The sequence below is a fragment of the Glycine max genome, chromosome 7, assembly GCF_000004515.6.
Source record: "Glycine max cultivar Williams 82 chromosome 7, Glycine_max_v4.0, whole genome shotgun sequence".
NCBI classification, from domain to species: Eukaryota; Viridiplantae; Streptophyta; class Magnoliopsida; order Fabales; family Fabaceae; genus Glycine; species Glycine max.
This window is the reverse complement of record NC_038243.2, coordinates 40,114,490-40,186,578: the sequence shown is the minus strand read 5'-3', so window position 1 is coordinate 40,186,578 and position 72,089 is coordinate 40,114,490. Positions and strand designations below refer to the sequence as shown.

The following is a 72,089-nucleotide window of genomic DNA, read 5'->3' as shown; positions in this document are numbered from 1 at the left end:
CCTCCACTTGAACTGATCCACAAGAGATGTACCCTCTCTTGTTCTCAGTTACAACAACCCAAGTAGATGTACCTTCTACTTGTACCACAAAGGATGTACCCTCCAATGTGTTAAGACAAAGAATTCTTAGGCGGTTAGTCCTTTGAAATCTTTTGTTTAAGGGAACGGGAAGAATCAAGAGAAAAACTCTTGAAAAGGGAGAAGGGAGACACAAAAGAATTCAGGCGGTTAGTCCTTCGTTCTTTTGGAAAAGGAAGAAGAGAGACACAAAAAGAATTCAAGTGATTAGTCCTTGTTGAATTCTTTTTGGCAAATGGAGAAGAGAATGAAAAGATATAGCTCACTTTTGTTTTCTGCAGAATTTTCACTTGCAGAAGAACAAAGGTTTGGAAAACAGAAAAACTTAGAAAGCTTTTTGGCAAAGGAAGAACAAGAAGAAGAAAGATGAGTAGGAAAGAATTGTAAAGGTTGTAAATGTTTCTCAAAAGTTGTTCAAGAAATTATTAAAAAAAAGATTATTGAATGCAAGTCAAGGTCTTGCTTTTATAGACTCTTCATGTCTGATCAAGAAAATCATTGGAAGAGTTATAACCTTGAGAAAAACATGTCAAGAGTTACATCTCTTGACCTTTTATTCAAAACTTGTCACTAGTAATCGATTATCATAATCATGTAATCGATTACACAATGCATTTTATGAAAAGATGTGACTCTTCACAATTGAATTTGAATTTCAACGTTCAGATACACTGGTAATCGATTACCAATATATTGTAATCGATTACACCATTTAAAAATCATTTGGAACGTTGCAAATTCAATTAAAAACTTTTTGAAATCAAATCTTATCACTCGTAATCGATTACAGGAAACTAGTAATTGATTACCAGAGAGTAAATACTCTGGTAACTTAGAAAAATTTGAGAAAACTCTTTTGTAAAACAAAACTGTGCTATGTTTGATTTTTGAAAAAACCTTTTCAATACTTCCCTTGTGAAGTCTTCTTGATTTTTTCTCTTGAATCTTGAATTCATCTTCTCTTGAATCTTGAAATCAACTTCTCTTGAATCTTGAATCTTCTTGATTTCTTATGATGAATCTTGAAATTAATCTTGATCTTGAACTTGTTGACTCAATCTTGAAATCATTCTTTTGGGCTTTTTGTCATCATCAAAACTACTTCATTCATACTTGATTCATCATCATGAAGCTTGCTTCTACAAGCTTGTATTCGAGGTGTTCAACAAGGTAAAAGGAATCCTTTTCTTTATAAGTTGGAAAAGAGCTTTATGTTCAACTTGATGAGGTGCTATACCAAGAAGAGTTAGCTTGGTTTCAAAGGTCCAAAGCGAAGTGGCTTCATGATAGGGATAAGATCACTAGATACTGTCACTTGAAGACTAGTCGAAGGAGAAGGAAAAAAGCTATCCATATGCTTAGAAATGATGATGGCGTTTGGATTGAGGATGAGCATAAAGTTCACAAATTGGTAAATTCTTACCATCAAAATCTATTTGTATCTCACCATATTGATAAGGAGATGGTAGATCAACACTATTCTTTTCCTCCCTTGACTCAAGAGGAGTATACTAGACTGAAGTCCCCTCTTTAAGATGTTGAAGTTAAGTAAGCCCTTTTTGGCATGAGCCCTTGGAAGGCTCTTGGCCCAGATGGGTACCTTGTTGGATTTTATCAAAATTCATGGAATATCATCCAAAAAAACTTTCTCAAGACTATGAATAGGTTATGGATCTCCCCTTCAGAAGTTCTAAAGATCAATAAGACTGATATTTGTCTTATTCTTAAGGTTAATAGGCCCCCAAGTTTATTAATTAGTTTAGGCATATATCTTTGGGTAATGTTTCTTATAAAGTCTTGACTAAGATAGTAGTAAGTAGATTGAAACATTATGCCGAGAATTATATCTCCTCATAAAACTGGTTTTATTCCCACAAGAATGATTCATGAGAATGTCATAGTTTCTTAGGAGATGCTTTGCTCTATGAATAATATGAAAGGGAAAAAGAGTTTATTTGGTATCAAAGTGGATCTTGCCAAAGCTTATGATAGGATGAGTTGGGAATTTGTTAATGAAGTTTTGATTGAAGCTGGTTTTCCTCTAGAGTTAATCAATGTCATTATGATTGGCATTAGCTCTGTTAACACTAATGTGCTTTGGAATGGAAGTTGATATGCTTTCTTCACTCCAGGGATAGGACTAAGATAAGATGACCCTAAGTCACCCTATCTTTTTGTGATTTGTATGGACAAGCTGTCCCATCTTATATCTAAGTGTGTTGATGAGGGTGTTTGGAATCCTATGAGAGTTGGTAGGACATGGCCTTTTGTGTCCCACTTGATGTTTGCCGATAATTTATTATTGTTTGGGGAAGCTACTATTTACCAAATGAACATCGTTATGGATGTGCTTAACAAGTTTTGTAGAATGTCAAGGCAGGAAGTTAGTGTTGAGAAATCCTAGATTTTCTATTCCAAGAATTTCAACCCTTAGCTTCGAAATGAGTTGGTTTCTCTTTCAAGGTTTAAAGAAGCTTCTTCCTTGGGCAATTATCTAGGAGTCCCTTTGCTTGGGAAGTCTCCAAGAAGAGTGGATTTCAATCATTTGGTGGATAAGGTAGCAGCAAAGCTTGCTCGATGGAAAACTAATCAATAATCCTTGGCGGGTCGTATTACATTAGCCATGTCTGTGTATCCTATGATGACTACGTCCCTTCCTAAGAGTGTTATTGCAGAAATTCAAAAGATGTAGAGAGGTTTGATTTGGGGTGATAATACAGTTAAGAAAAGAGTTCATGCCATTAATTAGAGGACTATGATGCTTCCTAAAGGAAATGATGGAGCTGCCATGTGTAATTTGGATTTGATTAATTATGCTTGCCTTATGAAGTTGTGCTGGGCCATTAGGAATGGTAATAATTCTCTTTGGATTGAAGTTCTCAAAGGGAAGTATACCAAGAGATGGAGTGTGAATATGAATTTAGAGGCTAAAACTTATGATTCTCCTTTATGGAAAGTTATAGTGAAATTTTGGCTTGCTATTGAGAATAAGCAATGGTGGATGGTGGGTAATGGTAATTTCATGTTTGGGGTGATAAGTGGATTGATGAAAATACTAGACTGAAAGATGTTGTTAGTGTTGCTCCTTCTCAGTTGCAAGGTTTAAAGGTTAATGATTTAGTGATTGCCTTTGGGCAATGAAACTTAGTGTTTGTACATATCTCAAGAGGTCTTGATGAGAATTATCCCTATTCTTCCTCCTTCTCCTTTTGCTGAAGCAGATTGAAGATTGTGGCCTGGGGATAGTATGGGATCGTTTTCCATTGCTAGTGCTTATTGTCAGCTTAATAAGTTTCATGAGATACAACAAAATGGTGTTTGGAGTAGAATTTGGAGATTAAGGATTCCTCAGAGAATAAGAATGCGTTTGGATAGAGAATTTTAACTGAGGAAAGTAATTTATAAGAGAATTTAAATTTCTGTAATCTAAAATTCATTGTTTGGATGTTTTATAATGAAGAATTTAAATTTTTGAAATTTTAAAATAGAATTTTAAACAACTAAAAATGTGAAATTTCAATCCTTCTAAAATGTGAGAAATTGAAATTCTCTTATTGATAGAAGAATATTCCAAAACGTTCGCGTATTTCCTTCATAACTTTCATCCTCTCTTCCACCTAAAAGTTCCTGAAACCCCATTTTCGAACTCGTGACTCTTCCCTTATGCTGATGATCCTCTTCTTCAAGAAACACCGTCTGAGCTCGTGGAACATCGATCGAGTGTAAGCGTAGGAGCACACGTAGAATTGCACCCGCTAGTCAAGGGAGCAGTCATCGTTGCCTATCAGGCGACGGAGGTGCTCGCCGGCGCGGAGGACCTGAGCCATGTCTTATGCTGTTGACTGAATGTTATGGTCGGGTATGGTGGTATATGCCGCCGTGTCCCGGTTCTCCTGAGACTTCCCATGTCACATCAGTATTCTTCTCTTTGGAAGCACACTAACCATATTTTCTCTTCTCTTTGCATTCATTTTCTTTCACCCTCAAAATTTTAATTATTTTTATCCAAACACAAAATTTTAAAAATAAAAGAATTTCAATTGAAGTATTTCTTAAAATTTAAAATTTCTCAGAATTTTAAATTCCCTCATCCAAGCACACTCTAAGAGTTTTTTCTTGGCAAGTCAATCATCAAAGGTTAACAACTCACAAGAGAGTAGCAGCCTAGGGAATTGGTTCTCCCTTTTGTAATCACTGTGACCCGGTAGATGAATCTATTCTGCATGTTTTTAAAGATTGCCCTCTTGCGAGTTCTATTTGGATGCACTTACTGAAAATGGATCTTAGAGCAGATTTCTTTGGTTTTCAGTTAGCCGATTGGATTAGATGGAATTTGGAGTTAACCTCTTACGAAGTGCAGGGTATCTCTTGGCCTGAATTATGGGAAAACAGCCTTACGCCTGGCAGGGTGTGGAGGTCTAATTCGGGACCAGAATGGTAAGTGGATTCTGGGATTTGCCAAATATCTGGGGAACACTTCTCCTTATATAGCTGAGTTATGGGGAGTGCTTCAGGGTCTCACATTGGCTAAAGCTAGGAATTGTGGTAAGGTTCAACTACAGGTGGATTCTTATGTTGTGGTTCAAAGTGTTTTATCTCGTGGCAGAGGGAATGCTAGAGGTTGGAGTCTCATCCAAGAGATTAGAAATTAGAAGGTTATTGGATCAGACTTGGCAAGTTGAGATTATTCATGTGTATCGTGAAGCTAATTGTTGTGCGGATAGGCTAGCCAATTTAGCTTGTGGTTTGCAAAGCCCTCTTGTGTTGTATGAGCAAGCTCCTCCTTGTTTGAGCTCTTTGCTTCTTTTTGATGTTAGGGGAGTTTCTCTCCCCCGTTTTATTCCCTTGTAGTTAGTTTCTTTTGAGCTTAGGCCCCGCCCAATTACAAAAAAAAGAGAGTAAAATGGTTACTTCATCTTGAAGGGGTATATTCCATAAGCTCGAAGCCTATTCCATTACTGTTTCCTATTATGATGGATCTTTCAGATTTGTAACAGCAACTATTTTATCATTGCTTATTAGTCTCCATTCAATTGTAATGTGTTATATATATAATTATGCTTATACCTCTATTAATAATAACGTCAATCATTTATTCAAAACTTGTATACATACAAAAGGATAATGTGTTATATATATAATTATGCTTATACCTCTATTAATATTAACGTAAATCATTTATTCAAAACTTATATACATACAAAAGGATATGATTGATGCAATAAGATCTCCTTATCTTTATAAGTGAGAATAATTTATTTAATAAAATAATAATTTAATTTATTTTGTATATCAAATTTTTTTTATGACAATGATAATTATGTATCATAAACGAAATTAATTTTTAATCTCGTGGATCGGAGATACACATTCTTTTTATGCTCTCACTTAGAAAAAAGAAATTCTATACATGTGTTTTAAAGCAGCAATATTTGTCACCTAGATCTACCAAAAAAAAATTAAACAATATACTGGCCACAATATACAACTACTGGATATAGACCATATAATTACAGTACAGTAATCGTATACTCTTTTTTTGGTAAGGTAGGAATGAAAAGACAAAAAGAAAGAAACTAAGGAATAGCAACTGAGTCCAACAGAAGACTCTCTAGCTAAACTATATTCGATGGAGAGGTCCACTGCTGGTCATGAGCCTGAGCGCGCCTACCTCAACCTGCCAAGACATCCGCCGCCCCATTGGCATCACGAGAAATGCAGGAGATAGAAATGGTCTAAACTCTAATATTAAATGAGATGGCAAATTAATATTATATTAATAAAGACAAAGGCAGCCATTAAACCACAGGAGGGAAACTGGTTGTATGCCATAAAATTTTCTCAAATAACTTAGTAATTTAATCTCGAAATTACATTCAGATTTATTATTTAATAAAACAATATTTATACTTCATACAACCAAAGATCAGTTGAAAATATTAAATGCAAACTTAATATATTCCGAGTTTAATTTATATGTATTGAAAATATAAAATATTTTTATATTATCATTCAATCACAAATTACACAAATTATCATTTGAATTATTTTAAAATAATTATTTTAAAAGTTAACAAACCTATCATACATGATATCACATATGATGGGTTGTGATTGAATGACTCAAACTTATCATCCATAATATCATATATGATGGATTGTGGTTGAATGATTGCATAAAATTTTTTATAATTTCCGTGCATAATACATTTTCTCATTCTCATAGAATTTAAGAAAGATTAAAATAATCACTAGACCATTAAGATTATAATAATTATAAAATAAAATAAAAATATTTATAATTATCAAATAAAATATAATAATGTGAAAAATATAACAATATAACAAACAAATTAAAAGGTAAATATAATTTAATGGTTAGTAATACATGTATTTTTCCTATATTTTTGACAACTTTTTGTTGTTACTATAATTAATGTATATAGTGATGGTTAAAAAATTGCATTATGATGCAGTTACAGTACACATGATTTAAACTTGTCAAAATTATATTTAAATTTCGTAATAAAATGTTTTTACAATTAAGACCTTTTATTGGTATGGAATTATAAGGTTAATTTGGTGTTCGAAGGAAGAAGGGAAAAAGAGAAAGGAAATGAGATTGAATTTCTCCCACTAAAAAAAATTAATAAATTAACAATTAACGTTTTTTATAACTTTTTTAATTGATAGTTTTATCTGTGGATGATTGTGATCCATTACCCGGACTTGCGAGACCACACGCATCTTATCACAATTCACACAGTCTATATGCAATTAAAAGTATCAATTCAGTATAAAAATAATAATTAAAAGTATCAATTATTACTGGAACGAAAATCTATCTGTTCTTTTATTTTCAAATTCAAATTTCATTATTTTTGTCATCTGCAAATTAAGTTAGTTTTAATTCAGAAGTATCCAAGACTACCCTTTGATAAGGTTTTGTTGATGTTTCTGCTTGCATGATGGAATGTGAATTGACATGCCAAAAAATTTGAAGTGAACAAGTGTAATTTATTTAAAGGTGTTTGGGTGGCACAGATGCAAAGAGCACCATGAAAGATAGAGAAGACAAGGAATCAGAATAACATGGATAGTAACACTATTTGCAATTCTGGCGTAGTGTATCTCACACACCTGAACCATATGCCTTACCATGGAATAACATTTAACTTTTCTGAAAAAAATAAAAAATAGTTTTCAAAATATCAATATATAGTTTTATTCTTCTTTTCTTAGGTGGATTTTTTAATGAAAAAAATGCAATCGAATCAAACTAATCATTCATATATGTATATATATATATATATATATATATATATATATATATATATATATATATATATATATAAGAATGAGAATGTTAGGATAGGGGACCTAACAACTCCGCACACCCACCAAGCAGAGAGGTTTTTCCATGACCCCATCACATAGTTTGAGGCCTGTTATGAACAATTATCAACTTGATGATTGTTTATAATATTAAGGGGATAGAATCCCTCATAGTAATCGGAATCCAACACACCCAACATTTCAGAACCTTACCGACTTGAGGATTGCAATTCCTTTTGCTGGTATCCTCACCTTGCCTGAGTTAGAAGATTAACACAATGAAGAAAATCATAATAGACACTAGGAGCAATAAAAGACAACTTAGGCATACAAAAGCTTGGTAAGAACATTTCAATCCCATAAGCCTTGAGTTCAATGAGAACAAAAGAGCTTGAAAGTTAGAGATAATTTAAGATGATCAAGTTTGTTAGACTAGATATAAAAGACCGAGGTGATAATGGATGCAAAGTGTTTATGTTGATAAAAGTGATTGGATTTTGTTTTCAACTCAATTAAAACAAGTGTTAGACAAGACATAACTTTTCATACAAAACATGTTATTAACATTAGATTAAGACACATTGTTTGAGAAACATTGTGATTTTTCCATGTGGTGATGTACATGTCGTTTCACATGGGTGATAAACCTTTGATGGTGGCGTTATAGAGGGTAAAAACCCTTGAATGCAAGTGACCTTTGAGGTTTTGCAGCCTTCGAGGTTGCCTCTTTTCATAAAACATAAGAAGGCTTTTGAAGAGTCTCCTTAAAGTCTATAAATGTCTTCTATTCCTCTCTTTTCTTCAATTTCCTGTTCATTTTGTTTACAAATTCCTTGAGGTTGTTGTGACTTTACTTGTTATGTACTTCTTCGTTTGTACCTACTTTTGAGTTGTTCATTTCGTCTTTCTTCATATTAGGCACATTTCTAAGCATGTCCTCTAAACTTCATTTCATTCTGTCAACATGTCTTCTTCTCATTCTGATAGAGAGTTTAATGGTGGTGAGTCTTCAATTGTTCATCGAAAATCCATGTTATCCAAAGAAATTTTCAGAATAAAGGAAGAGTATCAAAGTGAAGTTGGTCCTTCTCCTTCCCTTTTTGATAATGAAGAGTTTAAACAATTGATGAAGGGTCCAAAAGATGGGGAAGTAAACTTTGATGAGGGGTCGCTTATGAGAAAATGGGTAATAGTGGTGATGATATCACCATTTTTGTTGAGGACGATGTAGAGGATGTTAGAGTAAAAAAATGTCTAAAAGGACATACAAGATGCTAACCCTGATGGGAAAAACAGGCCAACACAATAACAAACTCAGTAACAGAGCAATAGACAACGAAAATAAATTCTCCCAAACTTGCAAGAACCTGTGAGGAGTACCAATAAAATATAAAGCGCAAATAGAAATCAAGAGCTCACAAGAGACATAATTTGTTTAACGTGAAAACCCCTCAATGCAAGGATAAAAACCATGGATCATCCAAATCAAAGAAATAACTCCACTATAATCAATAAAGGTACAAACAGCCAAACCAAAAACAAACACCAATGCTTACAATAAAGAAACAAGAAGATGGAAAACACCAAATGTAGAGCAGGAAATGCAAAACACTTATCTCTCTCTATAGATATAATTTTGACAATCAAACCAAATAATTTGAAGTATCACATGTGTAGAACCTACTGTCCAAAAATTAGCATGATCCAATGGTGAACAAATTCGCAACTGCAATCTGAAAAACACTCTTTGGTGAGTGTGCGAAAATCACAATAACTTTTTCTCTCATTTCTCTCTCAATGTTTTGTAACTGTTTTTCCTCACAAATGAGTCTCTCTCTTACACCCTAATTTGACCCTTCTCCACTTAAACAAGTGAGACAAAATGAACCTTCTCATTTGGATCTTTACTTCACATAGGAAGGGAGCCCAAAAAATCCAACAAACCCTGGGTCAAATATTGAGATGGATGAGGAGGATATTGTTGATATTTCCATTCCACTCAAGGAATCTAAAAAATGTAAGACAAGAAAGGGAAAAGCTGAGGAGTTTAAGAAGTAAAAAAGGAAAAGAAAATAGAAGAGAAAAGACAAGTTTCCCCTATTACGTTAGAGGGTTATTCTTGGGTGAGTGGAGAGGTTAGCACTTATGCCTCTTATTTCTAGAGTGCTAATTCTATAAACGACCTTAAGGATAGGGTAGACTTGACCGATCCAAACCTTCCAAACTGGGTAATAGTTGAATATTGTATTTCCAATGGCAAGTTTTCCTCAATGCTAGTTCTAAGCAGACCGATTTCACCTTTACCTGTGAGGATCTTTTTAAGGATTTGAACATAACTCCATCCTTTATCAACTTTGAGTGTGATCGAGATGTTTACTTAGATGAATGTAGGCCCAATTACACCCGAATAATTGAGATTTTATGAAATCTTTTGAGATTCTTTGTCAGTATCTAAACCTTGTTACCACTACCAATAGATTTATGTATTGTTACCCCCTTAAAATAGGTGAGGAAGTTGGTTGAATATTGCTAAGTGGTGTTCAATATTGGAGTTTATTCACTTTTTTTAACCAGTCTTGGAAGCAATTTAAGCCTCATTTTTTCAAAGTCAAACCTAACCCTGCCTTTTTTTAGCATAAGAATTTGTTTATGATGGTAAGACTAAAAAAATTCCCCCTTTACATAAGTCACAGGCCAAGTACTTGTTGACTTTTCATGATAAGAGAGATATCTACATCATCAATGTGTTTCCAAGAAAAACTTCTTGCAAAGAAACCATTGCTCTTCCTTACTTTGGAAATGATGAAGCTTTAAGTAGTGAGTATATTTTGTGTTGTATATGCTTGATTTTGTTGTTTTGATTGTTGCCTAATTTGAAAATAAGTGTTTTTCTAAAGAAAAAAAAAATATTTTTTAAAATAAACAAGTAAGAAATGTTTTTTTTAAATAAACAGAAAATCATTTTTTGATTAAAAATAAAATAGACAAATTCACTAAAAATAAAAAATTACTTATTTCATTAAAATAAACACTTATTTTATCAAATAAGTTCAAATAAACTGACTAATTGTCATCTCAAATTAAAATCATATTCATAACAATTTGTTATGCATATATGTCTAGTTAAACTAAGTCCAATATGCCTAGCTAAATTTGTTTTCATATAAAAAAATGTGAAAAAAAAGAAGAGCAGAAAATAAAAAAAAAAGAAAAAAGAAAACGTAAAAGAGAAAGAAGGAAAAAAAACAAAAAAAAAGAAAGAAAGAAAACATATAATAAATGAAATGAAAAAGAAAAAAATGAAAAAGGAAAAAACACAATAGTAAAAAAAAGAAAGAAAGAAAGAAAAAAGAAAAATAAAAGAGAAAAAAAATATTGTGTGAGCTATTGGACTCTCAAAGAGAGTCTATTAGGTCAAAAGGCAAAACAATGCATAAAAACTGAAAAAGAAAAGGTCTCTGAAAAAGTTAATGCACAGAGGAGGCACAAATCCTGATGACAGAAAACAAATCAACCCAACGACGCCATTTGGCAATTATGTCAGAGAAAGGAGAAGAATCTCAAGGTAATTCCCTCATTTCCTCATTCTCTCTCACACTCTTCTTCTCCTTCCTCTCTTATTCTTCTATGTCCTTTTCCTTTTTTTCCTCTCATTTTTGCTTGTAGCTTTGTCATTCGTCTCACTGGTGAGCTATATGGTCACCGCCGAGATCTGTACATGATGGTGTGTTGTCATTTTTCTTGGCTTTTTTTGCATTCCATTTCTTCCCTCTTTAGTTTTTCGGTGAAACTCGCACTACCACTACAGTGCCTCTTTCGCACCACCGCCGCTGCCGTCCCCGTGGCGACCTTGCATCGCGATGCCATGCACCAATGGCATCGGGGAGGCGCGCCACCCTTCGTGGTGGCTTCTCCTATTGCAGCGCCATTTGGGGATCTAGGTCATCTAGGGTTGTTTCAACCCTGATGCCTAAATGCGATTCCAACCCAACCCTAAAAAAAACAAAAACAAAAACGTAAAACAACAGCAATAACAACACCGCCAACAACAACAATTGTTTTTTACACCCCATTTGTTAATACATGCACCCTTTTCCGTTTTGGGCCTACTCATTTTTGCAAGTCTGGAATAAGATAGAAATGCTATTCACACCACATTTTTTCATATATGCACCTTTTTTTTTGTTTTGGGCCTAGCCCATTTTTGCAAAATCTAAAATAAAATGAAGACCACTATTTAGTCTCCTTTTTTCAACACATGCAACTCCTTTCATTTTGGGCATAGCCCATTTTCTTGTGAAGTGAACTCGTTCCTTTATATATGCACCATGCCACTTAGGATGGTTACTAGGCCTGCCATGTTAGCATTTTGTTAGTGTTAACTAAGTTAAAGTCAACTTGTTGACTTTGACAAAAAAACAAAAAATAAAAATAAAAAAATAAAATGATTATACATATTCGTGAATAACTCTTTATTTTATTGTATTTCCTTATTGTCTCTATCGTTTATTCTTCAATGTGATTTTCTTTTTTATCATAGCTTGTTAGTTAGTTTAATTAATATTGTGTTGTAAATATCACGTTATTCATCTTATTTTCCCACGTTTCAATCCTGCATCCTTAATTACTAAGTTTATTCCCCACTTCTATTATATCCTTTTCCATTTCCATTCTATTTATCTGATTTCGTAACACTATGTCAACTATTTATTTATTTTTGCAAATTTGCCTTAGCATTCTTTAGTACACGTTTATGCTCTGTGCACTCCATGCTAGGTCTCCGACTTGCTTGGTGGTGTTTCAATAACGCGTGAGTAAATTTTTTGAATGACATGCTGGGTCTCTGACTTGCTTGAGTTCATAAAGTTTACCACAAAATTAAAGTCTTTTCTAAAAATGGTAACATTATCAAATAAACAATCCCTCAATGTTACACGCACTTCATGCTGAGTCCCCGACTTGCTTGGCGATGTTTCAATAAAGTGAGAGTAAATTTTGTGAGTGTCATGCTTGGTCTCCGACTTGCTTAACTTTACAAAGTTTACCATAAAACCAAAATGTTTCAAAATAAAATAAAATCAATAAACACACAAATGTTTTTTTTACAAAGAATTATGTAAGTCTGATTTCCTCATTGCACCCGGGGATATGTAGGAGCATGGACAAATTTCTTGTCAACCCAAAACAAACAAACAAAAAAATAAAATTCCTTTTGTTTCTAAAAATAAAATTTGATTTTCTTTTTTAAATAAAAAATATAATAAAATATAATTCATATTTTCAAGGGAAGATAAATAATTAAAAATCATTTTACTTTTAGCACACTCGATTAAAGATTGTTAACTTCATGACGGACGCGTGGGATGCTAACACCTTCCTGCGTGTAAACAACTCTCATATCCTTTTTTTCAAACCGTAGACCATTTCTTATCCTTTTTTGTTTTTTCCGATATTTTCCTTAAATAAACGTTGGTGACGAATCTTAAAGTTTTTCATTTGTTTGTGAAAACAATTTATTTATCTGATAATTTTATTTTACCGTCCGATCATGATTCACGTTAGGACAATGAACATGAAGGTGGCATGTTGAAAACGGGGCTTGTCATTCAAGGTGTTGCCATCAAACCAAAGAATCAGGAAATAGAATATTAGTTATGCAACACTATTTCTCTACCATGTACGCTGAAGTACCTTATTCTCATTATCATTTTTGTATGTCTAAATAATATAGCAATATAATATACATTGAATAGATTTTAAAAATTAGAGGATCAAATTAAATAAAAAAATTAAAAGATTAAATCAAACCTAAAACATAAATTAGAGGAATAATAAACTAATTTAATGTATAATTTATTCTGCCAATAATAATAAAATATGATATATCATTTAAATAAGATCGGTTAAAGGTAATGGGAGGAATGTTAAAAATTACAAGCATTATTTTAACGACATGTCTATTTTTTTTTATTGGTGAGACAAAAATTAAGACATAATTATGTGACTAGGTGAATTTTCTTTGTATACGATAATTGTACTGAAGTTTGATTTATAACATAGGATGCTTGTTTATATTAAAATTGAATAACGTATAACACATATTCATCTATAAGAAAGGGATGTAATTTATAAAGCTATATGATATGATATGATATGAGAATGTAATTTGAGAATGAAAGGAATATGATTTTCTGTACAATGAAATCCAACTAAAACCAATCAATGTTATTCCACTTTTTTTCAATTTGTTCCGGTACTGCAATTGAAGTTTACTAGAATTTCAATTTTCAATTGCAAAATTTATTTTTTCCAGACTCTTTTTTTTTATCAGAATGTAGAGTCATTATGGTGTAAGTTCACGATTCTTCAAAAAAGAAACCATAAAATAAACTGTCCAAGTCATATATATCGAATCAGCACTCTTATCATGGAGCATCTTATGCCCTTTGGAATAAAAAAAAGAAAAGAAAATGCAATAGCAAAGGTTCAGAACTTACAGAATCAACTCTAAATGTTATATATTTGGAACCTCAGTTACCTAGGAACGTATAGTAGAGTAAGGAAAATGGGAGGTTCTCGACTATCCAAGCCAAAGTCTGGCTCCGCTTCCGGCAGCACAAACTGTTTCATGCTGTATGCGAGAGCACTCTCAATTACCTGGGGAGACACTCCAGAATATTGGATATGGGTACAACAGAAAGAAACAAGGTACTCAACACACTTCTATCTCTCAAAAAATATTTAGGGGTCTTACTTATAAAACAAAAAAGTCTATATAGAAAGTAGTGTTCTAAAAAGTAGATCGGACCGACTGATTGGATCAAAAACTGATGAACCAATCAAGTGTTCAATTCAAATATACCACAAAACTATTATGAAGAGAAACTTGTCAACAAAACAGAAAAAAATGGTCAAAAAATGCAAAAACCAATAAAAAAGGATTAAAAATCGACAAAAAAAAAACAGTTCACAGGAAGTCAATAAAAGAAAATTCTTAATACAACATTATTTTGATTTTTTCAAAAAATAAAATAAAAAATAACTTAAAGAATTTGTCATTTAATTTCTTTTAAAATATAAATATAAACTTGTTATATTGTTAATAAATATTATTGTGTATTGTTGAAATTTAGACCTAAGTATTATGCTATATTTGATTTAAACTTTAGTTTGTACTTTAAATATTATGAACCTATCAAATTACGTATTATTAAAGTTTTTAGTGATATGAAATAATAAAATGTGTATTATTTAACTTTTATTATTGTTTTATTAATATTAGTTCGATTACATTTTAACTTTGGTTAAACTATTAAACTTTGACTTATTTAATCACCAATAAGGTTTTAAAAACATCGATAAAATGTATAAAACTGGTAGTAATGAATTAATTGTTAGGTTTAGTTTAATTATTAAAGTAGATGTCTAGTGAAAATTTTGTTAATATAAACAATTTGGTTTGAAAGTGATTCCTATCTGGTTGTTTCTACTTTTACTTCTCCCTTTTTGGTCCCTTAGAAAATTAGGAATAGGTGGTTAAATTATATAGCTTTAACTAAAAACTATGTATTTTTAACCGAGTCATATTTTTGTAAAAGAAATACAGATAAGTTAGCTAGCGCTGCAGGTACATGGGGAAACTGGTCAACAACTCATTGATACTGAGAGATTAATGTATGAGGAAACCTCAATACTTTATTTCAATCCACTCTGTTTTGAATACATAAAATTTCCTATAGATAGGCAAAGTAAACCCAAATAAGAAAACAAATAACGATCATATCATCCTAATTTCCCTAAGTAAATAAGGATCCTATCTTCCAAATTAAATAGGATCATATCTTCCTAAATTCCCAAAATAGAAAACAACAAAATATAAAAAATTTCAAAGAGAGTGCTTGCAAAGGTATCATTCCACTTGTTAGCACTAATGCGCAATCTTGTCCCGTTGGGCCACGTCTTACAAGTTGGCACGGTTTGGCGACATCATGCTAGGTCGTGCTGACTACTAATACCAATCTGATGCAGCATGGTGAAACTGATCAACAACTTATAGATTCCTAAGAATATCGAGAGATTGATGCATAAGAAAACCTGACTACTTTATTTCATTCCAACCTGTTTTTAATACATAAAATTACCTCGTATAGGCAGAGTATACCTAAATAAGGAAACAAGTAAGAATTATATCTTCCTAAATTTCCTGATTAAATAAGGATCGAATTATCCTAATTTCCCTAATTAAATAGGATCATATCTTCCTAATTTTCCAAAATAAAAAACAATAAAATATAGGAAATTCCTAAATAAAACAACAGATATTCCAAGAATTATAGTAAAAGATAAGATGCCGTTTTGACAAAAATATCGCAATATGCTCTGCATCAATTAGTCTCTAACGAATCTAACACACATGGATTTTTGTGGTAGGATTCAATTCCCTTTATTATTTCTCCAGCAATAGTATTAGTATGCCTTCTTATATATAGGTTTAAATAGCTCTTCAGTTTCTCATGGATTTGATATGGTTTCTCCATATTTTTTGTTCATTCTTGTTTTTATTAATATATTCTTGGCATCTTATAAACTATGGGTATTGTCCGGAGTGCTAACCTAGTTAGGATTCCTCTTAATATATATTGTGATGCCTTACATGCCTTTTTTTTTTCTTTTAAGAAGAAAAAGAAAAAAATATTAATTTTTTATATTTAAATAGTTTATTAATTAGCAACTATATATTTATTTGTTAGTATAAGAAGTTAATGTATATTATTGATTCATATTAGCATACATTTGAAATTTCCATTAGAAAAAAATATATACTATAAAATATCTTCATAATATAGGAAAGGAAAATTTCATGCGTACAGAATTCAAATCCATAATTGAACACAATATCGTAAAAGTTGTGTTCAAGAACATGTGAGCAGTCTATTGACAATATCATTTTTATTTTATTTTCCTCCATTCTATACTCATTGTATATTAAGAATTGTAATTCACTAAATGAAGCCTGAAAACTTTGTCTTCTCTGTTTCTTCATGAAACCTGTTTGTCGAAATCCCCCAGATGACCCCCCCTCCCCCCTAATCGTACTTGCTTTCGTGACAAGGTGGTTAGTCGCCCCTTAGCCACTAAGAAAAAAAAATGATCTTTTGCTTAGACAAGGGTTTGATCTTTGTGATGTTGGGCACGACTATTTTATGGTGAAATTTGATTCTCTTAAAGATAGGTAGAAGTCCATGAGTGGCGGCCCATGGGTGTTTTTTGACCACTACTGGATTGCCAAAATTTGGACTATAGATTTCATTGCAGAAGGTGACACCATAGACAATAACTTGGCCCGAGTTCATTTTCCCAGCCTTAACACGGTCTACTATGATGAAATTTTTTTCCTTGGTCTGGATTCTGTAGTTGGAAAACCGATCAACGTAGATACTAACACTCTTTAGGCAAATTGAGGGATATTTGCTAGGGTTTGTGAGGAAATAGACCTTAGCAAACTTGTGGTGGGAAGAGTGAACATTAGAGTCTACTGGTATCACTATTGTCAAAGGTCAAGGGACTGGCCTAACAAGGAGAAAGAGGAAGCCAAAAACATGGACCCTAATGACACTTCCTTGGGTGCTAATAAGGTTTCCCCCGAGAAGGCTTCTAAACCAAACTCAATGGAGGAATTAATTTCATCTTTCTCTACTTAACTTAAGTGTCCTATCGAGAATGGTAGCTTTGACTCCAAGCCCATGGTGAGTGGCTAGTGGTTTAAAGAAAAAAGAAAGCCAACAGGAAGTTAAATACTACTCCTCGATTCCATGAGGGAGCTTTGATCAACCGAGCTAACCCGTTTGGTACTTTGAAATACCGAAACACGAATACCAACCCCACCCTATCCCTAACCAAAGACCTATTATTCATAATAAATAGGATCCCAAGAGGAAAAGACCCTGTAGGGACCCCTTGAAACCTTCCTCATTGACACTTATTCCCAAAAACCTAGGGAAAAAAGTGGTAAACTTACCCTAGCAAAAATTCACTTTATCCATTGGCTCCCTTAAGAATCCTCCCAAAGGCCCTGACCTGTCTTTTTCCTCTCACCCAACCTAAACATGCCATCTACCTCAGCCTTTTCACCTTGCCAGGCCATCCACAAGGTCTTCCTCTATTGACCAATTTTGGCCTCATCATGCTTCCAGAGTGCATTTATAGGAGTATCTCAAGCTTCTTAGGGACACCATTAACATGTTGTGGTTGATGATTAGGGATTTTAATAAAGTGGCTTAAGTCTTAGATGTTAAGGGGAGCCTTTTCAATGCCTCTTGAGCAGCCAAGTTCCTTGGTGTGATTAACTTTTTCCACATGTTGGATATTGAATCTGAGGGGCTTGGTTTCATAGAGAGCATAATGGCATTGTTAAAATTGCTACAAATTTCTAGAATATTCTTAAATATAATATGTATGAAAATAGTAGAATATCCTAGAACTATAGAATATGGTAGAACAATCTAGAACTATAAGTGTATGTATAAGATAGAAGAATCTAGAACTATCATGATACTAATCTATCATGAAAACTCTAGAAAGATCTAAAGTAATGTAGAAACATTCACCACCATTGAGAGGTTGATGACTTGAGCCTATAAATAGGCAATTGGTATGTTGTAATTGACAATCCAAGAAATCAATGACATAGCCTTCTTTCTAAAACAATTCTCTAAAACTATCAACTATCAACTATCAACTATCATCTAATCAACTACCAACAGTGGTATCAGAGCCACGTTCGGTCATACATTGGGCGTAGTTATATTACCTACCTACCATTCCAAAATCCTCCCAACTACTTCAAAAATTTCCTTTGTACTATTAACCCACTCTAATAATATTTTTTCTAAGCTATGGATAACACTACTCAATCGTCAACTATTTCTATCCCTATCTTCAATGGTGAAAATTATGATTTCTGGCGTGTTAAAATGGAAACATATTTTTCATCTCAAGATTTATGGGACATAGTAGAAGAAGGCTTCACCATTCCCGCGGATACTTCAGCTCTTAATGCATCTCAAGAAAAAGAGTTGAAGAAAAATAAACAGAAAAATTCAAAGGCATTGTTCACCTTGCAACAAGCGGTGACTGATCCAATCTTCCCAATAATTATGGGAGCTAAGACTGCCAAAGAAGTGTGGAACACATTGCAGGAGGAGTTTCAAGGAAGTGTTAAGGTACGTGCCGTTAAACTTCAATCTCTAAGAAGGGATTTTGAACTATTGAAGATGAAGGAGTCTGAGACAGTTAAAGATTACTATTCTAAAGTTAAAGAAATAGTTAATCAAATGAGAGCTTTTGGGGAAGATATTCTTGACAAGAAAATTGTTGAGAAAATTCTAATTACTATGCCCCAAAAGTTTGACCCAATCGTGACAACGATTGAGGAAACCAAAGATCTGTCCACTCTATCAGAGACAGAACTTGTGGGCTCTCTTGAAGCATATGAGCAAAGACTGTATAGGCATAAAGAAGATACAATTAAAAATGCCTTCCAGTCAAAGTTTAAATTTCAGCCCCAAAACAAAGAAAATAGAGGAAAGAAAAATTATGGAGAAACTTCTAGAAGAAGAGAAGGTTCTAGGAATTTCCTTAAGAACAAAACAGATAAAAATCCTCCATGCAATATATGCAAAAGGCAAGGTCACACAGAGAAAAATTGTTGGTTTCGTAATATGCCACAATGCAACCATTGCAAGAAGTTCGGGCACGTAGAGAAAAATTGTCGCAACAAAAATAGGCATCAAGCTAATATCGTAGGGGAGCATGATCAAGAACAATGTACGTTCTACACCACTCAAGACTCAATAAAAGAAAAGGGAGGAAACTGGTACTTGGATAGTGGATGTAGCAATCACATGGCCAAGGATGAGACTATTTTCAAAAGTATTGATGAGTCTGTCAAAGTCAAAGTTCGACTGGGAAATGGAAGTGTGGTTGAATCAAAAGGCAAAGGCACTGTCATGGTGGAGACAGAAAAAGGTACGCGACTCATCCATGATGTCTTACTAGTTCCCAGCCTAAAAGAAAATCTTCTAAGCATTGGCCAAATGATGGAGAGAGACTACACACTTCACTTTGAAGGAGGTGTATGCAAAATCTTAGACAACAAAAATAAAAGGTCTGAGATAGCCCAAGTAAAGATGAATAAGAGCAATAGAAGCTTCCCTCTAAATTTAAAATATGCAACAAACATTGCCATGAAGGTACAAGTTGATGATTCATGGCTATGGCATCGAAGATTTGGCCACTTCAACTCACATGCCTTGAAGTTGTTACATGAGAAGAACATGATAAGAGATCTTCCAAGCATAAAGGAGAACAATGAAGTGTGTGAAGGATGTCTTCTTGGTAAGCAACACCGATTTCCTTTCTCAACAAGTGGAGCATGGAGAGCGAAAGATCTATTGGAGCTGATACATACGGACGTTTGTGGACCAATGAGGACGCCATCACATGGGAACAACAGGTACTTCATACTCTTCATTGATGACTTCTCTAGAATGACATGGGTATATTTTCTAAAAGAAAAATCAGAAGTCTTTGGAGTATTCAAAAAGTTCAAGGCCCTTGCTGAAAATCAAAGTGGAAAACGGATAAAAGTACTAAGAAGTGATCGCGGCAAAGAGTACACCTCTCGCGAGTTTGAAAGATTTTGTGAGGATGAAGGCATTGAGAGACAACTTACAGTCGCATATTCTCCTCAACAAAATGGAGTGTCCGAGAGAAAGAATCGCACAGTTATGGAGATGGCTAGATCGATGCTCAAGGAAAAGGGACTACCTAACACATTCTGGGCTGAAGCAGTCTACACTGCTGTTTACATACTCAACAGATGTCCAACTAAGTCTGTAAAAGACATGACTCCAATTGAAGCTTGGAACGGGAAGAAGCCATCAGCAAAGCACCTAAGGGTCTTTGGATCTATATGCTACATTCATATTCCAGACGTGAAGAGGCACAAGCTTGAAGACAAGACTATACGAGGTATCTTCCTTGGGTATAGCAATATCTCTAAGGGCTACCGTGTCTACAACTTGCAAACTAAGAAACTCGTCATCAGTCGAGATGTTGAAGTTAATGAATCTGCTTCATGGAATTGGGATGAAGAAAAAGTGGAGAAGAACGTTCTTATACCCGCTCAACTACCTCAAGAAGAAGATGAGGAAAAAGACCCAGGTGAACCACCTTCACCTCCATCACAACAACAAGATCAAGAACTATCATCACCAGAGTCTACTCCAAGACGAGTAAGATCTTTGGTGGACATATATGAAACTTGTAACTTGGCCATACTTGAACCTGGAAGCTTTGAAGAAGCGTCAAAGCAGGAAGTATGGGTCAAGGCAATGGAAGAAGAGATATAGATGATCGAGAAAAGCAACACATGGGAGTTAGTAAATCGTCCCCATGGAAAAGATATCATTGGGGTTAAGTGGGTCTATAAGACAAAGCTCAACCCTGATGGCACCATACAGAAACACAAGGCGAGGCTAGTAGCTAAGGGTTACTCACAGCAACCTGGAATTGACTACAATGAGACATTTTCACCAGTAGCTCGTCTTGATACCATAAGAGCTCTAATAGCTCTTGCGTCACAAAAAGGATGGAGTATCCATCAACTAGATGTCAAATCCGTCTTCCTTAACGGCGTACTTGAAAAAGAGATCTATGTGGAGCAGCCACAAGGATTCGTGTCTGAAGGCAAAGAAAACAAAGTGTTAAAACTAAGAAAAGCACTCTACGGTTTGAAGCAAGCACCTCGAGCATGGTATAGCAGAATCAATCAGTATTTCATGGATCGAGGATTCAGGAGGAGCAAGAGTGAGCCTACACTTTACATCAAGTCTCAAGCTACACGGCCTGACATAATGTATGCTACAAGTCTTCTATCAAGATTCATGCAAAGCCCAAGTCAAATACACTTTGGAGCAGGAAAAAGAATTTTGAGGTATCTACAAGGAACAAAAGCGTTCGGTATATGGTATACTACCGAAACCAACTCAGAATTACTTGGCTACACCGACAGTGATTGGGCAGGTTCAACAGATGACATGAAGAGTACCTCTGGCTATGCTTTCTCACTAGGATCGGGAATGTTCTCTTGGGCGTCGAAGAAGCAAGCTACAGTAGCACAATCAACAGCAGAAGCAGAGTACGTGGCAGTTGCTGAAGCAACGAGTCAAGCTATATGGCTTCGTAGGATACTTGAAGACATGGGAGAAAAACAAGATAAGCCTACTAAAATCAACTGCGACAACAAATCAGCAATTGCAATGGCGAAGAATCCAGTTTATCACAACAGAACAAAACACATAGCAATCAAGTATCACTTTATCAGAGAAGCTGAAGCAACTAAAGAGATCAAACTCGACTACTGCAGAACAGAAGATCAAATTGCAGACATATTCACGAAGGCTTTGCCAAGACCAAGATTTGAAGAATTACGAGCTATGCTCGGAGTCACAGAAATTTGCATCAAGGAGGAGTGTTGAAATTGCTACAAATTTCTAGAATATTCTTAAATATAATATGTATGAAAATAGTAGAATATCCTAGAACTATAGAATATGGTAGAACAATCTAGAACTATAAGTATATGTATAAGATAGAAGAATCTAGAACTATCATGATACTAATCTATCATGAAAACTCTAGAAAGATCTAAAGTAATGTAGAAACATTCACCACCATTGAGAGGTTGGTGACTTGAGCCTATAAATAGGCAATTGGTATGTTGTAATTGACAATCCAAGAAATCAATGACATAGCCTTCTTTCTAAAACAATTCTCTAAAACTATCAACTATCATCTAATCAACTACCAACAGGCATCAACAAAGCTAAAATGCTCGATAGAGTCATGGTGGAATTTGAGTAGAGGAATGTTTTCCTAGAAGCTAATGCTATCAACCTCACTAGACTCCACTCGAACCACTGTCCCATCTTTATTAGCCTTAAGGACAGTGGAGTGTCCAATAGAAATTTTCCTTGGAGATTTCTTGCATCTTGGACCAGGCACGGGGATTTCCAGCATGTTGTGAAGGAACCTTGGGAGTACCCTAATTCTACTATTAGTGGCAAACTTGATGAGGTAGGAATGGAATCTAAATGGTTTAACACTAATGTTTTTGGTAATATATTTCACAAAAATGAGAGTTAAAGCGAGTTTGAGGGACATCCAAAAAGAAATGGACGAGAACCTAACTATTGACATCCTTTTTCTTGAAGCTAATATCCAAGCCGAATATAGGGAGATCCTTAAGCAATAAGAGATTATTTGGTTTTAGGAATCTCGAGAGGAATGGATTAAGTCAAGGGATAGAAATACTAAGTTCTTCCACACCCAAGTTGTGGTTAGACGTAGCAAAAACACCATTCATACCCTCCGTCTTGATTCAGGGATTTGGTGCAATGACCTTCATATTTTGAAAGATGGAGCTAGAAAATACTTTCACAATCTGTTTTGTCTCCCCTTTAGACAAAGTAATGATTCCCTTCATGTTCGTAGTCAACCCCAACTCAGTGATGACGATAAAGTTGCTCTCTTGGCTTCAATCACTCTTGAGGAGGTCAAGGTCACCCTTATGAATATGCAATCTTACAAATCACATGGACCTGACAGTTTTCAACCTTATTTCTTCAAGAAGTATTGGATATTATCAAGAATGATGTGTGGAAGCTGGTTCGTGATGCCTTTTCTCAAGGTTAGGTTGAATATAAGATTATGGAGACCCTTAGTGTCCTTATCCCTAAAATTAACCATCCAAAGCAATTTAAGGATTTTAGGTCAATAAGTCTTTGTAATGTCATTTATAATGTCATCACCAAAGTTATTGTTGCCTGTATTTGTCCCTTTCTTGAAGGCATCATTAGCCCTCTCCAAGGAAGTTTCATCCTTGGGAGGGGCACTACTGAGAATGCTATCATAGCTTAAGAGATTGTCTATTCTATGCATCGATCTAGTCTAAGCAAGGGAGTTTGGCCCTCAAAATTGACTTTGAGAAAGCTTATGATAGGATTAACTAGGACTACTTGCATCAGGGCCTTAAAGATTTTGGGTTTCCCAACTCAACTATTTCTCTTATCATGTGGTGTACCACTACTTTTAATTTTTGTGTGGTGTGGAATAGAGCAAGAGGCTTCAAACCTTCTAAGGGCCTGAGACAAGGAGATCCCATATCTATTTATATCTTTAAGTGCATGGAGAAAATTTCTCTCTACATCCACCAAATGGTAGATGATGGACTTTTTGAGATCCAGTCACTATTTGAAAATGAGCCCCAAAAATGTCTCATTTGCTTTTTGCAAATGATATTATGCTCTTCTACAATGCTAAAGAGTCTCAAATGAACCTCATTAACTTGACTCTTGAGATTTTTTTGTGTTGAATCTGGGATTTAGGAGAATGCTGAAAAATCCAAATCATGTTTTCTAGAGGAGTTAGCTAATCTCATAAGCAAAAGTTGCACGATATTTCTTCTTTTAAAGTTGTCAATGATCTCGGTCGTTATCTTGGGTTCTCTCTATTGAAAAGAAGAGTCACTAAGGATTCCTTTACTTTTATCTTGGAAAAAAAATCTAAAGAAGGCTTACTTCTTGGAAAGGGAGACTTTGAACAGAGCGGGAAGGGTTTGCTTAGTTAATATTGTGCTTTCCTCATTGCTAGTGTACAATATGCAACTTTTTCTCCTTGCCAAGGGTGTGTGTGAGGAGATTGGCAAAGTTGTTTGCAACTTTATTTGGTATCCCTCTACTAATTATCGTTGTTGGCATCTTGTTAATTGGCAAACACTGATATCCCCTAAATTTGATGGAGGTCTTGGTGTTAGGCTGGCTGATCTTAGTACATCTCACTTCTTGGAAAACTTGTTTGGGATATTGTTGCTGAGAAGGACTCTCTTTGGATGAATTTGGTCTCTGACAAATATGTCCGAAATAATCATTTCCTCAGCTCATCTAAGACTTTAAGAGTTTCCTATATTTGGAAGGGTGTTCTTGCTACTAAAGATGATCTTCTTTAGGGCTTCAAGTTTTGGATTTGTGCTAGAGACTCTTCTATTTGGTATGATAATTGGTCTCACGTACACTGGATTTATTTGCCAAAAAAGTCCCCTATGTGGACTATGTTGATACCATGTGCATGCAAAACATTATCCGGGATGATCATTGGTATCTTAGGGATATCAGAACCTCCTTGCCCAACAATTTCATTGACCTCATCTTGGAAGTGGAACCTACTTTGGCTTAAGGTTTCATTGACAGATGAGTTTGGGGCCACTCTAGCAATGGATGTTACACTGCGGCTTCTGCTTATAAATGGCTCTCCTTTGTAGATCTTCAAATTTCTAATGCCTCCATTGCTCCTTTTAAGTGGTTGTGGAAGCTCCATATCCTTGAGAAGATTCGTATTATGATTTGGCTTACCCTTCACCATCCCTTCCTATTAACTCCGTTAGATTTCATAGCAAGTTTGGCTAGATGCCCGTATTGCTCTAGCCCCAATGAAGACTTCCTTCACTACCTCAGGGATTGCCCCTATGCAAGAGAAATCTGGCTTAGGTTGGGCTTCCTTTCAAGGCCAGAGTTTCTCAGCTCCAATACTTGAGGTGGCTGCAAGTCCATCTTAGTAGCAATAGTGGCTTCCTCTTCTCTTCTACTCTCTGGTGGATTTGGAGATGGAAGAACAACCGTATTTTTGAAGAGGACAAGTAGACTATTAAGAAGGTTATCAATAATATCCAGCTCTTCCATGATGACTTTATTCTTGCCTATCATGAATTTGGACGAGCAGTGGAAGCCCTTCTTATTTTCCCAGATGGCAGTCTCCTCCTTCGGGTTCCTTGAAGCTTAATGTTGATGGGAGTTGCTTACTAGAATCGAGCTCTATAGGTGCAGGTGGAGTCATCTGTGACCACACTTACAATTGGATCGTTGGAGTCTACTCCTTTGATGGTCTTGGAGATAGTGCTAAAGCGGAGATCATGGCCTTGAGACATGGCTTAATCCTTGCCTGGGATAAAGGCTTCAGAAACATCCTCTGTGAGATGGACAACAAGAATATGGTGGACATCTTCAACAACAATTGTTGCCCAGATTTTCACCCCCATATTGCCGTAGTTTTGATAGTCTTAGAGCTTATTAACTGAGATTCTTTTGTTGATATTACTTATATAGATAGGGAAACTAATTAAATAGCTCATGTTCTTGCCAATCGACATGTTTGACAACCTCAAAGGTTGTGCATTTTGGATGCTCCCTACCCTGATTTTACCACCCTTTTATTTAAGGATGGTCATGGGTAGCTTTTTGTTTTAGTTTTTCTAAAGAAGAAAATCCTTTCAGATTAAACTAGAGAAAAATTGTTTGTCGGGATAGATCTATAAAATTGATAATTAATGCTAAAAATATTTGCTATTAAGACTAGTCGTTTTTATCACTGGCTAACGGTTAATTCAGTTGGTACGTTAATTCAGCCAATGGCCACCAATTATTGCAGCTCAATCTAAATGAATTCTAGTTCCACTTAGTGCTAAAATGACTAACGACTACAATTGTCATTTTTTACGGCTAAAAAATAAACTATTTCTGACAGCTAACAACTATTTCTCACATCTAGCACAACAAAAATTGAATGGATAAACAACCCAAAATCAGACCTACTTTGAGGAAGATGAAATTGGAGGGGAGATTTGAACATGGAAGGCAATTGCAGACAACTTTCAAAGTCTAAATGCATATGAAACTATGATTTCCTTAAAAAAGTAGGAAAGATGGGCAATGAATGTTAATAGTTGTTTTCCTGTGCATGGAATGAAGTAGACAAAGGTCAAAAAGTGGCAAAATATTAGGGATAGATTCCAGGACAAAATCCCATGATGGAAGCATGCACCCATAACCGTCATAAGTAGGTAGTTATTAGAAAATGGCTAACATACCCAAAAAACGATTGACGTACCCAGAAAATGATTATGCTTGTGACGGCTTAAAAAATATTATAAATAGAAAAATTAAAAGCAAAATGTAAATTAGGTCTTTGACCAAATCAACGTAATTTTTTTTTTCAACTATTCATCTATTTATTTATTGCTTTATTTACAACTTTTTACTACTGCAATTTTATAGGAGTAGAGTAGCATATAAACTTTAATTCAACCATTGTTAGAAAGCTCTTTGAAGTGGATTAGGAATCTAATCAAGAAACATAGTTCTTTCCTTGAGTTAGTCGCATAAAGAAATCATTTGTTGATAATTAGTTGACACAATGACTGATTAACCACAATTTTCACAGCAACAACTATCATTGTTTATTTTTTCCTATATAACAACTTGTTTATCTATCTACCTCTCTATATATATTAGTCTTGAAATTTATGTACATATTCATCTTATACAATTGCAATCAGCTTTGATTTTACAACAAGCTATCCATATATCTGTCTAATTATCTGCATGTTTGTCTATGTAGTTATCTAACTATCTATGATGTAATGCCACGATGACAAACTTTCCTAAACTGATATCCATCTATGATGCAGTGGCACGATAGTAGAGTTGGCTAAGTTGAAAAGGGTTTGCTGGCTAGAAGTGCATGGAAAATTTGACACAAGAAAGCTTTCACTAGGAATTCTATATCAAGTGTCATTTCTAATTATGTTGGAAGAATCATCTCAAGGGTGGGAAGTTCCAATAAATGTTAGATTTGTCCTTCCTGGAGGTAAGAGACAACAACACAAAGTAAATTTAAACGAGAAGTTAAGGGAGAGTTGGATGGAGATTCTAGTAGGTGAGTTTGTGGCATCTGAAAAAGATGCTGGCGAGATGGAAATTTCTATGTATGAATATGAAGGTGGCATGTGGAAGACCGGACTTGTCATCCAAGGTGTAGTCATCAAACCAAAAAACTAGATATGGAATAGATATTAGGGATATAGAAGCTTTTATAGAAGAAAAAAAATAAGAAGAAAAAATATAAAAGATTTCTCTAAGTTAAAATTAGGTTATGCATAAGTTAAAATTAATATTTGGAGAACCAAATATGAAAGAACTCCACCAAATTAACTTATGTATAATTTTTTTTAACTTATAGAATTTTTTTTTATTTATGAAAAAATTTATCCAAACAAATTTTAAGTTGTATACAAAATGAATTTGTTGTAATTTTCTTTGTTTTCTAAATAAAATTAATAAAAGCCACCTTTACTCTAGTTGATACCTAGAGAGATGAAGAAAGAAAAAAAATTATAGGAAGTAGATGTGATGAAAAAATATTGATATGTATTAATAAAGTATTTGAAATGATGAAGGGTTCTAATATCATTATTCAAATAGAATATAGCAGTTTGTTGTGTAATTTTTTTCCTTCTTTTATAATTTGTTTATCTATTCAATAATAGTAGTAAAATATAAGACCTATTGAGTTAAAAATTAAAAATATGGAACTCTCTAATTTATTCCAAGTAAAAAATAAGGTTAAAAAAATCCCATAGTAAATAATCGGTGCATTTTTTAATACTTCAAGATGAATGATTGCAATAATAATTGTACCAATAATAATTAATAAATTATACTTATCGTTAGAGGTGAGCAACCGTTGGGTTCGGGTTCAAAACAGCCAATCCACTGAAAATCAACCAAGGAAAAAATGGTCTGTAACCATCTATTCAGTGTTGAGGTATAGGCGGGTGAATCAATTCTAGAAAAAGTGGGTGGATTATTTCGGGTCTTCTACTCTACACATGGGCCACTGCAAGTGGTGGTATCAAGTGAACCACGGTATCATGCTGCAATTGGATGAGAGTTTGAGGCTGAGTCAACTCGATGAGTGAAAAGACCAACTCGAGGAGGGACCCAGCCAGAGGGAACGAGTTGGTGTCGAGGGAGACAATGCTGGCGTGGTTGAGGAAGCATGTGACGCCGAAGAAGGAGGAGCAGGGATTTGTTGCGGTGAGGTTCCATTTTGAGAAGAAAGTTTCAAGGGTCACACGTATGTGAGAGTGCTTTGTGGAAAGAAGGGCTTTGAGGTTCAGTGTGTTTCATTTTTTCTTCAAGAGACAAGGATGGGAAAAGAAGTAGAAGTTGACACTTCCGTGAATTATTTTTGCTCTTGGTGCGAAAGGTGTAAGGTGAAAAAAAAAAAAGCAAATTAGAGAGAGAATCAATCATCAATGATCAAATTATCATCAATTACTACTTATTAAAAGAAGGTTGTTGGGACACGTGTCACTTTTTGCTCCTCTTAACTTTTTCTATTTTGACCCAACGGTACTCACCCCTCATTTTTTCTGCATCTTCAATAACCCCTCAAATTTCACAACCCTCTCACGCACTCTTTCTCTTCAGTTCACTCTCTTGTTTGTCCCTCGAGCCTTTCATTCGGTTTTGGAAAAGGATGAAGAGTCACTTCCTCTCTCAAATCACTTGAAGAGAAGATGATGGGCATGTTACAAAAAAATACTCATTTTTTACTTTCTTCCTTATTCTTTACTCATCCGTCCCTCTATTTCTTTTCATTCTCCATTACTCTCTTCTTTTCTCTCACTTCTCATCATTCTTTGCTTTACTTTCCTCTGGATACTCATCCTCTCGAGACACCGGTGGTGGATATTGGCCCGAACACGACTATTGCATCATAGGAGCCTTTGTTACAAGTAAGGTTTTTAGGTTTTATGTTCCCATACTTTTGTTTTTAAAAATTTTCCAAATTTGGAGATATACCCATCATTATCTGTTTCATTTTCGTTTTGGACGTGACTTTGCTTGCAAATGATACACCTTCTGCTCTCTGATTCATTTACATTTTAGATCACATGTAAGGTTTTTAGGTTTTATGTTCCCCTATTTTGATTTTTGAAATTTTTCTGAATTTTAAGATATATTTGACATTCTTTACCCCATACATATATGTACTAATAATAAAATGAATAAAAAAATCATAATTAATTAAAGTTTTTAAAACACATTTAAATAAAAGCATTTCGAAAGGGTAAAAGACTCAAATTCATTTTTTTAACATCATAATAAAACTTGTCCAAATAAATATAATAAAATCATCTCGACTTAAAACAAGGTCGTCCAAGACTTCATGCAATTAATATAGAAACCTATACTCCAATGTTACATCCTATCAGAGCATTGTGTTCTCGTGTCCTCTAGCATGAGGTTTTCCATAACCATCCACCTAACAATCTATTTCCACAAACACAAAGTTCGAGATCATCACAAGATCCAAATACAAATAGCACACGGGGAGTGAGTCATCACATTCCTAGTTAATAGAGAGAAATGAGACAACATACATATACATATCATATAAATGAGATACAACTTACATAAACATTACTCAAGTCATTTCACCACTTTGTCACGTAACATCACATCACAACACATCTCATTCATTTTCACATCATTCACGTACTCAATGATCAAAATACAATATCACTAAATCAATCAATATCGATCAATACGCAAGCGTTATGCAACAGATACACTAAGACTCAATCCTATATGCAATTTGGTACCATGTCAATGAAAAACCTCATCGAGCACCTAGGAGTACATGACAAGACAAATCACACACTAGTAAGTCAGACCATCTCACTAGGTAAAATCATAGGGAGACCAGTCAGGGTCACCCTGTTTTGCGAGAATGCTTCAACCATGTGAGATCGACACAGACTTAAAGGAGCAGTCAAACCAGGTGTATTTACCCCCAAGGCCTACACTCCGAAGAGTATGTTAGGGTCTCTCCCTCTTGATTCAGGTCCAACCTAGAAAATATTTTAGTATGCAAACTCTATGAACTATACAAAATACACAACTCCTCAATTGTTCTCAAAATAATTTTATCTCATCGCGCTTGTGATTAAACTCGTCGGGTCCCCATAGTGGTTCCCATCATAATACTCGTCGTACATTAACTCGTTGTCCTTAAAGGGTCTTATAGTCGTGTGATTGTACGATTCATAGCTCACAACTCAATGCACACAACATCTCAATGCACATATATATTACAAGTCAATACATACTCAATTTATCACATACACTTGGTCTCAATTACAATGGTATAATCCCAAAGTAGTATGTTATCACACCTCATGAATCATATACACTTTACCTATGAACTGTGCAATACACATAATTACTCAATTATTTTCAAAATCATTTTAACTCGTCGCGCCTCAAAGTGATTCAACTCGTCGGGTTTTCACCGTGGATCCCATCACAATACTCGTTGCGCAAAAACTCGTCGCCCTTAAAGGGTCTTACAATTGTGTGATTGCACAGTTCATAGGTCACAACTCAATACATACAACATCTCAATACACATGTATCTCACCATTCATTACAGGTTCAATTTGTCACTTACTCACAATTTGAATCACCATTTCATAATCTCAATATAACAATTTATACAAAAACTTTTCTCACAACATGGAGAGTAAAACCCCTCAAACAAGTTCACACAATCATATTATAATCAATGAATCAAAATCATAGGTCAAAAACACAAAAACACCATGAGCACTCAATTTTATAAACCAATTCGCATCAAAACACCAATTGGTCCATCAAACACAATAATATCATATTTATAATCGTAAAGGAAAATTATAATTCAATAAACACCCCAAAATAAACCCCAACTTAATCCTCTAAGGATCCACACGCATGTTCATTCTAACCCCCAATTGCAATAACTCATCCTTTACCTCTAAGCGGACTCATGTGTGTAGTTCAGCAATGATGGAGGCATCTCTAGTAGTTCCGTAAGATTCCTTAAGTTTTTCTTTTGTTAGGGTTTCCAAGCATCAGAGAAAAGGAGAAGAGATTATAGCCTCCATTTTACTGTCAATCTGCGAGGGAAGTTTCGCTGTTTGTGGAAACTATTCCGCAAATCCCAACGATGGAAATGTGAGGATACGAAATCCAAAGGTGGTGTTTAAATTTCACAACAATCCAACAGTTAACGAGTCCAGGATTGTAGTTTTATTGGGACAGGTTTTGGGTCTTTACGGGAAAAGAGAAAGCTGCTATGCGAAGGACATTTTTCTCACCTCCAACATTTCTTCCCAAATTCCAACGGTGAGAATGTTTAGAAATGAGTTTCGAATTTGATGCTCAAATTTCACAATGGTCCAACGGTTAACAAGTCTAAGATAGTCGTTTTACTGAAACAGATTTGAGTGTATACGAGAAAAAGAGAGGGTTTTGAGAGGATGAGAAGGAAAAACGAATTTGAGAGGAAGAGAAAGCGTAGAGATGTATCGTCAGTCTGAAAACTCACCTAATATGTTTATATTTATAGCTAGGGTACTCTCAGCCTATTATTTATTATATTTTTCTTTATTTTTATTATTTTATAAATAAGAACTCTATTTTATTTCCTATCAAATGAATAAATAAAATATCTTTTTTATTTTCTTTCAAACCATTATTTTAATTAATAAAGTTATTTCTCCTTATTTATTTAATTATAAAAACCTCATCATTTTTTCTAAAACTATTTATTTTTAAAGAAATAAAATCCTTGAGTTTATTTTATGAAAAATGGGGTGTTATAATTCCAACCCCCTTAAAAAAAGTTTTGTCCTCAAAACTTTGCCGAAAGACCGAGAAGAGAGAGATTACATATCTGGTTCTCAATACCAAGCTATGTGCCTTGTTGAAGCTCCTTTCAGTGACTTCGACCACGAGACTCCTCTGCACTTAGCGACGAAATCTGGCGATCCTCGTTAGCTTAATAATGGTATTTCATAAGTTAAGCTTTCTCACGAGAGTGACATCTCAACAATAATAGAATGTGAATGACATACTATTTGGAGTTGGGTAATATCATAGGAAACACTGATGACAATCTGAAACGAACAAGCAGATACAAAGAAACACGATTAACCACATGGCTGACTTTTTTTTTCAAACATGAGACGATTAAAAGAAAAGGTATATGTTTCGAGACTTCAACGTTTAACCAATCCTAGTCCATACGTGACTCTCGAGAATACATGATTTACCTACCCTTGGATCTAGCTTTTTTTTTCCTCAACTTGATCTTCCTCACTTTCGTAACTTGTTCAAACTTAAGGTAATCTTGACACATCTATACTCACACCACTATATAAATTTGCACGTAAGGTTGAGGGTCCGATTGCTGTTTACGATGTCTAACTCTCTAACTAGGACACTGGTCACACCAAAGGTTTCTTACTCAACCTCCAACTACTATGCTAGCTCTAACAATTGCAAATAAACTCACGACAAGATTCTTAAGAATTCTACCCATCTATTCTACCTCAAATTTAACTCATAAGATTCTCACGACATATCAGACTAACGGTAATCCCTCTAAAACGTGAAAGCGAATACCATGGCCACCAACTTTAGATCATGTGTATGATAAATCCTTTCATGAGTCTTAAGTTGTCGATAAAACATGGGCTACAATCACTCCTCTAAACTTAAAACTTACTTTGAATATTTTACTACTCCAACAAGGACCTACTCGGCTAAGGTAGCACTCAACAATTTACGGTGGCCGACTTCTCTATGAACTTAGGGTTTACTCCTTACAAGGATCTCACCAGAAAGCTTAAAATTACTTGAGTAATCTCTAACAAGGGTTAAGGTTAACTCAAGGAATCCTAGAACAACTTCCTGGTTCGACTACTAGTTAAGGGCGTCTCATCTTAATCTTAGGTTTCCTCTCATCTCAAAACAACTTCTGCCCAAGAAGGATTTATAGTTATCACTCACCTAGACATAGCATACTATAAGGGTCATCCTCATCTAACTAAAATGCATAGCAAAACTCTTACACTAAATGTGATTCCCAAAGGTCTATAACAACCTTAAGATACACCCCATAATCCAACTTAACTGGAAACACACTAAGCACTAATCATCGAAACCACTACAAGAGCTAACTTAGGGTGGAAGATCCTATCATGCATTCCACGAACACACAAGGGCATCAATCTTGTCAAGGCATGACCAGGTTCACATAGAGGCCATGACAAGTACTAAGGTAGTCATCAGAGCATCCTCAAACTTTTCCCAGATTAAGGTAAAGAGAACTAAGATTTATCTCGCTAATCATACAACTATCATCACTAATCCTTTAGGTCACCTACCTTACGCAAGAACACTCACTCTCAAATCCTTCCATGCTTAGCAATTAACACCCTACTAACTACCTTACACTCTTCTTAAGGTTTCACACTAAACCTCTTAACTATTCTTCATAACTTTTCCAACTACTCTATATTCTTAATCAACTCTATATCAGACATCTCCCAGGAACTACGGTTACAAGTTTCTATGGGTACTACACCTAAAAATTCTCATTCTTGCACTTAGGTGGTAACTAAGCACATCCTCAAGGAACACAGGTACATGACTTACTAAGTTTGACTTTTGTCTAGAGGTAACAAGGATCATGCCTACTCAAGTATTTCCTCTCGAAACACCTTAACGTGATTGGCAAGGGCGAAGTCTCTCTCTATTCATAATAGAAGTAACAACATGACAAGTTATCAAGTAGTTTAACAAGACATGATTGGAAGATGAGCATCCCATAACAAGATGAACACTCAATTGATTAGGAGACAATAATTTTAAATCAAGAAGAATCGCTCATTTAGAATCAACAACAAATGTTCCAAATGAATTCTATAAATGAAAAGATAACCACAATGTACACCCATATTGAGACGTCAACAATCGCTTGATTGCGACAGAAACATTAGTAATAAAAAACTATTTGAAATAGGCTCATAACACAAAGAATGAGTTATACTCGGGCTTACAAGTGTAATCGAGTTACTTGACTTCAGCACGTAACACAAGGAAATAGGTTGTACCAGAACCGGAAGGTGTGATCAAAATAGTATTCCTTATGAAATATATCTTGATACATGTCATCAAACTATAAGGCATTAACATCGCTACAAACAAGGAAATCACAAACAATCATAATATCTATGCAATTAAGGCAGAACACTATATTACAAGCATACATAGAATTATAAGGTTCCTATAACAAGTATATAACATACATATAAGAAGTAAGAATTAAATATTCAATAAGGATGTATTAAGAAATCACAAACTTCAACCACTACATTCATGACTACACACAAAAAAGGAAATTAAGTAGTCATGCACCTACGCATTAAGAGAGACACACTTATCCAAGGCATATATACAATTCAAAAGGTTTTCACAACACTAATCCACACATCAAGAGAGAAATAAGCTTATTAACAACATACACGTAGGAAGATAAGGGCTCATTAAGGCAATATCAATCAATATCAAGACTACCTGCATCACCTAACGGCTTGGCATAATGTCCAATCGCACTTCACAAATTATAAAGATGGTCAGTCTCATAACTCATGACTCTACGGTGGATATATGGTATAACAGACATTAAGGATGCAACACACATCACAAGAATCATTCAGTCTCATTTAATCATGCAAAGGAAAATACAGTTAATAATTCAAGCATGCTTAACAAAGCATTCATAAGTAATCACACAAAGCGCACACCAGAATATGGTAAGCACATAACACTGGCCGCAAGTTTCAACCAGGCTCCGATACCACTAAATGTGATACCCTTTACCCCACACATATATGTACTAATAATAAAAGGAATTAAAAAAATTAGAATTAATATTTTTTTTAAAACACATTTAAATAAAAGCATTTCAAAAAGGTAAAAGGCTCACATTCACTTTTCTAACATCATAATAAAACTTGTCCAAATAAAAATAATAAAATCATCTCGGCTCAAAATAAGGTCGTCCAAGACTTCACACAATTAATATAGAAACCTATACCCCAATATCACATCCTATTAGAGCATTGTGTTCCCGCATCCTTTAGCATAAGGTTCTCCATAACCATCCACCTAACAATTTGCTCCCACAAACATAAAGTTCAAGATCATCACAGGATCCAAACACAAATAACACACGGGGAGTGAGTCATCACATTCCTAGCTAATAGAGAAAAATGAGATAACATAGATATACATATCATATAAATGAGATACAACTTACTTAAACATTGCTCACGTCATTCCACCACTTTGTCGCGTAGCATCACATCACAATACGTCACATTCATTTTCACATCATTCACATACTCAAGGATCAAAACACAATATCACTAAATCAATCAAATTTATTAGGTGTATGCTCTCTACCAGAGGTAAACTGAATGCATTGGTAGTGCAATCAGTTTAAGGGAGGAATTTGTTGGGTTGTTTAGAATTTGTTTTGATGTTTATTCAGTTAATAACAATCCCTATTATTTGGGATTAGGTAGTTACACATTTGTCCATTTCCTAGTCATGATACCACGTTCCAGGTTGTGTACAAAGTGGGCAGTTTATTTTTCTTTTGTGTTTGTTAACTGTTGTTGTAAGGTTTTTCTTGTTAAGTGCTGTTGTAAGGCTTATATAAGCCAAGACTTTGTTATCAATGTACAGTGTGGTTTTTCCCGTGTTTTGTGAGTTACAGTTTGTTTGTTCAAAGCCTAACAGGACGACCTGGATATTGTCTATTTTGAGTCAGTATCCGATCGTAGTAGTTGTCGTTACCATTATACTGAGTTTGTAAACTCCCCCAGAGATCGTAATGATCATGAAGGGAGAAACCGTTATGAGACATTTTTAATACCACAATAAATGGATAATTAAAGACGGGATAACGTTTACTAAAAGGGAGAGGAACCTCATCAATAAGAACCCCTCCGAGCTAGAAAGACAAATTAGGGTTAGGGTATCAGTTGAATTCTTTTGAACTAAGTCTCTAAATTTTAAGTGAGACTTAATTACAAGAACAGGAATAAAAAAAAATGCAATAGCAATATAGTTTAGAACTTGTAGAATCAACTCTAAAAGCTTTTTATTTTTTTCGGCAATGATAATTATTAGTTTGTTAATATTTTATTTCATCTCTAAAAGTTATGTATTTAAAATATTAATTACCTTGGACGAAAAATGGGAGGTTGTCTATCATCCAAGCCAAAGGCAGTAGATAATGGCTCTGCTTCCGACAGCACCAATTGTTTCATGCTGTATACAATAAAGCTAGGGGGTGAGAATAGTAAATTGGAGATAAGAATAGCAGCTCCCCCTGTTACTTTTTTCACTATTCTTTTCCCCTTGCTATATAATTCTTTCTTCTATATCAGTCCTACAAATATAACTTTTAATTGTATTAAACATTCTTTTAAAATTATATTTTTAAAATATTGTTCAATACATTTTAGAGTTAAAATATTGAAAAGATTCATACTTTTTAAAATTAAAATTCCAAAAATAGTAAATGTTTCTAAAATTATTTTTTTAGAAATGAAGTAAAAAAGATATTACAATTAAGAAAAAAGAGTGGCGTAATGTCGTAAACCAGTGATTGAACTGTACAATATTGAGATCTATGTTATGTCCGGCCTGCAAGGTTGCTTTGGACCAAAGTTAAAACAAAAGTAAACTGAAACGTTGCTTCGTGCATACTTTTACAGTTTATACCGTCTAACTATAAAGTGAAAAGAAATGTTTTTCTGATAAATTATTTAAACTAATTAGTGCTTGAAATTAATAGGCAATAGTATAAACACTCTCAAGTCTCAGCAAAACAGTGAATTTCCATTTTTATTCTTGTATAATGTTGTTGCATTAGTTTTTAAATTAAGAAAATACTATTAAATCACTAATAGTGCAATTCGAAATTGTACTTTCAGATGCTTATTTGATTTATTTTTTTTACTTATTTTACAGACTAATATAACAATTTATACACTTTTAGAGACTAAAATAATGATTTATGGTTTATGGCTATACAATTTCACGGACCAACAGTGATTAATGATTTACTGAATTTCAAATAATCTTTTAACATGACTTTTAAAAAAGTGATTATGAAACTTACCAAATCTTATAATCTTCTGCCTATTATTTATTTATAATGATTGCCATTCCCACTACCTAATTAATGTATTCATTGAATTTGTGTAAAAGATTATCACTGCTACGCCCCAAAAGCACTTTTCCTCTCTCTGACTTTTGCTACAACTACTACCACTACAAGGTATTTTCATCAACAAACCTCTCTTTTCCTCTCTTGCTTTTAGGTATGCAATTGGCTTGATGGGAATTCGTGCATGTTAAAATTGTGAGTTTTCATGAAAAGTATCTGCTTTTTGTTTATGTTCTTTATTTTGTCTAGCCAAGAATTTTCTTACATGCGATTAGGAAATTTATTGAGCAAAAGATAATTGTCAGTACTACTGTATATGCTTATCTTGTGAATTCTGAATCCATTTAAGTATGTTACTATGTAGCATGATACATGAACTAAATTGATTTTCTTGATGAACTGAGTTTTGTTTTGCTCCATTCTTTACTTTGAAAATTTGGTACTGTTTGTGTGATTGGTTCTTAAAATATATTCTGCTTAGCATATATAGTTGCAATGGCTCGATTTTCATTGGATGAGATATCAGACACTGGTGCCTTTGTGAGATCTGCTTCCACATTCAGAAATTGGATTTCGAGGGACCTGAATTCGCAATTTCCACCAGAATCAGGGAGGTATCATCTCTATGTATCATATGCTTGTCCTTGGGCTTCCAGGTGCCTTGCTTACTTGAATATTAAAGGACTTAACAAAGCTATCAGTTTCTCGGTTAGTTAGTAGCCTTCATGCTGAATATTTTTCAAGTAGAATAAGTGATTAGTTCCTCGTGCAATTTCATATCGGGTGTGTTTAATGATCAGGCCGTCAAGCCCATCTTTGAAAGAACAAATGAATCTGATGACTATAAGGGGTGGGTTTTTCCTGAATCAGAAACTGAGGTGCCTGGAGCTGAACCTGATATGTTGAATGGAGCAAAGACTATTAGGGAACTTTATGAAATTGCAAGTGCAAACTACACCGGAAAGTACACTGTTCCAGTATGAAGATGCATTAGTTTCTTTCTTGGTTTTTGTTATCTGCTTTGCAGGGCTGATGTTTATTGACAACTGATGGCTTTTGATATGCACAGGTTCTGTGGGATAAGAAACTCAAGACAATTGTTAACAACGAGAGCTCAGAGATAATCCGCATGTTTAATACTGAATTCAACAGTATTGCAGAAAACCCCACCTTGGACTTGTATCCCACTGATTTAAAACCCCAAATTGATGATACCAACGAGTGGATATACACTAGTATAAATAATGGTGTTTATAAATGTGGGTTTGCAAAGAAGCAAGAACCATACAATGAGGTTAGTAGCTATTTTTAACCCTTTCTAGCAACAGTTGGTACTTCAAGCCACATTTGTTTAAAAACTACTGTACTCAGATGATTGCAACTGTTTACTTGGTCCTTCATTTCTCCAGGCTGCAAGACAATTGTATGGGGCTTTGGACAAATGTGAGGATATACTAAGCAAGCAACGCTATATATGTGGCAACACACTCACTGAAGCAGACATTCGTTTGTTTGTCACTCTCATTAGATTTGATGAGGTAAAGTGTGTGTGTTATAGGGCATTTATTGTTGACATTTGGGAATATCTTATGTACTTTACTGTTACTTGTATTATGCAAACCATTGTTGGTACAACACAAGAACAAAAACAGAGAAACACACTAGAGAAAGGAAATAAATTTTGAATCAAGAGACTTACCTTTATTCACTCCGTTTCTATAGAGCTGAAACATGCAAAAAAAAAAAAGGAAAATATCTTGCTAGATGCAAGCCATATCTGACAGATTCCTTATAACAAATAAAGTACTTCCTCAAGATGACTAACAGATTTTAAATATCAAGCAACAACAAAATAAAATATTTCCTAAAGATTTGGTCCAAGGACCAATTGTTCAGCAATCTTTTTGTAGCAACCCTAAGGCATATTTCCAACACTGTCTTTGCTGCCTTAGTAGTTTCAGAGGCCTAACTTGTTTCTTAAGGTTTAAATATAGCTTTTGGTAGAGTCTTGGTTAAAATATCAAGTACTTGATCCTTGGTCTTGCAATAAAGGAGTTTAATTTCCCCAACCTTTTGTTCTTCTCTTAAATGATACAATTTGATATTTAAATGTTTGGTCTTGTCATGAAAAACAGGATCATTTGATATTGTAATTGCAACTTGATTATCTACATAAATATGTGTTGGCTCATTTTGCTGCATTTGTATATCTGTTAGTATTTTTTTTATCCAAATAGCTTGTGTAACATCCCATTTTTCATAAGCTAATTTAAAAAGAATTATTATTTATAAATAAATAGAGTTTTAGAAAAATGATGAGATTTTATAAATAAATAAATAAGGATATATAATTATTAATTAAAATAATGATTTGAGAGAAAATAAAAACGGTATTTTATTTATTTGTTTGATAGAGAATAAAATAGAGTTTGTTTTTATAAAATAATAAATAAATAAATAGAGTAAACCTAGCTATAAATAGCATTAGATCATTTTTCACACCGACGGTGCCTCTTCTTTCCCTCGTTTTCGTTTTTTCCCTTCTCCTCTCAAAACCCTCTCTTTTTCCCGCAGACCACCAAACTTGTCTCAGAAAAACGACAATCTTGAACTCATTAACCGTCAGATCGTGGTGAAATTTAAGCACCAGGTTCACAACCCAATTCCGAGAATTCTCACCGTTGGGAATTTTGATATCATATTTGATTTGAGAGAAATACCTTTTGCATCATATCATTTTCCTTTCCCGCAGAAACCCAAAATGGTCTCAGTAAAACTACGATCCCGGTTTTGTTAACCGTTGGATTTTCATGAAATTTTGATATGTAGTTTGCGATTCAGTTTCGCACACCTTCACCATTGAGATTTGTGAGATAATATTCAAGGAGAGAGAAAAAGTAATCGCACAAAGACAGTATAAGTGGAGACTTCAATTCCTTCTCTATCTCTCTGACGTTTGGGAACTCTATCGGAGCAGTCAGACAAAAAAATTGGAGGAATCTCAGGGAACCGCTAGAGATGCTGTTATCGCTGTCTGAAGACATGTGAGCCCGCTTAGAGGTAAGGGATGAGTTATTCACAATTGAGGATTAGTGAGAACATGTGTAGGGATCCTTAGAGTATCAATTGAAATGAGTTTTGGGGTGTTTCCGTCATTTTTTATTCTATCCTTATAATTATAATTGTGAATTATATATGTTTGACAAACCAATTGTTGTGAAATTGATATGCTATTGTGTTGAGTGTGAACCCTATAAATCGAGCATTTTTCTAATTAGTATGAATTGATTAAATAAAGTAAGGAGAAATTTAGAGTGAGATATTGATTTTGTATTTTCTCTTTTTTCATGCTTTTTAGGTTTTTTTATATAGTTTAAAATTAATATCATAATTGAAATTGACCATAGTGTTCATATAATTATTTAGAATTTGTGCATTGAAAGCTTACTTTAAAATTCGTGATCCACTATGATGTATGCTAGTTTATATATATAGAATTAGTTATATATTTATTTATATTAATATCTTATGTAAATAATATTGTAGAGTTGTTATAGTATGATTCCAAAAATTATTAAGTGTTGGAGTTTGAGAATATTATGGTTAGATTTGATGAACATGTGTATGTTGTACCTTATGAATATCATTAGAAATGTTATGAGATGTTAAATTGTGGGTATGATATTTGGTTGTGAATAAGTGGATCTTTTTAACACTTAATGTTACAATAATGGTATTGTGAGCTGTGAATTATACAATAACTCGACCAGTGTTTATGCGCAGTGTTAAATAGAAAGTGTAAGTTCCTAGTTAGGAACCAGTGTTAAATTATAGCGCAATGTGTTAAACGTGTTTGAAACATGAGTGTGAGGTCGTGGTATTATGTAATTCATAAGCAATGTTTATAAATGAAATATGTGATGAATTGTGGAATAACATGTTGCTTTGAGATTATTATATTGTTATTGAGATTAAGTATAAGTGTAAAGTTGAACATGTGTTAATTCGTGAGATACATGTAAACATGTGATGGTGAATTGTGACACTATGAGATGTGAAATTGTGAATGATTTTTTGTTGTGGATGAGTGTGTAGTTAACACTTGATGTGACATTACTTGTGTTGTAAGCTATGAATTGTACAATAACCCAACCAGTGTTATCTTGACAAAAGCGTTAATGCGCAGTGTTAAAGAAAAAGTGTAGGTTCCTAATTAGGAACCAGTGTTAAAAAGAAAGTGTAGGTTTCCTATTTAGGAACCAGTGTTAAATCGTAGCGCAATTGTGTTGAACGTGTTTAAAACACGAGTGTGAGGTTGTGGGTATTGTATAATTCATGAGCAGTGTCTGCATGCAAAATTATTTTAGGGATTGGACCTGAATTAGGAGGGAGAGGTCTTGACGGACTCTTCAGAGTGTAGGCCTTGGGGGTCACCGGGTTTGAGTGCTCCTTTAAGCCTATGTTGATCCCATATGATTGGAGCATTCTCGCAAAACATCGTGACCCTGACTGGTCTCCCTATGATCTTACTTAGTGAGAGTGACCTGACAAACTCATTGTGTGGTGTGTCTTGTTATGTACTCCTAAGCGCCCCAGGGTGGTTTTTCACTGACATGGTACCACATTGCATATAGGATTGAGTCTTAGCATAACTGTTGCATACGCTTGCTAATTGTTTATAATGAAATTGATGTGTTATTATGTCTTGATCGGAGTGTGTGATTCTTGTGTAAGGTGATTGATGATTGAAAGGTAAATTTTGAATGACAAAGTGGTGGAATTATGTGAGTTATATTTAAGTAAGTTTTATTTTGTTTATATGATATGTATATCTAGTTGTCTTGCTTCTCTATTAGTTAGAAATGTGATAACTCACTCCCTGTGTGTTGTTTGTGTTTGGATCTTGTGATGATCTTGAACTTTGTGTTCGGGGGAGCAGATAGCTAGGTGAAGTGCTTTAAGGAACCTTGTGCTGAAGGACGTCGGGACACAATGCTCTAATAGGATGTGACAGTGGGACATAAGTTTTTATATTAATTGCATGATGTTAGTCTATTTTATTTTATCTCACTGATTTAACAAAATATTTTTGTAAATTTTGACAGTCTTATTTTGAGTTGAATATGTTTTAATAAGTTTTAATTGATAATAGTGAAGTGAATGTGAACCTTTTACCCGTGTGAATTTGGTTATCGATATTTTATATATTTTATTCATTTATATATATGTCGGGGTAGAAAGTGTCATAACTTGATTTACTATATCCTTTGTTGCTACATATATTCTGCCTTTTTATTAAGTCTGTCTCATTTAACCTATGTCACAACAGTAAAGCAAACAATAAAAAAAAAAATTGGATTCCTCAATTCTGGTTTGTAACCAAACCCAAACCAGGCTTCAATTGGAGTTTCTTTTTTCTAGCAAAACTCTGGTTGGATATCTGTTCAACAAAAAAACTGTAGTTGCAACGTACAATATTTCTTTGGCAACTCCTTCTCATGCAACATACATCTTGACATCTCCATAATACTGACTCTTTCTCTAGCTTACACCATTCTGTTGCAGGGTATAAGGTGTTTGAGTTGTTGTTCAATACTAGGTTCTTCACAAAATTTGTCAAAAGTGTCACTAGTCACCTGTATATTCTATCCCATTATCTGACCTTATTGTGCACAACCTACAACCACTTTGATTCTCGACCAATGCATTTAAAGATGATGTTCTCTGAGATTCTCCAAAATTTTGTGTACTAGTGGCCAGCTTGTGTATTGTTCTGCATGCTGCTTGGGAGAATGGTCTTCTTGTTTTCCATATTGACTAGTCGCACAATCAACGAGCTTGTCTTCCACCAATGACACACCTTTCACCAAATTATGTTTTTGCATATGCAGAAGTCCAACATGATGGAAATGCCCAAGCCTTTTGTGTCATAATTATGCTTTGCTTACTGTGCTTGAAAGTACTTTTTGTTCTTCATTAGATTTAGAGTTTACCATTTGCATCTTTAATTAAGCACAATTGCAATTTATTTTCAAATATAACATAAATCCTTTTTCAATCAGTTGTCCATCACTAAGCAGGTTTTGGTCAATGTCAAGCTCACAAAAGCATCAAAAATATATTTCAAACATGTTAAGCTTTCTACAGCCACACCCTTGATTTAAATAAATTCACCATTTCAAGCTCTTTAAACTTTAAAGAGCTTTTGGTCGTTGGTCATGTAGTTTGTGTTGCCACTGCCAATCAGCCATGAATCACCCGAGCTATTACATGTGGTCAAGCTTTTGCAAGTTGTGACTTGCAAATTTGTGTCCAAGCTTACCACATTTTCTGCACTCAACATTAGGCCTCCACCTACACTTTTTTGTAGGTGATTCCTCTGTTTGTAGTATGCACATGGTGAATGTATCCCATCCCTGTTTTTGTTTTTGTTAGCCTTGTTACTATTCTTCTCATTGTTCTTCTTCCTTCCTCCTGAAACTTTTGTCTGTGCTTGGAGAGGACCCTCTTTAGATTGTTCTTTTCACATCTATCTCCTTTGTTCTCGTGTCTGTAATGCATTTAATAGTTCTACCAAGGTAATCTTTGAAAGATCCAAAGTATTTTCTAAGGAAGTGATTGTCGCTTCAAATCTTTCAAGAACAGATCCAGAGCATCACATTGAGTAAGAGCCTCCCTTTAGAACTCAATTAAATCAAATCATAGGTAGACCTAAGTTAGTGATTACAGAGCTAGAGTCTCAGTATTTTAAGACTATCTTGTAAAAAGATGGAGTTTGTCCTGTCAAATTTCATTTCTATCTTAAAATTAAAAACTCATTTTTCTATCCTGGGCCTGGAGTTTTACCAAGTTGTGCCCCAGAGTTCTAAGAAATGTAAATTTCTAATATTTTCCATGTCAATGCAATCCAGAGATGTCTTTCAATTGTAAACAGAAAAGGAAGAAATTGAATTTTCCATAGTTCAAATAGTCAGTTTTCCCTGTCATATTTTTGGTGTAGTATTTCACTCTTAATGAGACCAATGAAAATAAATTTAAAAAATAAATCATCTCATTCATTGTTTTATATTGGCTATGGCTGGTTCAAATATGTAAACTTCTCAAATTTCTTTTTTATTCTCATTTTAAACTTTTCAAGATGCCACAATGATAAATCATTACCTTCACAAAGTTTTTCCTTCTCCTTGTCATTGCTTTTGTACTTTTTGGATGAATATGGTTCCTCAACATTGTGATGGTGTTGGAGGAATAGAATATACAAGTATTAGGGCAATTCTCTCATTGCATGACTGATGGTCTTATTTTTAATTTGCCTTCTGATGTCATGTACTCTTTAGCTTTCCTATTTTTGGACTCATTTTGCAATATATCCATCCCAATGTTGTTACTGTTGAGTAATTGATCTTTGCTATAATTGTAGGTTTATGCAGTTCACTTCAAGTGCAACAAAAAACTGCTGCGCGAATACCCGAATCTTTTCAATTACACTAAAGACATTTTCCAAATTCCTGGCATTAGTAGCACAGTGAACATGGAACATATAAAGTTGCATTACTATGGAAGTCATCCTTCTATCAATCCATTTGGGATCGTTCCCGTAGGGCCAAATATTGATTATTCTGCTCCTCATGACAGAGAAAGGTTTTCTGCATAGGTGGTTTATAGCATATTTGTATAATGAGGAGTGCTAGCAACACACTCCTCCTAACACACACCCTATCATTGCTTGAAATTTATTGAAAATTACAAAATCATGAGAGAGGGACATTAAAGATGATGTAGGACCCACTATCTTTTATAATTTCCAAGAAGAGAATGTGTTCAAAAGAGTGTATTGTTGGCATTTCTGTTGTATAATTGTAAGAGATTTATGAGAAATTTTCTGTATCTTCTAAGTGAATTGTTTTGTTGAATAATTGCAGAAACAATAGTGCTTTGTTGAAAAACATATTTTCAAAATAAACTGGGACAGGTTTGTATATCTGTGTCTACTGTCTATACTTTTAATGTTGGAATTTTTTCTGTGATTTAGCTTCATTGATTCCTTTGTTAAAACTGGTTGAATTGTAGCTAGACATATCCTACAGTACATGATATTATATTGTTTTAAATGGATAAGAAAGATCACATATATTTGGTGTTGGGCTTTGAGCTCAACAAGTTAGCATGTTGGCCCTGATTGTCTGGGTCTAATAGAGACTGATAAAAGTGAGAAAAGGTTCGGGAAAGTAATGAAAACTTTAGGAGATTCATCTGAAAAGAATGTTATATTATCAAATTAAATGTTTCTTTTTTTATTATTGAAAATGTTTTCTTCTTCTTTTATTGTTGTTTTTTTATTGGCAAATATTAGTTTGAATTGAACCCATTACCTTTTCCTTCTTTTCTTCTTTCTTAATCATTGAATCCAGCTTATATCTTTTTTTTTTTATCATTGTTAATAGTAGTCATACGAGATATTATATGTATGCAATAAAATTATACAATTTTTTGTAAAAATAATAGCCTGATAGCAAGAGATAAGAGAGAGATAAGTTGCTTGATATAATGGAAAGAGATAGAGAGAAAAGATGTTATTGTATTGTCAAATGTTATAAAATTTTACCATTTAAACAAGAGGAAATTTTAAATATTAGGGTAGTTCTCTCATTGCATGACTAGGAAAATTTTATTTGTATTTGTTTAAATTTAATTTTATCTTTATCATGAGAAAACTTGTATTTGTGTCATCTATGATTTCATTTTTTGAGCCTATTTCTTTTTATGAACAACTTATTTGTTACATCCAACGAATTTTTGAAAAAAATTATTTAATGGACGCTATTGAAATTTCAGTTTGTCTATCTCACTTGTATTTTGGGATAAATTTATTAAATAAGATGAAATCAATTAATATTGTTTATATTTGGACCATTGGATATCTATTTTTTACTTCTATCAGAGTGTATATGAAGTATTAATAATGTTATTTTGATAATGGTATAAAAACTCTTTATATTTTAGTGCATACACTATTTTTTTCAAACAATTTTTAGATTGTATAACACTTATTTAAAATTATTTTCTTACAAAACGTTATATGCTTGTAAATTATTTTTTAAAGTAAGGATATAAAAATTAAAAAATTATGAAAATTAAAAATTACTGGATAATTTATTTTGGTCCGTCAAAACTCAATTTTCAAATAATATATAATTTTTTTTATCTAAAACACAAGTATCTTTCATCTGAGATAATCTTATTCCATTAGGGTAGGACTATAAAACTCTTTATCACTTTCTCCAAATTGCGAACGACAAAGACCAGCAAGACTCTCCCCAACAAAATGCCCCTTTCTCCTATTCTGACTCTGATTCCGACTACTCCTACAACGAGGCAGAGGACGAGGCCTTCCACTGTGCCTTTGGCCAACATGACGACGGTGACAACTCGTCATCTATGGAGAACCCGAATCGCGATGACCCGGAGGTGAACTTTCGTGCCTTCTCGGAGGCGCTGGAGAGCCCCGCGATGAAGGAGTTTCACAACGGCGTCTTCGCGTAGTCGATTTTGATTCTAATTTGAATGTGAACATGTTTGTGTGTGTACTGTTGAGTGAGAGGGGAAGTCGACCAGGGGCGTTTGTTTTTATTTAAGTGGAAAATATTCTGAGACGTTTTGTAAAAATCTAACTATTTAATATCTTATATAACAAAACTCATGCTAGGTGATCCACTTCATGGTTGAAACAATATATAATGAAACTTCTTATTTTATTCTCGTAATATATATTCCAAAATACTGCATTGTGTTTCATTCTTTCTGTCTCCAGTGCTGTCAAAGCCTATGGATATATTTATCCGGCGTACGCTCGAAGAGAAAGCACCTCTCTCACACCGCCTTCTTTGTCGTTGGCCACTACATGCAGGTCGGAAATCCAGACTTTTTCACGAAAATGGGTGGTTCTCAAAAACAATGTACTCAAAGGATGTTCTTTGTAACCAATTTACATTGCAGGGGTTGCTTTTGCGATGTAAAATTTATTTTTTTGTCCTGCAGTGGGAGCGATGACTGTATGTTGTTGTCATACTTTTTACATCGGTTGTTCTATAACCGATATAAAAAAGTACTGAGTGGCGCAACAACTTATGCCAAACTGTTTCGAAACTGCACTACATCCGTATATTGTTTTTCTAAATCATCCATTTTAGTCAAAAAAATTCGCTAAATCTGTGTGTCTGTTTGGTTTCTCTCTTAGAATTATATGTTAAGTCCTCATGGTTCATGATGAAGTTTGTATATAAGAATACTGGATGCATGTGTGTGTACATCATGAAGAAACTATAACTCAATTGCCACAGTTTCACCTTATTTTCCTGACTCATTTGCTGCCAACACCTTATGCTGGGTGGAATGTCTTGAAAATTATTACCAGGCCTTACTTAAGTGTTCGGGTATTTATCTACAAGAATGAATTCCCTACATTATTGATGCTGTTTCATGATATATTTCATATATCTTCTAACACTTCATGTATTATTTAGTTATCTAATGTCTCACCAAATGGCAATATGCTTCATGCTTCCAATGGCTACGTGGAATGATATGCGTAGTGGAAAGCTTTTATACATTATTGCACAATGCACAGCGCTTATTGGACATTGGTAGGTTGATAGTATACACATTTATTCAGATTTTTCAGGTGGAATAAACTAGTTGATAAACCATGCGTGGATCTCATAGATTTTGTTAGGTGAGGGACTGAGGGAGTTAAGAGTTAATTAGTAGTTAGTAACTGGGGTTTGGGATAATTAGGGAAAGAGGGGACTACCTAACACACCTTCCAACACACTCTCAATTATTGGTTTAAATTTATTGAAAGTTACAAAATCGTGAGGTTGATTAAATAAATAAGACATGGAACCCATAAAATTTTGTGAATAAGAGTTTATTTCAAAAAAATGTGTCCAGCGTATTTTTACTAAAAGTTAGGTGTAGCTTTGAAGGTACTCTTGTTTTGTCTCTTCTATCACTGTTTCTAATAAAATGACATTAAAACTCAGATGGATCCAATGTTGTTCTTCCTGACATGAGGCTGTAAATGTAGTGTCATTTTCCTAGTTAAATTTTATATTAAAAAAAACCCTGCTATGTAGCAAAAGAATGTTCTACTTAAACACCTTCAGGTTATCTTTGCCAATTATAGGATGAAAAATCATCATGTTATTTGTTTTTAATTCAAATATTAAGAGTTCTCAATTTTATCCGTTTTGTATCATCTTTTTTCCTGTGTTTTCTTTAACTTATACACACAGCTTTTCAATTTGACAGGTTAAAAAGTTGAGACCAATTATCTTGTCCTTGTTCATGGAGGAGGCTTTGGGGCTTAGTGTTATAGTACAAAAATATAACACTTCTTGAAGAAAATGGTTATGAAGTGACTGCCATAGGTTGAACTGGCTCTGCAGTTCATTCGTTTTATACAAACATTATAAGTCTGTCGCTGTATGTGAGGCCACTTAGTGACTTCCTTGAAGAAGTTCCCGAAGACGAAAAGTACTAATTTTATTATTTTTCAATTTTTTTAACTAATGGGTTGTTATATTCAATCTTTATTTTATATCTCCATTGGCCATGTTTGAATATGTCAATGGGGGAGGTAGGATTCATGGCATCATTTAGTATACATGTTGTAACTTATAAGAATTGTTTATTAGAAACATCTCAAATTTGTTTCTGTAAGGCTTTAAAATCCAAGGGAAGAAGGGGGACTTTTTTGAGTTTATATAACCTATTTAATTGTTGATATACTGTCCCTCCTTATTCTTCCACAGTTGAGGTTTTTTTAACTAGATTTAACATATCTTGTTTGCATGAATATGTTTCCATTGCATTTTAATATTCGCTTAACTTGTTGATTTCATGTCAGAATAAGGAGAGGTAACACAAAGTTGGCGGAGGCAAAATGGTGGCGGTCTTAGTATGTAAATATTTTTCTTTCCCACTGTATCTTCTTTCCTTGCTTCATATATGTGACATGAGAAATACTAGATATGCCATGTCTAGTGTGTTTCAACTTATATCAAAATGGTGCAAATGTATTTTGACTAGTATAGTGCTGCAGAATTTCGATAAATCATGTGTTATTTTAAGTTCTGGATGAAACATTATTGAAGTTGCAACAGTTAGCAAAATTTATACATTACTACAATAGAATTTTTGTTGGGTAGTATTCATTAATTTCTTTCATTTCCTCTTTCTTTGGTTAGTTTCAATGGTGTGCTTATCAGTTATCACATGGCTGCATGTACTACTTCACTACTGATTTTTCATAAAGCAATTTCAAATAAATTTATCAAATATGATAAATCTGTACACGTTTACTCAATATATGCCAATTCATTGCTAAAGGGTCTAATTGTGAAACATAAAACGAGGCCATGTTATTTACTCAGGTTAGTTAAGTGGGTGAGAAAGCAGGAGCATAGGAAATGGCATAAAATGCAGAAACTTTTGCTTTCTTCCAACTGCTGAGAAGCCACCTAGTATTATAATCAATCATATAATTGAATAGATGTAACATTAAAGATTTGGTTGTCATTAATCTGAAAGTCTTTACTATTTTTGAACATTTTGTATAAAAGAAAGAAGTACCATATCACTATATTCAGCATCTTAATTCTCTCACTTTGAGGGCCGCGTGTTATATTAAATTCATTCAATCATTCATTTCTGCTTACTTGACTGGAAATTTATAGATTCAATAAACATCAAGATGATCTTCCATCTTTGAGAGAATACAATGATTACAAGGAGGAAGTAGAGGTCATGAGTAAGTTTCTATGATTGTGATGACATGTGTTTCACTTGATAATTTTTCTCTATTTTGATAAATTTCCCCCCTTGCAGCCCTTGACTTGACTGAAGGAATAAATGCTGCTGCTATTGAAGCAAAGATTAATCGTGCCCCAGATAGATGGTGATCTCTTCATTGGTTCAGTCTCATCAATATATGCCAATTATTAATGTGTTGTGCAACTGCTGATTTCCTGACATATATTGTAATGTGTTGTTATGCTAACAATAATTAAACAGGCTTAAGAATTAGCTGCAGCTTTGGCAGCAAGCAAGGGAAAATGTTGGCAATGGTCACAGGTAACTACTGTTATGACTACTAATTGCAGAAAAGAAATAAGGTAATAAGCTTGATGATAATTCGCTGCCAATCTTATTCACAGTATCTCTATATATAATGGATACATTAGCTAATATAATGGAAGAGTTTGTTATAATAGAATTGCTAATACAGCCTAACTGAATGGGTGGTAACAACCCAGTAGTGGAAATAGTAGTATATTTTGTTGGCAGGCTGAACCTTATGGGTAGTCTGAAAGGTGTGTTGGTCTCCTGGTGGTCCTTCGGGGTCTGTTAGTTGTTACTAGGCTATTGTTATTGCTATCATCCCCTCCGTCTTCGAAACTAACCTTGTCCCCAAGGTTATAAGTGACACACAAGTTGTCCCACTGTTCCCAACTTGTATCTTCTGGTGCCAAACCAGTCCATTGTACCAGAACTAGTTTAGATGGTGGATTAGTGGAAGAGTCCCATTTGGAGTCTAGTATTTGTAGGGGTTTCACAATTGGGTGATTGTCGGAACTCAAAGGTGGCAATGAATCTGGAATGTCAGGGAAAGGGCCCTGGTGTAATTTTAGTAAGGACACGTAGAAAACAGGATGGATTTTGGAATTGGTAGGCAATTGAAGGCGGTACGCTACAGGGCCGATACGCTCCTCAACCAAGAATAGGCCATAATACCTTTTGGACAACTTAGTATATACGGCTTTGACTGAAGTTTGACGATATAATCATAAGCAGACAAAAACCTAATCGCCTTTCAAAAACTGGACATCACGGCGGTGGGTTTCAACAATGGTCTTCATAGCCGCCTGAGCTTTATGAAGACGACGTTGCAAGGTCGAGTGAATGGCAGACCCGGTGGAAAGTATTGAATCCACGACCTCCACTAGGGAAGTGCCCTGTAAATAGTGAGGAATTGACGCCGGTGGGCGACCATAGGTGACCTCGAAGGGAGAAAAACCGGTGGCGGAATGTACATAGGTGTTATAGGACCATTCTGCTATAGATAAGATGTTGTGCCACTGGTGTGGTCGATCATGGACGAAAGAGCGGAGATATTGCTCTAAGGTGCAATTGAGTGCCTCTGTTTGGCCGTTGAATTATGAATGATAGGTTGTACTCATTCGAAGCTTAGTTCTACTCAGTCGAAACAAGTCACACCAAAATGCATTGATGAAAAGGGGGTCGCAATCCAAAACCAAACTTTGGGGAAATCCATGTAATTTGCACACCATGTCGAGGAAGAGGACGGCGACTCGGTGGGCTGTGTAGTGAGGTGGTAACGCATTGAAGTAGGCACCTTTCGAGAATCTATCAACAACCACCAGAATAGTCATAAACCCATTAGAGGAGGGTAAGCCAGTGATAAATCCAGTGTTAGATCCTTCCATAAAGATGATGGAATAGGTAGAGGCTGAAGGAGACTCGTCGGCTTCTTTGGTTCATACTTGGTTTGTTGACAAATGGTGCATTGTGCCACATATTGATGGACAGCCTTACGCATTTGGGGCCAGACAAAATTGGCCTGGAGGTGATGTAATGTTTTGGCGACACCCATGTGGCCACCTAATGGGGTTTTATGGAATTCATCCATCAGCAGAGTAGTGAAGGGATTATCCGTCGACAGCCAAATCTTACCTGAAAAAATAGAAGGTCACTTTCGATTGAAAACCCAGGGAGTGACTTGGGTTCGAGACGCACTTGTTGCAAACATTCAACATACAGGTCATTGTCATGCAAGGAACGACGAAGTTGTTCGAGGAAGACAAAATTTGGCATTGATAATGTATACATGAAGGAGGTGGCTGGAATTATGACACGTGACAAAGCATCAACCACTATATTGCTGGGTCCAGATTTATAATGAATAGTGTAATCAAACCCGAGCAATTTAGACAAATAAGTCTATTGCTCTGGAGTTTGGATCACCTTGGACATGAGATCCTTCAGGCTTCGATGGTCTGTGAGGATTGTAAATGGGTGACCGAGAAGGTAATGGTGCCATTTACGAACCGCGACGGTAATTGCATGGAGTTTGCGAACATAAGTTGAAGCTTTTGGAGTTTGGGGAAGAATGCCTTACTAAAATATACAATGAGGTGGGAATTTTGCATCAAAATAGCTCCCATGGTTGTGCCAGAAGCATCAGATTCCAAGACAAATGGGATGGTGAAATCTGATATCGCTAAGACAAATGGGAATTTTGCATCAAAATAGCTCCCATGGTTGTGCCTCCGCCATTAGTGACTTGAGTTTGTCAAAGGTGACCTGAGAGGTAGGATTCCAAAGGAACTGATCCTCTCGCAAGAGCACTATCAATGGTGCGGCTACGGTGGCGTAACCTCGAACAAACTTCTGGTAAAAACCTGTAAGGCCCAAAAATCCTTGCAACTATGATGGAGATGATGGGGATGGCCAATCAAGCATCACCTGAATTTTGACAGGATCGGAGGAGATACCTTGAGGAGATACGATGTGGGCTAAGTAGTTGAGTTTTTGTACAGCGAATAAGCATTTAGTGCGACACAAGGAAAATTTGCCTCGTGAAAGTGCAGAAAGAGCGACCTCCAAATGCTCCAAGTGAGAGGAGTAGGAAGGACTACAAATGAGTATGTCATCGAAAAATACCACCATGAATTTCAGCAAAAAATGGTTGAAGGAGATCATTCATGGTGGCCTGAAAGGTTGATGGAGCATTACAAAGCCCGAAAGGCATTACCTTAAACTCACAATGGCCCTAATGTATGCAGAATGTTGTTTTAGGAATGTCTACTTCTGCCATTCGTATCTGATGGAATCCTTGCTGCAAATCCAATTTAGAAAACTAGGTGACACGACCGAGCTCATCGAGAAGTTCATCTATGGTTGGCATAGGAAAATGGTCATTCGTGGTGATTGCATTGAGGGCCCGGTAGTCCACACAACACCGCCAACTACTATCCTTCTTCTTTACCAGTAAGACTGGCGAAGAAAAGGGATTATAACTGGGCTGGATCAGTCCAGCCTTCAAGAGCAAAGCCACCTACGTTTCGAGTTCATTTTTCTGGCAATAAGGGTAATGATAAGTTTTGATGTTCACCAGAGTCGAGTTAGGGACGAGGTGAATGTTGTGGGCAATATTTCGGTGAGGTGGGAGTTGGCTGGGTTCCTGGAAAATGTCGTCAAAATGACAAAAAAGAAGGTCTATGGTAGGTGGGGTGGAGGTGTCTGGGTCAGGGGTGCGAAGAGAATAAAAGTGGGCTTGGTCTGGTATGTGGGTAATGTGGAATAAGGCTGAAATGTTGTGGGTGTGAGCTAGCCTCTTAACTTGTTGCGCTGAGGCTATAGTGGGCTTGAAGGGAACATCAGCCTGAAGTGATATGGGCTGGCCCAAATATGAAAAGGTCATGGTAAGGGTTACATAGTCGGTGGTGATAGGGCCCAGTAATTTGAGCCACTGAACCTTGAATACTATATCCGCACCACTGAGGGGTAACGAGAAAAGGTCGATTGTAAATGTGTGTCCCTGAATATCAATGGGGATTTGCGGACAAGAGGTATCAAAATCAAGGGTGCTGCCATTGCCAACCATTACACAAAGGGTAGATGGAAGATTAAGGAACTTTGCGGCTTGAGATTGCACAAAGTTATGCATGCTACCGCTATCTATGAGAATAATGACATAATGGTGGGCGATAGTTCCAAAAAATTTGAAGGTTTTTGGAGCAGGCATGCCAGATAACACGTTTAGGCTTATTTGTGAGAACCTTGGGACTTCAGGTGGGTCATCCGAAGCAGTAGGTGAGGCAGGGTAATCTTTACGAGAAATGTCACCATCAGGGGGGTCGCCTTCCTCATTTGCTATAAGGAGGTGGAGGCGGGGTTTGCATCAGTAACCGAGAATCCATTTCTCGTCACAGTGATAGCATAACCCTTTGTCGTGACGTATAGTGAGTTCCTCCATCGAAAGGCGCTTGATGGGAAAGCGCGGAGCGGCTGTCGGTACAGGGCCCAAAGGTGCAGGCAGTAACAGAGAGAACGAGTGAGGGCGGAAGCTGTGACAACGATTGTGACTTTTATCTTTCTGCAATTTGGCCAATGCCATGGCTTGAGGGAGAGATAATGGTTGGAGGGCTTGGACTTCACAACGGAGCTCAAGCGTCAATCCGAAAATGAAACAGCTGAGGATGAAAGGGGATGCTAAACCCACGATTCGGTTGACCAACCTCTTGAACTTAGTGAGATAATCGTTCACTGTTCCTTTTTGCTGAAGTTTAAAGAGCACGGTGACGGGGTCATTGTAGAAGGAAGGTACGAACCAGGATTCCAAGGCTTAAAGCATAGCTGGCTAGGAATTGAGAAACTCGTTCATAGACATCCATTGATACCAGGACAAGGCAGGGTCATCCATTTTGCTCATTGTCTTATTCAAAAAGATATTTTCTTTAAACTTCAGCAAAATGATCAAGAATACAATGAGAAAGAAAGATAAGATCAAGAGAAGCTATACACCAATTTTTATACTAGCTCACTCTCTATCTCTAGAGAAATTACTCCAATTGTCTAATTCAAACTGAATTAGATTTCCACTATGCATATAGAATTTTTACATGCAATCACAATCAATCTTAGTTCCTACCCAGAAAAAGAGACTAAGGTACCCAACTCTAGTGTCCTTTGTGAATAAGAGCCTAAGAGAAACCTACCCTTAGCCTAAACTAGAAAAATCTATTCTGGCATACCTTCAGAAATTCATGCATATGCTAACAACATGCAAAACACACGAAAAACTTGAGTCAAAGAGAGAAACAACTTGATCAATCACACGCAAGAACCTTTGCTTAGTGAATGAGTCTCTTCTTGATCTCACAAGTAATTCACAACTCACTTCTTACCATGAGAGTTTTAGGAAAGACAAAGTCTAGAAGTTGAGTCGAACACTTATTCTAAGCATTTTTTCTTCTCTTTTCTTCCTTCAAAGTGAGAACACAAGGTGGTTATTTATAAAGAAAATAATTATAACCGTCTGTAATCGATTAAATATCCAATGTAATCGATTATTTCAAAGAAGTAATCGATTATATTATCATTTCAATCGATTAAAGTGTTCTTTCAAATATTTGGAAAACTTTCAAGAACAATATAATCGATTAGATTCTTGATGTAATCAATTAAAGTGTTCTTGATCACTTCTAGGAACACCTTTAAGAACGAAGTAATCGATTACGATCACCTGGTAATCGATTAAAGCAGAGACTCATGAAAAACTAGACATGGTCTCAAATGAACTATGTAATCCATTATAGTAATCAATTAAACTGAAACTAGAATCTCTCTACAAGCTATAAACACTTGTGTAATAGATTACGATCAGCCTTGCAATCAATTAAAACAGAGAGTTTTATGCACTGAAGAAGTTTCTAACTTTAGAAACAATCTTCCTACCTCTACATGATTATGCATGATGTACATATGAAAAGATGGAGACTAAGTTGTAACAATCAATACAAATGTTACTCAAAGTGGACATGTAAAAAGATAAAACTTCTTTGAGCTCCAAAACTTAGTCTTTGTGTTGCTCCCCTTATCTCTAACATGGTAATGATATGTCAATTATGTGACTGGAAATTAACCATTTGGTCTCCATTAGATTTTAGAAATTAATCATTTACAAGTTATATTTTATGAATTAATCCATATTGTTAGGGTCATTTGCTAGAATCCTAATTCCAATCCAATCAACATTTTGTAAATTAGGGATAAAATCGGATCAATCCTATTTATTAGTGTAATATAACAATTTTGACATTTTATATAGTTAAATAGTAGACTAAAAGAAATATATAACTTAAACAAAGGCATATTTTGTGATATATTTCAAAATAAATAATATTATTAAAATATAATACTTTATTATACAAAATATTATCTCTCTCTTTTTTAAAGAATTATCTATTAAATCCAAAAATTGACATGTTATTAAGTGGATTAGAAAAATGACATGTAATTGGTGTTGGGTGTTGGGCTTTGGGCTCCACATATTAGCGTGTTAGATTGTAACGTGCATAAAGAAGGAAGGAGATGTGGCATGAAATTCTGTTAGAAGGGAGGGACACGTGGCTCAGGATCCGCAAAGTGAGGGAGGCAGGCGTAGCACAAGGTTGAGGAGGGAGAATATAAATCTGGAGGATTACACATTGTAGGATCATTCTTAGGTGATTCCCTTCCTTTGTTGTCTACTTCTTCTTTGCTGAGAGTTTGCTTCTTCTCCCTGTTATTCCTTTCTCTCACCTTACCCCTTCCTCTTAGGTGATTCTGTTGCCGGGATACGGCCGAGGAGCGTGCTGCGATCATCGTTCTTCCTCTACTTCGTTGCCTCGCTGTTTCTGTAGCTTATCGTTGATTTTTTGTTCTCCATTCAAAGTAATAAACTACTGCTGCATAATTGAATTGTTTCATTGGTGCTTTCACTATGCTTTCATGGCTGAGAACACGCGTTTGAAGGATTTGCAAACAGAAATTCGTACACATTCGGATGATATTCGTCGTCTCGGTTAAACGATGGATATGTGTTACCAAGAGCAAAATGATAAGATGTTTCGGATCTAGAATTCTATGGATCAAATTCGGTTAGCGATGAATCTATTATTGCAGAATGCTTCTCAACCTCCTGGAAGTTCTCCAAACAATGGCTCCCCGATGATATCGATTAATGCTTCTTTGCCTGTTAAAGAGATCTTACTTGGATTTCCTCACTTTGATGGAACAACACCGGTGATGGAGTGGATCTTCAAGGCGGAGAAATTTTTTACTTATCATAATACTCCTGATACGTCTAGAGTGGATATTGTGGCGATGCATTTTGATAAGGATGTAATGGCATGGTTCCAGATGTCACAGAAATTATCTCTGGTGTCTACTTGGTCTGAATTGACTCATGCTCTAGAGTCTCAATTCAGTCCTTCACCTTTTGATTGTCCAATGGCTGAGCTCTTCAAGCTTCAACAAACAGGTTTGGTATCAGATTATTACCTCAAGTTTATGTCTCTAGCTAATAGATCTTTGGGATTAAGTAATGAGGCTCTCCTTAATTGTTTCATTAGTGGTTTAAATCCTGATATTAGAAGAGATGTTGTTGCTATGTGCCCTCCTACCTTATTGCGTGCAGTTGTTTTAGCTAAAATTTTTGAAGAAAAATATGGTCATGTTTATAAGCCATTTCAAAATTCCTATAGTCACAAATATTCCCAAATTTCTTCTACCCCAATCTCTATTAATGCTCAACCAAAAACGCAAATTAAATCCAGTTTACTTTCGCTTTTACCTACTCCATCAGGCCCTCCAATTCGGTCCTCGAATGTAAAAAAGATTACTCCTGCTGAAATGCAGTTGAGAAGGGAAAAAGGATTGTGTTATTTTTGTATGAGAAATTCTCTTTTAATCATAAATGTCCTAATAGACAATTTTTGCTGTTGCAAATGGAAGATGATAATGAGGATTACAATTGTACCTCAGGGTACTCATGTAGGCCCCGATTGTTTGGGTCTAGCTAATAGAAAATGATAAGTGAGAGAAAGTGAAAGTCATGGAAGCTTTTAGAAGAGTACTCATAACCATCCGAGAAAAATGTTATATTATCAAATGTTTTTTTTTTCTATCAGCAGTTATACGAAATATTATATTCATACAGTAAAGTTATATAATAATTCATACGCTATTTTTCCCTCTATTTTTCTGTCATATCACTTGTGTTATTTTTCATTTTTCTAAAATTTTCTTATTTGCGAAAGAAAAGTGTATAATTTTCTAATAATACTCAATTATGTATCATGTTTCTCCTAGTAATAATACGCAAAGAAAAGTGTATAATTATTTCTTATATATTAGGGACTAGGATAATCAAAATATCTCCCAGTAACAACTTTCTCATGAACAAAGAAAAAAATAGATGTACATATATCCGCACCAGACACTAGACAGACACAATTGGTGTGGCAGATCACAGATGTATATGTTGCAGTGGCATATTTTGCTAAACTATTTTGCAAAGGAACTTGACCATTTATGACTAAGTGTACACTGTACTGCAAGCTTGTAAAGTGTTATAAATAAAAAATTTAAATGAAGTCTCCATAAAATTCTATTCTTGAGGGGGTAGGGATTACAATTTCCAAACCTGTTTGGTGTGAAAAATAGCCTGAACCCATTCAAACATTTTCCACCAAAGGTCTAAAGCTTATGAAGGTGAACTAAAATTGTTAAAAATGGTGATGAGGAAACTGACAGAGGCAGGCTGGATATTATTTCTTTAATCTGAACTAGCGTAACTTCCGTTTGTTGCATGGAAAAATAAAATTAAAATTAAAATGCATAAACTATATATGGAGATTATAGTATTTTTAAAATTAGCAAAAAAAATTATTGTAAAATGAATTTAATAAAAGCAAACTCAACAATGTGCAAATATGGTGTAGAATGGCGAAGTATATTTAAGGATCATTGGAAGTTATGACAATAATTATTTAAGAGAAAATGGGCGTAGCCATGTGAGAGAGTGAGTGGACTAAATGAAATGATATTTGTCATGAAAAAAGATGTATAGGCACTTTGTTATTTCACATTTAGAGATAGAGATAAAAAAAAAAAAAGGAACGTATAAATATAGTAGATGATATAAAGTAATGTAATAAAAGATAATAAATGGACAAAAATGAAAAAAGATGAGCATATACTTGTGTTCTTTTATTGGATGAGGAGAAGTAAGATATAGATAAAGAGAGAAAAATAAAATGACAATATATGTTATAAATGATTTCATAGAATATGGAGAGAGAGAGATGGGGAGAAAAATAAAATAAAAATGAGACGAGAGAAAAAATTGAAATATGATAAATACTTAAGAGAAATTATAAGTAATAATATGTTGTGTTTATAATTTATAATTTAAAATGCAATCCACATGTCAAAATGAAATGAAATTACACATGATAAATGAGGCAAGCCAACTACTTTAAGAATAGAATAGTGACAGATGTCATGTAGTACTTAAGTCTACGGTTTATGCTGTAAAAATGTGTATTGCTTCAAACTATTCAAAGCCCAGGGCCATTTGTGGGCTCCATAATCTCAACATATAGAACTGATACTTTTTTAATTGCCACCGAAAAAAAAAGTTGATACTTTTTTAATGAAATGTGTTTCACTACGTTGAACTGGTTAATGTGGGAATGTGATATTAATGAAGGTTAGGTGCTTTTTATTTCCAAGAAATATTTTTCTGAACTATTTTCTTGTATTTTTTCATACTACAAAAATCACCGTAAAGAACAAAAGTATATTTAAAGTAATTTAGTATAAAGTGGTAAAGAAAAATCAGCTTATGCAATCAGTGCATTAGGACTAGCAATTTCGTGAAGCACTGTGGCTATTATTGGGAAGCATTGACTAGCTCCTTATGGCAAGCTCGATCAGGTGTAACGGCTATGGTCTGAACACAGGAGCAATTTTATAGTGCAAATATGACCATTAATAAATGTGTGGCAAAGGAAAGGAATTATGCCTGTTGAAAGTCATGGGGCTGCTGCTTATTTATCAAAGCATTTAAAGGAATGTAAAGTTAGTAAAAGGGTAATAGAGATATGATGACCAATTTCTTTCCCCAAGCAACCAATTGATTAGTATAGCGTTTGCAATTTGCTGCGTCTTGAAGAATCAAGATTCTTAATTTAGGCTATGGTTGTTTCTTTCAATGAAAAAGGATTTTTGGGAAAGTAAAGTTGAAAATATTTCATTTCTATATTTGGTATAAGTTTTAAAATAATATTTTTTAAAAATTGTTGATTCTAAAGAATATAGAGTCTTCTCATTTATCTTATTTATTGTTTTCACATTGAAATGTGGATATTTTATATTAATGGAAGCTAATTTTTATAATAATTATTTATTTCAATTTCATTCTTTCACTTTTCTTTTTCTACTTTTATTTTTTCAATTTGGTAATCAGATAATTTTATTTTTAAAAAATTACTAAATATCAAACAAACATGTTCATGAAAATAATATTTCTGGATATAATATTCAAGCATGCAAGTGAATTTGATTTCTAATAAATATCAAAAGTTTTAAAGTTAAAAATAGTTTATATCTTACGCAATCTCCTTTCCTTTTAAGGAACCGATCAAAAGTATTCAGGTGTACTGCAATCGTGTTCAATTGATCACGGTCGTGATCTTTGAATACTCCTCGAGATCTGAACAAAATTTACAACGATCATGGTCTTTTCAACAGTGCAATATATTAACACCATCATTGTTAGAGAAAACGTAAAAATAACAAACTCATAAATCCACTTTCGGTTGTGAACATCAATTATATTTATGAAGTCAAAAGGTGTAATTGGTCACATTTGCCCATTAATTCATTTTAGAAAGCAAAATTGTATTCTAATCTGAATTGAGATCTACATATTCTTCTATCTAAAAAAACACTTAATGCATTAACAAATTGACCTTAAAAAGACATGTGATCCTAATTAATCATTATAAGACACATTTACCAAATCCTAAATATTACAAAAAATAAATGTCATTAACAAATATTAAAACATGTAGAAGTTAAAATTAGGTGATATCTTACACAGTTTCCTTTCCTCGGAAGGAACTGATCAAACGTTTACATTGCCCGATAGGGTATATAAGAGCTAAGATACTTGCCCTGACATAGTTGTGAGTAAAAAGTACTTTAAGACACAAACAATCACTCAGATCATATTTTTAATTCACAATGCTAAACAAGATTAAAAAAATATTGTGTTTCTGATGTGACCCACAGTGGTATTCTAGAATTTGAGGTTCTAGAGCCTCCAGAGAAAGGTGAGGGAAAGGATAAAGTTTTGTATTATTCAGCTTGTCCATTAGAATTACATTTATAAGCTTTCTATGCAGATTCTAGAAGATACAATAGAAGATATAATCCTAACAGAATTTGGCTTTTGTGCCTTGGAGGAAAATTGCGGAAATTGTTGGTATTGCTCACAGGGGACAGCATTAACGGTCCAGGATCTTGGAGGATTGCTTCTAGATGATGCTAACCTGGCTTGTTGCTTACTCAAATTATTTTGCCACATAATCTTCCAGGTATCGTGGCCTATGGCTTCTCCTTTTTGCCCCTGATTCATCTTCTTCCTTTGTAGCTTCTGTGTTGAGCTTTGTATTGTGCCCTATAGTTGTTGTTGCTTCCTTGTTCATAACATCCCTGCAGGCTTCAAAAGCAACCTTGTCCTCAAGGTTGTAATCGCACTTAAGGACTTCCCACAGCTCCCAAGATGTATCCTCCAGAAATAGTCCAGACCATTGAATAAGAACCATCAATTGTTTTCCTGATGATGAAGCTTCCCATTTAGTATCCAAAATTGCAAGCGGAGTGATGCAGGGCTGATTGCCATCAGATATAGCTGGTAAGGAAATGGGAACTTCATTAGCCGAAGGAAGGTATGGCTTCAATAAAGAACAGTGAAACACTGGATGAATGCGAGAATCTGGAGGCAGTTGCAGTTGATAAGCAACTTCTCCTATCCTTTTGATGACTGGAAATGGCCCATAAAACCTTTTTGCAAGTTTGGAATATGTGCCACCTGATGCAAAGGTTTGTCTGTGAGGGCATAGCCGAACCAATACCTGGTCACCTTCAGCATAAATCACTTCCCTGCGCCGGCGATCTGCAACTCCCTTCATTCATTGCTAAGCTTTGGATAATTTCTTCACTAAACTGGTAATGATCCTGTCACGTTGATTGAACCATTCATCAACAGCTTCAACCTTTGATGTTCCTTCAAGGTACTGTGGCAAACAGGGCGGTTTCTTCCCGAATGTAATTTCGTATGGTGACATGCCGGTGGCCGAGTGAATCGAAGTGTTGTATGACCATTCAGCCCACATAAAAAAGCGGCCCCAGGTGGCTGGTTGTTGATGCACAAAGGCGCGAAGATATTGCTCAATAATACGATTCATGACCTCGATTTGCCCATCGGATTGGGGGTGATATACCGAGCTCATACGGAGCTTGGTGCCACTGAGTTTGAATAATTCCTGCCAAAAATGGCTCACAAATAACGGGTCCCTGTCTGAAACCAAGCTTTTGGGCATTTCATGGAGCTTGTCGGAGATCTCCATGAAGAATCTTGCAACCCTGGTGGCAGTATGATGTTGTGGAAGTGTACCTAGGTGAAGACCCTTCGAAAAACGGTCAACAATCACCAAAATGACTGAGTTACCGTGATACGGACGAAGTCCCACAATGAAGTCCAGGGAGAGATCCTCCCATGGTCGCGCCAGAATGTGAAGCGGGCACAAGAGGCCTGGTGAACGTCGGTGGTCGGTCTTAGTTTGCTGACATATGGCACAACTAGTGACAAAGTGATGAATGTCCTGTTTCATTGAAGTCCACACAAAGTTCTCACGGACTCGAGCTAGAGTTTTCATGACTCCCATATGGTCACCGGTGGGGGTGGAGTGAAACTCAGCTAGAATTGTCAGTATCAACCGGAGTCGCGGTGGAAGCCAAATGCGCCCCTGATGCAAAATCAAATCATCTCTTATAACCCAGTCCTGAAGATTATGAGGTTCATCTTTTATCTGTTGACGACGATTGAGGAATTCCTGGTTGGAGGCAAGCTCAGTTTTCAATTCCTGCAAAAAAAAAAAAAAGACAATTGGGTATCGTTAGCACATAAAGCTGGCTTGAGGGTGGTTCTAGTAGTCACGAAAGAGCATCGGTCGCCCCATTAGCTTTTCCAGCCCGATACTAGATGGTGTAATCGAAACCCATCAATCATGCAAGATAAACTTGTTGTTCAGGGGTCTGCACAGTCTGAGCCATAAGCTCCTTCAAGCTCCTATGATCCGTCAGTATCATAAAACGGTGTCCTAACAGATATTGCCTCCATTTCTTCACGGTCGCCGTAATTGCGGCGAGCTCCCGGACGTAGGTTGAAGCGCGAAGTAACTTTGAGCATAACGGCTTGCTAAAGAAAAGAAGGGGATGAAACTGGTAATCCCATAATAGAAGCTTGGCACAAGGCTTATTTTAATTAGGAGAAAGCTTGATCAGCATCATAAGTCCAATGAAACTGGTCCTTCGCCAATAGAGTTGTGAGGGGAGCAGCTATGGTTGCATACCCCTTAATAAATCGACGATAGAACCCTGATAAGCCTAGGAATCCTTGCAATGCTCGAGTTGACTGAGGAGTTGGCCATTGTTGCACAGCGGCAACCTTCGCAGGCACTGGTTCAACACCTTTCTCAGAAACCAGGTGACCCAGGTATTCCACTTGTTGGGTCGCGAAGGAACATTTGGACAATTTCAGAACGAAGTTGTTGTCGGCAAGAGTTTGCAAGGCTGTTCTTAAGTGCTTAAGGTGATCGGAGAAACTCTGACTGTAAATTAGAATATCGTCGAAGAAGACGTTAACAAACTTACGCAAATATGGACCAAGGGGGACATGAGAATTTGCTTGCTACACCCCATTGCCACAGTATATAGTCACATTTTGTGCATGTCCTTCATGTTTTACATGTCTCATGACACCTAAGCAAACTTAGTGGAGAATCTTGGACTTGATCTTCCAATTTTGTGTGACACTTAGGCTATAAATAGAGGCATTGTGTGTGCATTTTTTTCAACTTTGATCATTTGAGAAATTACACTTCAAAGTTCAAACCTCATTTGAGGCATAAATTCCGTTCCCTTTCTCTCCCTCTCCCTCCACTCATCTTCTCCTACCTTCAAGCTCTTATCCATGACTCCCTATGGTGGTGAGCTTGTTCTTGACTCATCTTCTCCTTGAAGTGGCATCTCCAATCACATTTCCTCCTTCTCCATTCTGCTGTCATTGATCTTCAAGAAGCAAAGGACTTCATTGATGAAGAAGATCCAAGGCCTACAAGCTCTACATGGAGCTACGTCAGTATGGCAGCACACTAACAAGGTCATGCTCTAATTTGGACTTTGTCAAGACATACCAAATCTACTGCATAATCTTGGCAAAGTCCATCATACTAACATGAGAGGACACAATGACACAAATTGGACTAAGGAACATCCATGGTGGATTTCAATTTGGAAGGAAAGACACAAATATGTGTTAATTGGCCAACCAACTCTAGGAAAGATTGAACATATGATCTACTACATGAATTGGTACCGAAAAATTCAAAAATTTGCCTAACACAGTTTGCAACCCATCCAAACATTGCTGCCACATCTCGTTCAGCTCCAGACGTGGAGACTGAACAACATCCTCCATAACAAAGCCCACCAATCATTGCCAGCATGCATGACGAAGGACTACAACCACATGCTCAATCATATAAATTCACGTGACAACCTCATCATCATCAATAAGATTATGGATATAATTCGCAGTTCTTTAGTGCTAGCAGAGAGACTTTATGAGCAACCTCGTAGGTACAAATCTTCGAACACCAAAGTCTACTTATGCATACATGCATAGTATGCTCATACGTTCGTTTGCATCCTTTTACAAAAGTATTATCGACAGTTCTTCCACTAATGACTTCGTCCAAGAAAAGCAACCTGTTGCTCCTGATGAACAACTTTAACAACAAGAACATGGACGAGTACGTCGACAATCAGCAAGAAGCAGGCAACCTCCCAGATGTGGAACTAGTGGACACAGACGACATTAATTGCCCTTTTTAATTATGTCTTATTATGATGATTCTTAGGTTGCCCTTGTTAATTGAATGAACATAGAACAATGCATTAATTGACTAAGCACTACATTTTTCTGATACGATTGATTGAAAAATCATTTCTTCAAGATGATTTGACCCTACATTACTTTTCCCCAAACGATTTGACTTCACATTGCTTGTTTCAGGACGATGTGACTACACAATGTTTTCTATGAGACGATTTGATGCGTACTATTTTTTTCGAATTACACAAACCAAACGTAATTAATTAAGACCCAATCTAAGTCGTTTATATTGTCGATGTGATCTCAGCTATTGTATAAGTCATGGTAGAATACAAGATCACCTAATATATATATATATATATATATATATATATATATAGTAGAGGGGTTAGATGCAACTCAACATCTTTATCTAATATTCATCATATTGCTTAAAACATGGAAACTATATTTGCTCTTGTGTATTGCGATGGTAACATGATTCCATTATATGAAGGGATAGTGTTTGAAAATCTTTTGATCCAAAAGTCATCACAATAAGTGAGGACAAGTCGTTTGCTACCTTAAGAAAAGCATTTTTTGACGTCAACAGAGGTTGTTGAATTTTAATAAATCTTTTTTACCGTCAACCATGTAGGTGATGGTTGTGTTGGATACAACTGTATAGAGCTCAAATGCGGCGATGAAGTGGAAGAAATGTTTTTTGTTTATTCAGAATTTAACACCATAGGTCCTATTGGGTTGAATGCAACTTTTGGGCATTCTCCATATGAAATTATTTTATATTTAAGTACCTATAGTTTTACATCAACCATCAATACAGACAATTAAAATTGAACAACCTTTTATTTTGGAATCCTTCTATATCCTTTTGGGCATTCTCCATATTAAATCATTTTATTTATTTAATTTTCTTAGGTAAAAGAATTAGATCACTTAAAAATATATGCATTTTTCTTTAAAAAAATATATTTATTAAATCTAAAATGGTTCTTTTTCTAAGAATACTTTTTCATATGGCAATTATAAATCATAACAAGGAAAATATATAACTAAATTTAAATACAATATAAATAATATGAAACTATATTTTTTTATAAATATTTAACTAAATGATATTTATATTGAGTATTTAAATATATGTATTTTTCTTAAATAGTATTCTAGATAAGTTATATTTTTTTTATAAATATAAAACTAAATTATATTTATATGGAATATTTAAATATATGTATTTTTTTCTTAAATAGTATTCTAGATAAGTTATATTTTTTTATAAATATTTAACTAAATTTTATTTATATTGAGTATTTAAATATATGCATTTTTCTTAAATACTTTTCTAGATAAATTATATTTTTATAAATTAATATATAAATTTGTAAAATAAAAAATTAAAACAAAAAACCAATAATTTTTTTTTAAAAAAATATCTTTTGAAAAAAAGAACCACGTAATGAAATTGGGTCCTAGGGAGCCGATTTCTTAAGTATTGGAAAAGAAAAGCAAGTGAGAAATGGATTCGGAGGGAATCGATTTCTTACAATTACTACTTTTACACAAAAAAAAAGTATTAATTTTATAAATGGAGTGAATTTTAGCTAATAAATTCTTGGTTTAAATGTTTTTAGTCTCTTTAACTTTGCATTTTTTTAATTTTAGTCCCTATAAACTTTTTTGTTCATGTTTAGTCTCTGTCAATTTGCCTTTTTTAAAATTTTAGTTCTTATAAGATTTTTTTTTCATTTTTAGTCCTTCTAAGTTTGTAACATTTTTAATTTTAGCCCCTTTAAGAGTATAATTTTTCATTTTTAGTCTTCACAAGTTTTTGCTTACATGGGTCAAAATGGGAAAAGCACACACTTACAAGGACTAAAAAAGAAGAAAAATCTTACAAGGATCAAAAGTGAAAAAACACAAACTTATTGAGACTAAAAATGAACAAAAATCTTACAAAGACCAAAATTGAAAAATGCAAACATACATGGGAAAGAAAATTAAGCCTAAATTATCTCGGATACCTTTTCTTCATCCATGTATATAATGAAATACTCTCTTGTGCCTTCCCGACATCTATGATTATAAAAAAATTGTTACACAAATCAATTAGTCCTAATATGGTTACACATGCAATGTACAAATATAAATATGATTTACCGTGATATAAATAAATATAGAATAGTTTAAAAATAATTTTTGTATACTATCAAATTAAAAAAAATGTTTGGGTATAGAAAGAAAATTAAACATGTTCATTTTCCTACAAAAGTTGTATACATTAGTATAATTAAATTGAAATATAAATATCTAAGAATCTCTTTAATAATAATAATAATAATAATAATAATAATAATAATAATAATAATAATAATAATGTAATAGATTTGTCTAGTATGAATACACGTGCTACGATTGGGTATACATATAAATTAGCACAACATAAATAAAATATATAATAATTTACAAAATATAATTTTTATAATTTCAAATTAAAAAAATAAAAGATATTTTGATATAAAAATAAATTTAAACATTATTTGTATAAAAATTGTTTAATTTTAAATATAAATCTCTAAGAGTCTCTTGTTATAAAAAAAATAATTAATCATCCAAATAAATTTGTCTTAGTGTGATTAGTCGTGTGATAAATAGATATAAATATGGATTAGCCTAACATAAATAGATTATATAATATCCAAAAGACTCTTCAAATAAAAATGGATTTGCCCTGATACAAATATGGATTAATCAACCAAATAGATTTGTCCTGGTATAAACCCCTACCACAGTAAATAAAACATATTTTTATGATTTCAAATTAAAAAATAAAGGATATTTTGATATGAAAAGATATTTAAACATCATTCACATAAAAGTTGTACAAATTAAAATTAAATTTAAATATATATGAGTCTTAAAAAAATGAATGTTTATTAAAATATATATATATATATATATCCAGATGGATTTGTTCTAATATGATTACTCGTGTGACAAGAGTATATAAATATGGATTTGCGCAATATAAATAGAATATATGATTGTTTAAAAAGTATATTTTTTATACTTCACATTAAAATATCAAGAATAATTGATTTTAAAAAATATAAACATCATTCTTATAAAAGTTGTATACATTAATTTAAATATAAATATCTAAGAGTCTCTTTACATAAAAAAAATCAACGATTATAAAATTTAAAATAATCACCTAAATGGATTTGTCTTAGCATGATTATCCATATGGGTATATATATGGATTTGCGAGATCAAACCCTTATTAATCAATTTTTTTTAAAAAAATATTATGTATTTTTGTTATAAAAATTGCCAAAAATTTTAAAATACCCTACTATTACAAAATTTGTAATAAAAATTAACAAATATTATATACTTTTTGTTATTAAATTCATCAATATTTAAAATCACCTACTATTAACAATTTTAAAACAATTATACAATGACGATTGTAATTCTTGTGGCAAAAAAAAAATTGCCAAATAGGTTTTGAATAGAAAAAAAATAAAAATCTAAGGTAAGAAACAATTTATAATAGGGTTGTTTCTGTTTAAATAGAAGGAAAAACGTCTGTTCAGTTTTGAATTTGAAATAAGTTGAGATATATTGTGTTTCTTGAATAGAAAAAAAAATCTTAAATTGGAGATAAAATCAAAATCCAAATCAATCAACGGGGTATATCTTTAAATTACTACAAATCAAAATCTCAAAATATCAAATAAAAAATATAATTAAATTGATTCTTATATATAATTTTAACAATTATTATATGTTTTTTTATTAAGATCAGATTTAAATTTTGGTATACTGATTTTTATATCTTTATTGTTGCAATTACAATATTAATAAAAAATATATTTAAGAATAAAGATAAGATTCATTATTTTTTAAAATATAACTGAGGTGACTAAAATTATTAAATGTGTGACTAAAAATTTTATCATTAAAAAGTAGAATTTTTTTAAATTAAAAATTATTGTTCACTTAATTATATACTGAAAATATAAAATATAAAAATATGACATTTTATATATAATGTTTATTTATTTAATCTTTATAGTTTGACATTACGTGTCTTCATGTGATATTATAAGATTAAAAAAATATAAGGTTATATTTTTTTATATTGTGTGAGTAAATTTTTTAATTTTACAATTAAACATTAAAAATTTAGTTGAAAAATGTTTGTTAAATATAAAATTAATATTTATTTAATTATAAACTGAAAATGCAAAATTTAAAAACTTATTGTTTTCTATAAATAATTTTGGAAACAAGAAAATCAAGTGATTAGACACAACTGGTTAATGTGTTGAAGTTAAGTTTGAATTATTTGAGATTTTGGTATTTATTCGAGTTTGACCTTTGGCGAAAACAATTCTTGTCTAGACTCGGCTCAACTTCAGATTAGTCAGACTCATGTCCTCTGGTGAATCACATAGTTAATAAAAAAATAAAAAAAAATGATAAAAAAACTTCTACAATTACTAATTTATCTTTGTAAAGAGTGAAAAGGTTAAAATTACTATTTAAACTTTAAAATCACGAGGGAAAACATTTCCTTTTTTTGGATAAAAAATTATATAAAATTATCCTTTTATCCTTAAAAAGAGCAAGAAACTTTAAATTACATTTTTACCCCATTTCTACTTTATATATATATATAATTAGCAACATGTATTTGTGTGTTTTCTATGTTTTCTTTTTTATTATATTAAAACATATTATAAGTAAACCTAGCATTGATGTTTATAATATTCTATCATATTAATAATAAATATTTGGTCAAGAAAAACAAAAAAAATAGACCGAAATAAACAGAATTATTAAAATTATTATTAGCGTAAAATATTTAAGTTAAGATTATTTTTATTGTTTAATTAACTAAATCATAATACGTTCTATTATTATATATGGAATAAATACTCTAGTTGATTATCTAGACTTAGTTTACTATTTTTTAATTTCTTAACTTTTTAGAATTTTTGTTTTTAGTGTTTTTTTCTTTTACTTTTATATCATAAGATCGTTGTCTAGTTATTATATATATAAAAGTAACTTAATGAACGGTAATTTAAAAAAACTACATAAAATGATTAGATTCGGCTTTAGACGCAAGTGACTGAGACCTGTACGTCTAAATTAACTGCACTTTCTTGGAGTCACAGAAAAATTAGCAACGTCAAGGTGTGTGTGAGTTTGTGTGTGTATTATTTTAAAGTTTGATACTGTTTAAAAAAACTATAAAAATATATTATGAATTTTAACAAAATTATGTTTTAGATATCTAAATAACTTTCATTTAAAATTTAAGATAAAAAAATTGTTGCCTAAAATTAACTTAACTTAATTATATAAATTTAGTATTTGATTTTACATCATAAAAAATCTGTTTAAATACTTTTTTTCTAAAAAAAATGTATTCATATCATTATTAAAAGGCCCTCCAAATATCCTTGAGAAGGTCCTAGAAGATTGCAAAGTTTATGGTGCCAATGTACAAACTAATCAAAATTTAAAGTGATACATATTTTTTTCTAATTTCCTTTTAATCTATTATCTATTATCAATAAATAAAAGGGGATGGGGCAAGGAATGTCACCTACGAAAAATAAAAACAAATTTTGTTTTTCTGTTCTCACCAAAAAAGAAAGGATTGCGTAGTAGCATTGTCTTTTGATAGTGCATCGTTGGGTCGTTGGACGAGAGTGCGCTGACCATATTAGCATGCGTAAGTGACTAATTTGTGGTGGGTCCCACCTACATGGGGCACCCCTCTCCAATTATTGCTTTCTTTGACGTTTTCTTTCAGCAAGAAGTAGGAGGGAAAATTATATATATATATATATATATATATATATATATACATTTTTTTTTTCTTTTTCCATTGACAAAAATCTGTTTTAAATAATATCGAGCTTGATAAAGACAAGTGCATAAACATGTACAGGCCTTGAAATATACATGGCAAATGCTAAAAATTAAAGGCATATCCTAGAATATCTTATTTTGCTGGCCCAAGGGTTTATTCCATCTTTGTCATGGTCCCCCAGCTAGTAAAGTTCACGGATCTAACTGAAAGATCAGTGTCCTTTATTATATTAGACTCTCTTCTTTGTCTATTGCCTCCCTCACTCACACTCTAGACACATCTTCTATGTGTTCTTTGGCCTTGGTTCTTGATAAATGATAATGCAAGCGCACCAATATAGTAGAGTGTAGAGGCGATTATATTGGTGTATGTGTGTATAAATATAATAAGACCCTTTTTAGTCTGTGTTAATAATTTAATATGAGTTGAAAGATATCATGATTTGATGATTGAAAATTGAAAACCATGATGTGACTAATAATAGTGAAGATAATGTAAGGATAATGGGTGATTGGACTGGGAGAAAGAGAAAGCGAGATAGAGACAAATGGTTGTTGTTTGTTTTCTGGAAAAAAAAATTCTTGCAAGATCTCTCAAGCTTGTAGCCTTGTACTATTGCGTAAGCTTTAATTTGTGACCGTGTGTTATCGTTTATTTTCAATTTTTGACAATTTTATAACGTTGCATAATGTATTTTGCTTTTTCTTTTCTTCTTAAAACTAAACTAAATGACATCGAGCACGATTAGAGATTTAGACTTTAGAGTTCCTCAACCCTCATATACAAGTTTCTTGATTGGCTAATATAATCGAAAACAGTATTTCTGTCCTCATGTTTCTTTGTGTACAGTTCAATTTCTTTTGGGTGTTTAGAAATATTTCAAAAAAATTAATTAAATTATTGAACTTGTTAGAGGATTATTAGACAAAGACAAGTCTA

At 34.1% G+C, this 72,089-nt stretch overlaps 3 protein-coding genes across 12 annotated transcripts; all 3 read left to right on the top strand.

Annotated features, from left to right (window-relative positions):
• The first annotated feature begins 13,950 nt into the window (after positions 1-13,950).
• Positions 13,951-27,763, top strand: LOC100797137 (protein PHLOEM PROTEIN 2-LIKE A1). The gene is made up of 2 exons (XM_003529384.5): positions 13,951-14,121; positions 26,996-27,763. Exons 1-2 carry the CDS (start codon positions 13,979-13,981, stop codon positions 27,363-27,365), a joined length of 513 nt encoding a protein of 170 aa, XP_003529432.1. The 5' UTR covers positions 13,951-13,978; the 3' UTR covers positions 27,366-27,763.
• Positions 27,764-37,443: 9,680 nt separating this feature from the next.
• Positions 37,444-45,425, top strand: LOC100796611 (glutathionyl-hydroquinone reductase YqjG). 7 transcript variants are annotated; one of them, XM_006583864.4, is made up of 6 exons: positions 37,444-37,557; positions 37,937-38,154; positions 38,247-38,423; positions 38,516-38,740; positions 38,856-38,984; positions 44,867-45,425. In XM_006583864.4, exons 2-6 carry the CDS (start codon positions 37,942-37,944, stop codon positions 45,098-45,100), a joined length of 978 nt encoding a protein of 325 aa, XP_006583927.1. In that variant the 5' UTR covers positions 37,444-37,557; positions 37,937-37,941; the 3' UTR covers positions 45,101-45,425. The 7 variants fall into 7 exon arrangements, 5 of the variants coding, with proteins under 5 accessions (XP_006583927.1, XP_006583928.1, XP_006583929.1 ...); XM_006583865.4 differs by having other exon boundaries at positions 37,483-37,557; positions 37,928-38,154; XM_006583866.3 differs by having other exon boundaries at positions 37,503-37,641.
• A 2,173-nt stretch (positions 45,426-47,598) lies between these two features.
• On the top strand, positions 47,599-60,050 carry LOC102665141 (uncharacterized). 4 transcript variants are annotated; one of them, XM_041017385.1, is made up of 7 exons: positions 47,599-48,089; positions 48,757-48,981; positions 49,355-49,409; positions 50,184-50,257; positions 50,335-50,580; positions 56,587-56,756; positions 56,851-60,050. In XM_041017385.1, the coding sequence occupies exon 7, from the start codon at positions 57,157-57,159 to the stop codon at positions 58,102-58,104; it is 948 nt and encodes a 315-aa protein (XP_040873319.1). In that variant the 5' UTR covers positions 47,599-48,089; positions 48,757-48,981; positions 49,355-49,409; positions 50,184-50,257; positions 50,335-50,580; positions 56,587-56,756; positions 56,851-57,156; the 3' UTR covers positions 58,105-60,050. The 4 variants fall into 4 exon arrangements, with proteins under 4 accessions (XP_040873319.1, XP_040873321.1, XP_040873320.1 ...); XM_041017387.1 differs by lacking the exon at positions 47,599-48,089 and having other exon boundaries at positions 48,299-48,981; positions 50,335-50,404; positions 50,521-50,580; XM_041017386.1 differs by lacking the exon at positions 47,599-48,089 and having other exon boundaries at positions 48,301-48,981; positions 49,355-49,405.
• The last annotated feature ends 12,039 nt before the right edge of the window (positions 60,051-72,089 follow it).

Coding starts and splice junctions, on each gene's coding strand:
- LOC100796611 (XM_006583864.4), top strand. CDS start 37,942: ATGGCTCGATTTTCATTGGATGAGATATCAGACACTGGTGCCTTTGTG. Junction 38,155..38,246: donor ACAAAGCTATCAGTTTCTCG/GTTAGTTAGTAG, acceptor TTTAATGATCAG/GCCGTCAAGCCCATCTTTGA. Junction 38,741..38,855: donor AGCAAGAACCATACAATGAG/GTTAGTAGCTAT, acceptor TCATTTCTCCAG/GCTGCAAGACAATTGTATGG.
- LOC102665141 (XM_041017385.1), top strand. CDS start 57,157: ATGGATCAAATTCGGTTAGCGATGAATCTATTATTGCAGAATGCTTCT.
- LOC100797137 (XM_003529384.5), top strand. CDS start 13,979: ATGGGAGGTTCTCGACTATCCAAGCCAAAGTCTGGCTCCGCTTCCGGC. Junction 14,122..26,995: donor GTACAACAGAAAGAAACAAG/GTACTCAACACA, acceptor TCTATGATGCAG/TGGCACGATAGTAGAGTTGG.